A 62770-nucleotide genomic window follows, 5' to 3' on the forward strand; every position below is an offset into this window, starting at 1 on the left:
TGTCATTGTAGAGTTTCTTTTAGATGTGCCTTCATTTTTATATGTAGCTCAAATAAATAATTTATCAAATCTTTTATTTTAAGATTATTAACTTTTGAAAAGTCAAAAATATTAAGTTATAGATGATAATCATATTTAATAAAAAAATATTTATTGAGTAGAAAAATATATTATATTATTATAAGTAAATTCTATTAATGGTAAAAAATTATCAAATCATCTTATTGGTAGTTGATGGTACACTTCAAATATTACTCCAAAATTTAATTTACACATTTTATTTGTCTATCAATTTGAGAATAAAAAGCTAAAAATAGTTTTATATTTACTTTTAAAATTTTGAAAAGAATTCTTCAAAATCTTAATAAAAATTGAGTTTTTTTATCTAATATAATATCTTTAAATTATCCATGATAGTGATAGATGTTTAAAAAAAACTTAGTTATTTCTTCACCTATGATAGATTTTGTACATAGTATAAAATATACCATCTTAGTGAAATAATATACAATCACAAATATAGAATCATAGGAATTTGATATCAAAAAAATTATAATAAAATCCATAGAAATAAAAGACCACACTTATTCTAAAATAGATAATGGTTGAAGAAGTTCATAAGGTCAATGACAGGGAATTTTTAATCTTGAACAAATATCACATGATTATACAAAATCTTTGATTGCCTTCCATATTTGAGGCCACCAAAAATCTTTAGATATTAGTTTCAAAGTCTTATTGTAAGTATTATTTAAAGCCCTTTAAAATAGAATAGATTGTTTTGAATTCAAACTTGGAAATATCATGAGATTTTATCGAATTTTCTTTAATATCATTAATAAGAGAATCAAAGGACATAATTGACTAAACTTGTTTAAAAAAATTAAATCAATAGTTAGTATTGATTTCATTGTTCAAAGATAAAATTTCTTTAGCTTTAAGAAAATTATCTATTATTGATTAAAAGTAACATTTGTTTCTTTTGATACAAGATAAGATCATTTAAAAAGAACACTTGACAACCTTTATTATTTTTTTGGCCAATAAGTAATTTCAAATTCAAATCTGGACAAAGACTTACTCTAATAAGTTTGGCAATGATTCAAAATATGTATTGACATAAAATATTTAATATTCTTGTAATTTTTATATATAATGACTAGACTATATTAAAGTTAAAAAAATACAAAAAATTCACAATAAAGGATAGAAGATAGAATTTAATATCTATTGAATATCCTTTGTTTTATAGTAAAGAATTGCTTGACACTTCATCTTAATTTCAATAGATAATATTGATGTAAAATTTTAATCTTCTCTCTTGTATTTTCAAGATTCTTTGCGAGCTCTCATGTATGTTCATTAATATTGTATCTATACTAATAAATGAGATATTCTAATATATTTTGGCATTGCCTTGAGTCTAAGACTTTTTCCACCTCAAATTCTTGATTATTATCTACTTTTATGAGAGACAATAGCATTTATCTTCTTCTTGAGATATTCACTCTATTATATGATTCAAAAAAAGATATATGAAATACAAGATGGATCTTCATAAACTTCAATAGATGTAATCAATAAGTAATTAGGTTGACTTTTTTACATATAAAAAATAGTCAAAATCTACAATAATCAAACTTATTATAATATGCACTCAAATTAATCTTTTGTCATTGTAGAGTTTCTTTTAGATGTGCCTTCATTTTTATATGTAGCTCAAATAAATAATTTATCAAATCTTTTATTTTAAGATTATTAACTTTTGAAAAGTCAAAAATATTAAGTTATAGATGATAATCATATTTAATAAAAAAATATTTATTGAGTAGAAAAATATATTATATTATTATAAGTAAATTCTATTAATGGTAAAAAATTATCAAATCATCTTATTGGTAGTTGATGGTACACTTCAAATATTACTCCAAAATTTAATTTACACATTTTATTTGTCTATCAATTTGAGAATAAAAAGCTAAAAATAGTTTTATATTTACTTTTAAAATTTTGAAAAGAATTCTTCAAAATCTTAATAAAAATTGAGTTTTTTTATCTAATATAATATCTTTAAATTATCCATGATAGTGATAGATGTTTAAAAAAAACTTAGTTATTTCTTCACCTATGATAGATTTTGTACATAGTATAAAATATACCATCTTAGTGAAATAATATACAATCACAAATATAGAATCATAGGAATTTGATATCAAAAAAATTATAATAAAATCCATAGAAATAAAAGACCACACTTATTCTAAAATAGATAATGGTTGAAGAAGTTCATAAGGTCAATGACAGGGAATTTTTAATCTTGAACAAATATCACATGATTATACAAAATCTTTGATTGCCTTCCATATTTGAGGCCACCAAAAATCTTTAGATATTAGTTTCAAAGTCTTATTGTAAGTATTATTTAAAGCCCTTTAAAATAGAATAGATTGTTTTGAATTCAAACTTGGAAATATCATGAGATTTTATCGAATTTTCTTTAATATCATTAATAAGAGAATCAAAGGACATAATTGACTAAACTTGTTTAAAAAAATTAAATCAATAGTTAGTATTGATTTCATTGTTCAAAGATAAAATTTCTTTAGCTTTAAGAAAATTATCTATTATTGATTAAAAGTAACATTTGTTTCTTTTGATACAGGATAAGATCATTTAAAAAGAACACTTGACAACCTTTATTATTTTTTTGGCCAATAAGTAATTTCAAATTCAAATCTGGACAAAGACTTACTCTAATAAGTTTGGCAATGATTCAAAATATGTATTGACATAAAATATTTAATATTCTTGTAATTTTTATATATAATGACTAGACTATATTAAAGTTAAAAAAATACAAAAAATTCACAATAAAGGATAGAAGATAGAATTTAATATCTATTGAATATCCTTTGTTTTATAGTAAAGAATTGCTTGACACTTCATCTTAATTTCAATAGATAATATTGATGTAAAATTTTAATCTTCTCTCTTGTATTTTCAAGATTCTTTGCGAGCTCTCATGTATGTTCATTAATATTGTATCTATACTAATAAATGAGATATTCTAATATATTTTGGCATTGCCTTGAGTCTAAGACTTTTTCCACCTCAAATTCTTGATTATTATCTACTTTTATGAGAGACAATAGCATTTATCTTCTTCTTGAGATATTCACTCTATTATATGATTCAAAAAAAGATATATGAAATACAAGATGGATCTTCATAAACTTCAATAGATGTAATCAATAAGTAATTAGGTTGACTTTTTTACATATAAAAAATAGTCAAAATCTACAATAATCAAACTTATTATAATATGCACTCAAATTAATCTTTTGTCATTGTAGAGTTTCTTTTAGATGTGCCTTCATTTTTATATGTAGCTCAAATAAATAATTTATCAAATCTTTTATTTTAAGATTATTAACTTTTGAAAAGTCAAAAATATTAAGTTATAGATGATAATCATATTTAATAAAAAAATATTTATTGAGTAGAAAAATATATTATATTATTATAAGTAAATTCTATTAATGGTAAAAAATTATCAAATCATCTTATTGGTAGTTGATGGTACACTTCAAATATTACTCCAAAATTTAATTTACACATTTTATTTGTCTATCAATTTGAGAATAAAAAGCTAAAAATAGTTTTATATTTACTTTTAAAATTTTGAAAAGAATTCTTCAAAATCTTAATAAAAATTGAGTTTTTTTATCTAATATAATATCTTTAAATTATCCATGATAGTGATAGATGTTTAAAAAAAACTTAGTTATTTCTTCACCTATGATAGATTTTGTACATAGTATAAAATATACCATCTTAGTGAAATAATATACAATCACAAATATAGAATCATAGGAATTTGATATCAAAAAAATTATAATAAAATCCATAGAAATAAAAGACCACACTTATTCTAAAATAGATAATGGTTGAAGAAGTTCATAAGGTCAATGACAGGGAATTTTTAATCTTGAACAAATATCACATGATTATACAAAATCTTTGATTGCCTTCCATATTTGAGGCCACCAAAAATCTTTAGATATTAGTTTCAAAGTCTTATTGTAAGTATTATTTAAAGCCCTTTAAAATAGAATAGATTGTTTTGAATTCAAACTTGGAAATATCATGAGATTTTATCGAATTTTCTTTAATATCATTAATAAGAGAATCAAAGGACATAATTGACTAAACTTGTTTAAAAAAATTAAATCAATAGTTAGTATTGATTTCATTGTTCAAAGATAAAATTTCTTTAGCTTTAAGAAAATTATCTATTATTGATTAAAAGTAACATTTGTTTCTTTTGATACAGGATAAGATCATTTAAAAAGAACACTTGACAACCTTTATTATTTTTTTGGCCAATAAGTAATTTCAAATTCAAATCTGGACAAAGACTTACTCTAATAAGTTTGGCAATGATTCAAAATATGTATTGACATAAAATATTTAATATTCTTGTAATTTTTATATATAATGACTAGACTATATTAAAGTTAAAAAAATACAAAAAATTCACAATAAAGGATAGAAGATAGAATTTAATATCTATTGAATATCCTTTGTTTTATAGTAAAGAATTGCTTGACACTTCATCTTAATTTCAATAGATAATATTGATGTAAAATTTTAATCTTCTCTCTTGTATTTTCAAGATTCTTTGCGAGCTCTCATGTATGTTCATTAATATTGTATCTATACTAATAAATGAGATATTCTAATATATTTTGGCATTGCCTTGAGTCTAAGACTTTTTCCACCTCAAATTCTTGATTATTATCTACTTTTATGAGAGACAATAGCATTTATCTTCTTCTTGAGATATTCACTCTATTATATGATTCAAAAAAAGATATATGAAATACAAGATGGATCTTCATAAACTTCAATAGATGTAATCAATAAGTAATTAGGTTGACTTTTTTACATATAAAAAATAGTCAAAATCTACAATAATCAAACTTATTATAATATGCACTCAAATTAATCTTTTGTCATTGTAGAGTTTCTTTTAGATGTGCCTTCATTTTTATATGTAGCTCAAATAAATAATTTATCAAATCTTTTATTTTAAGATTATTAACTTTTGAAAAGTCAAAAATATTAAGTTATAGATGATAATCATATTTAATAAAAAAATATTTATTGAGTAGAAAAATATATTATATTATTATAAGTAAATTCTATTAATGGTAAAAAATTATCAAATCATCTTATTGGTAGTTGATGGTACACTTCAAATATTACTCCAAAATTTAATTTACACATTTTATTTGTCTATCAATTTGAGAATAAAAAGCTAAAAATAGTTTTATATTTACTTTTAAAATTTTGAAAAGAATTCTTCAAAATCTTAATAAAAATTGAGTTTTTTTATCTAATATAATATCTTTAAATTATCCATGATAGTGATAGATGTTTAAAAAAAACTTAGTTATTTCTTCACCTATGATAGATTTTGTACATAGTATAAAATATACCATCTTAGTGAAATAATATACAATCACAAATATAGAATCATAGGAATTTGATATCAAAAAAATTATAATAAAATCCATAGAAATAAAAGACCACACTTATTCTAAAATAGATAATGGTTGAAGAAGTTCATAAGGTCAATGACAGGGAATTTTTAATCTTGAACAAATATCACATGATTATACAAAATCTTTGATTGCCTTCCATATTTGAGGCCACCAAAAATCTTTAGATATTAGTTTCAAAGTCTTATTGTAAGTATTATTTAAAGCCCTTTAAAATAGAATAGATTGTTTTGAATTCAAACTTGGAAATATCATGAGATTTTATCGAATTTTCTTTAATATCATTAATAAGAGAATCAAAGGACATAATTGACTAAACTTGTTTAAAAAAATTAAATCAATAGTTAGTATTGATTTCATTGTTCAAAGATAAAATTTCTTTAGCTTTAAGAAAATTATCTATTATTGATTAAAAGTAACATTTGTTTCTTTTGATACAAGATAAGATCATTTAAAAAGAACACTTGACAACCTTTATTATTTTTTTGGCCAATAAGTAATTTCAAATTCAAATCTGGACAAAGACTTACTCTAATAAGTTTGGCAATGATTCAAAATATGTATTGACATAAAATATTTAATATTCTTGTAATTTTTATATATAATGACTAGACTATATTAAAGTTAAAAAAATACAAAAAATTCACAATAAAGGATAGAAGATAGAATTTAATATCTATTGAATATCCTTTGTTTTATAGTAAAGAATTGCTTGACACTTCATCTTAATTTCAATAGATAATATTGATGTAAAATTTTAATCTTCTCTCTTGTATTTTCAAGATTCTTTGCGAGCTCTCATGTATGTTCATTAATATTGTATCTATACTAATAAATGAGATATTCTAATATATTTTGGCATTGCCTTGAGTCTAAGACTTTTTCCACCTCAAATTCTTGATTATTATCTACTTTTATGAGAGACAATAGCATTTATCTTCTTCTTGAGATATTCACTCTATTATATGATTCAAAAAAAGATATATGAAATACAAGATGGATCTTCATAAACTTCAATAGATGTAATCAATAAGTAATTAGGTTGACTTTTTTACATATAAAAAATAGTCAAAATCTACAATAATCAAACTTATTATAATATGCACTCAAATTAATCTTTTGTCATTGTAGAGTTTCTTTTAGATGTGCCTTCATTTTTATATGTAGCTCAAATAAATAATTTATCAAATCTTTTATTTTAAGATTATTAACTTTTGAAAAGTCAAAAATATTAAGTTATAGATGATAATCATATTTAATAAAAAAATATTTATTGAGTAGAAAAATATATTATATTATTATAAGTAAATTCTATTAATGGTAAAAAATTATCAAATCATCTTATTGGTAGTTGATGGTACACTTCAAATATTACTCCAAAATTTAATTTACACATTTTATTTGTCTATCAATTTGAGAATAAAAAGCTAAAAATAGTTTTATATTTACTTTTAAAATTTTGAAAAGAATTCTTCAAAATCTTAATAAAAATTGAGTTTTTTTATCTAATATAATATCTTTAAATTATCCATGATAGTGATAGATGTTTAAAAAAAACTTAGTTATTTCTTCACCTATGATAGATTTTGTACATAGTATAAAATATACCATCTTAGTGAAATAATATACAATCACAAATATAGAATCATAGGAATTTGATATCAAAAAAATTATAATAAAATCCATAGAAATAAAAGACCACACTTATTCTAAAATAGATAATGGTTGAAGAAGTTCATAAGGTCAATGACAGGGAATTTTTAATCTTGAACAAATATCACATGATTATACAAAATCTTTGATTGCCTTCCATATTTGAGGCCACCAAAAATCTTTAGATATTAGTTTCAAAGTCTTATTGTAAGTATTATTTAAAGCCCTTTAAAATAGAATAGATTGTTTTGAATTCAAACTTGGAAATATCATGAGATTTTATCGAATTTTCTTTAATATCATTAATAAGAGAATCAAAGGACATAATTGACTAAACTTGTTTAAAAAAATTAAATCAATAGTTAGTATTGATTTCATTGTTCAAAGATAAAATTTCTTTAGCTTTAAGAAAATTATCTATTATTGATTAAAAGTAACATTTGTTTCTTTTGATACAGGATAAGATCATTTAAAAAGAACACTTGACAACCTTTATTATTTTTTTGGCCAATAAGTAATTTCAAATTCAAATCTGGACAAAGACTTACTCTAATAAGTTTGGCAATGATTCAAAATATGTATTGACATAAAATATTTAATATTCTTGTAATTTTTATATATAATGACTAGACTATATTAAAGTTAAAAAAATACAAAAAATTCACAATAAAGGATAGAAGATAGAATTTAATATCTATTGAATATCCTTTGTTTTATAGTAAAGAATTGCTTGACACTTCATCTTAATTTCAATAGATAATATTGATGTAAAATTTTAATCTTCTCTCTTGTATTTTCAAGATTCTTTGCGAGCTCTCATGTATGTTCATTAATATTGTATCTATACTAATAAATGAGATATTCTAATATATTTTGGCATTGCCTTGAGTCTAAGACTTTTTCCACCTCAAATTCTTGATTATTATCTACTTTTATGAGAGACAATAGCATTTATCTTCTTCTTGAGATATTCACTCTATTATATGATTCAAAAAAAGATATATGAAATACAAGATGGATCTTCATAAACTTCAATAGATGTAATCAATAAGTAATTAGGTTGACTTTTTTACATATAAAAAATAGTCAAAATCTACAATAATCAAACTTATTATAATATGCACTCAAATTAATCTTTTGTCATTGTAGAGTTTCTTTTAGATGTGCCTTCATTTTTATATGTAGCTCAAATAAATAATTTATCAAATCTTTTATTTTAAGATTATTAACTTTTGAAAAGTCAAAAATATTAAGTTATAGATGATAATCATATTTAATAAAAAAATATTTATTGAGTAGAAAAATATATTATATTATTATAAGTAAATTCTATTAATGGTAAAAAATTATCAAATCATCTTATTGGTAGTTGATGGTACACTTCAAATATTACTCCAAAATTTAATTTACACATTTTATTTGTCTATCAATTTGAGAATAAAAAGCTAAAAATAGTTTTATATTTACTTTTAAAATTTTGAAAAGAATTCTTCAAAATCTTAATAAAAATTGAGTTTTTTTATCTAATATAATATCTTTAAATTATCCATGATAGTGATAGATGTTTAAAAAAAACTTAGTTATTTCTTCACCTATGATAGATTTTGTACATAGTATAAAATATACCATCTTAGTGAAATAATATACAATCACAAATATAGAATCATAGGAATTTGATATCAAAAAAATTATAATAAAATCCATAGAAATAAAAGACCACACTTATTCTAAAATAGATAATGGTTGAAGAAGTTCATAAGGTCAATGACAGGGAATTTTTAATCTTGAACAAATATCACATGATTATACAAAATCTTTGATTGCCTTCCATATTTGAGGCCACCAAAAATCTTTAGATATTAGTTTCAAAGTCTTATTGTAAGTATTATTTAAAGCCCTTTAAAATAGAATAGATTGTTTTGAATTCAAACTTGGAAATATCATGAGATTTTATCGAATTTTCTTTAATATCATTAATAAGAGAATCAAAGGACATAATTGACTAAACTTGTTTAAAAAAATTAAATCAATAGTTAGTATTGATTTCATTGTTCAAAGATAAAATTTCTTTAGCTTTAAGAAAATTATCTATTATTGATTAAAAGTAACATTTGTTTCTTTTGATACAGGATAAGATCATTTAAAAAGAACACTTGACAACCTTTATTATTTTTTTGGCCAATAAGTAATTTCAAATTCAAATCTGGACAAAGACTTACTCTAATAAGTTTGGCAATGATTCAAAATATGTATTGACATAAAATATTTAATATTCTTGTAATTTTTATATATAATGACTAGACTATATTAAAGTTAAAAAAATACAAAAAATTCACAATAAAGGATAGAAGATAGAATTTAATATCTATTGAATATCCTTTGTTTTATAGTAAAGAATTGCTTGACACTTCATCTTAATTTCAATAGATAATATTGATGTAAAATTTTAATCTTCTCTCTTGTATTTTCAAGATTCTTTGCGAGCTCTCATGTATGTTCATTAATATTGTATCTATACTAATAAATGAGATATTCTAATATATTTTGGCATTGCCTTGAGTCTAAGACTTTTTCCACCTCAAATTCTTGATTATTATCTACTTTTATGAGAGACAATAGCATTTATCTTCTTCTTGAGATATTCACTCTATTATATGATTCAAAAAAAGATATATGAAATACAAGATGGATCTTCATAAACTTCAATAGATGTAATCAATAAGTAATTAGGTTGACTTTTTTACATATAAAAAATAGTCAAAATCTACAATAATCAAACTTATTATAATATGCACTCAAATTAATCTTTTGTCATTGTAGAGTTTCTTTTAGATGTGCCTTCATTTTTATATGTAGCTCAAATAAATAATTTATCAAATCTTTTATTTTAAGATTATTAACTTTTGAAAAGTCAAAAATATTAAGTTATAGATGATAATCATATTTAATAAAAAAATATTTATTGAGTAGAAAAATATATTATATTATTATAAGTAAATTCTATTAATGGTAAAAAATTATCAAATCATCTTATTGGTAGTTGATGGTACACTTCAAATATTACTCCAAAATTTAATTTACACATTTTATTTGTCTATCAATTTGAGAATAAAAAGCTAAAAATAGTTTTATATTTACTTTTAAAATTTTGAAAAGAATTCTTCAAAATCTTAATAAAAATTGAGTTTTTTTATCTAATATAATATCTTTAAATTATCCATGATAGTGATAGATGTTTAAAAAAAACTTAGTTATTTCTTCACCTATGATAGATTTTGTACATAGTATAAAATATACCATCTTAGTGAAATAATATACAATCACAAATATAGAATCATAGGAATTTGATATCAAAAAAATTATAATAAAATCCATAGAAATAAAAGACCACACTTATTCTAAAATAGATAATGGTTGAAGAAGTTCATAAGGTCAATGACAGGGAATTTTTAATCTTGAACAAATATCACATGATTATACAAAATCTTTGATTGCCTTCCATATTTGAGGCCACCAAAAATCTTTAGATATTAGTTTCAAAGTCTTATTGTAAGTATTATTTAAAGCCCTTTAAAATAGAATAGATTGTTTTGAATTCAAACTTGGAAATATCATGAGATTTTATCGAATTTTCTTTAATATCATTAATAAGAGAATCAAAGGACATAATTGACTAAACTTGTTTAAAAAAATTAAATCAATAGTTAGTATTGATTTCATTGTTCAAAGATAAAATTTCTTTAGCTTTAAGAAAATTATCTATTATTGATTAAAAGTAACATTTGTTTCTTTTGATACAAGATAAGATCATTTAAAAAGAACACTTGACAACCTTTATTATTTTTTTGGCCAATAAGTAATTTCAAATTCAAATCTGGACAAAGACTTACTCTAATAAGTTTGGCAATGATTCAAAATATGTATTGACATAAAATATTTAATATTCTTGTAATTTTTATATATAATGACTAGACTATATTAAAGTTAAAAAAATACAAAAAATTCACAATAAAGGATAGAAGATAGAATTTAATATCTATTGAATATCCTTTGTTTTATAGTAAAGAATTGCTTGACACTTCATCTTAATTTCAATAGATAATATTGATGTAAAATTTTAATCTTCTCTCTTGTATTTTCAAGATTCTTTGCGAGCTCTCATGTATGTTCATTAATATTGTATCTATACTAATAAATGAGATATTCTAATATATTTTGGCATTGCCTTGAGTCTAAGACTTTTTCCACCTCAAATTCTTGATTATTATCTACTTTTATGAGAGACAATAGCATTTATCTTCTTCTTGAGATATTCACTCTATTATATGATTCAAAAAAAGATATATGAAATACAAGATGGATCTTCATAAACTTCAATAGATGTAATCAATAAGTAATTAGGTTGACTTTTTTACATATAAAAAATAGTCAAAATCTACAATAATCAAACTTATTATAATATGCACTCAAATTAATCTTTTGTCATTGTAGAGTTTCTTTTAGATGTGCCTTCATTTTTATATGTAGCTCAAATAAATAATTTATCAAATCTTTTATTTTAAGATTATTAACTTTTGAAAAGTCAAAAATATTAAGTTATAGATGATAATCATATTTAATAAAAAAATATTTATTGAGTAGAAAAATATATTATATTATTATAAGTAAATTCTATTAATGGTAAAAAATTATCAAATCATCTTATTGGTAGTTGATGGTACACTTCAAATATTACTCCAAAATTTAATTTACACATTTTATTTGTCTATCAATTTGAGAATAAAAAGCTAAAAATAGTTTTATATTTACTTTTAAAATTTTGAAAAGAATTCTTCAAAATCTTAATAAAAATTGAGTTTTTTTATCTAATATAATATCTTTAAATTATCCATGATAGTGATAGATGTTTAAAAAAAACTTAGTTATTTCTTCACCTATGATAGATTTTGTACATAGTATAAAATATACCATCTTAGTGAAATAATATACAATCACAAATATAGAATCATAGGAATTTGATATCAAAAAAATTATAATAAAATCCATAGAAATAAAAGACCACACTTATTCTAAAATAGATAATGGTTGAAGAAGTTCATAAGGTCAATGACAGGGAATTTTTAATCTTGAACAAATATCACATGATTATACAAAATCTTTGATTGCCTTCCATATTTGAGGCCACCAAAAATCTTTAGATATTAGTTTCAAAGTCTTATTGTAAGTATTATTTAAAGCCCTTTAAAATAGAATAGATTGTTTTGAATTCAAACTTGGAAATGTCATGAGATTTTATCGAATTTTCTTTAATATCATTAATAAGAGAATCAAAGGACATAATTGACTAAACTTGTTTAAAAAAATTAAATCAATAGTTAGTATTGATTTCATTGTTCAAAGATAAAATTTCTTTAGCTTTAAGAAAATTATCTATTATTGATTAAAAGTAACATTTGTTTCTTTTGATACAAGATAAGATCATTTAAAAAGAACACTTGACAACCTTTATTATTTTTTTGGCCAATAAGTAATTTCAAATTCAAATCTGGACAAAGACTTACTCTAATAAGTTTGGCAATGATTCAAAATATGTATTGACATAAAATATTTAATATTCTTGTAATTTTTATATATAATGACTAGACTAAAAGTGCTTTCTAGATAATGGCGGTATTCTTAAAATGAATCTACAATTATAAAAAGTTCTTTGTTATCGATCTTATAATTCATTTTGGCTATTGAAAATTTTCTTGAATAAAAAAATATCAAATAGAGTTTATCATTTGTTTCTATTTGTGATAATATGATATCCAAAATAATATCTAATGCATATATTTTTATATAAAATAGCTTGAAGAAGTTGATGCAATACAAGATTAACATAGAAACAAAGAATGTCTTCAAAGCTTCAAATGTTCTTTTTTACTTCTTGATTCCAATTAAATTTGTCTTTACAAGTCAAACATATAACTAGAGTTGTAACTTAAAATTTTATTTAAAGAAGATCCAAAAGTAATTAAAAAAGCTCAAAAAAAATTAAATATTTTTTATCATTTTTAAAATCTTTCAATCTGTAATAGATTGAATATTTTTAAGATCTATCACAAGTCCATCATTTGAAATGATGTATCCTAAGAAGTCAACTTAAGTAGTATAAAATACATATTTTTTTTTACCTTAGCATAGAGTCCTTCATCTTTTAATTTTTGTAATACACAACAAACATGAAATTTATGTTCTTCTATATTCTTAGAATAGATTAAGATGATGTGTAGATAACAAATTATAAAATTATATTAAAAAATCTTGAAAGACTATCATTTATTAGATGTTAAAAAATTATTAGTACATTTATAAGTCTAAAAGGCATGACATTGTATTCAAAATATCCATACCTAGTTCAAAATATAGTCTTCTATTTATCTCTTTCTTTGATACATACCAAATTGCATATTTGTTATAGATCTATTTTTATATAGATCTTAGCTTGATTCAATTAATTAAAAAGTCGAAATATTAAAAGTATAAGGTACCTATTCTTGATGATAAACTTATTGATTCCTTGATAATCAAGATACATTTGTAATAATCTATCTTTTTTCTTTACAAATAAGATTGGAGCTCTTGCTAAAGATTTTAAATGGTGTATAAAATTTTTTGTCACATTTTCTTCAATATACTCCTTAAATTCAGCTAGCTCATTTTGTGATAAATTGTAGATTGATTCAAATAGGAGTTGATTTCCCTCTTGAAAGTCAATTGAGTAGTCACAAGGATGAAGTTTCAAAAGAAAATTTACATTCTACTTTTTTAAAAAAACCTTTAAAATCTTGATATTGGTTTGAAATGTCACTTGAAATCTTTTCACTATTAGAAACATGTATGGCATAAATAACACAAGATGATCATTTTTTTATAAGATGATTTATTTTTTTAGCTTAAAATAATATATATATATATATATATATATATACACATACACATCTATTATTGAATGAAACACTAATATTTATAATAATATTATTTAAAGTTTCTAATTACATTATAAATATATTTTCCACAAGTTCTTCTAAGATGTTATTTTTATTTTTATCATTTCTATAAAAGCATTCTTTTTGTTTAATATATTTTTTAATTTTTTTTTTTTTTGAAACCTCTGTCGAAATATCTACTATCCATTTGAATTGCAATTGATAATATTGATTTGTGGTTGTAATTGAAATTCTCAAACAATGTGTATACATATATGTATATATGTGCACATTCACTTGTACTGCAGAACAATCTAAACCATCATTCTTACATAGGAAAATTTACCATTCATCTGGAATCAAAATTATGCTAATCATACAATCATTCATTTAAAGCTACATAGAGTCAGATATTTATAAATGAAGATGAATGCTTTTGATTTTTATGTGTAACTGAAAGTGTTTTCACTATAACCAATAGACTTAGTTAATTTTTTTTTTTTTCAATATAAAACATTTTCTTGAAAATTTTGATTAATAGGAATTAATTATTAATTCTGTATTAGGATGTTAATACATGATGCATGTATATTTTTAACAGACTAGAAAAAAAAAAAAAAAAAAAAAAAAAAAAAAACAGGATCGAAATCTTATTCTCGTTAAAAAAAAACGTAAATCGATTTAATTATTTCTAAAAGTAACAATGATCAGAATCATGTCCAATCAGAATGTGAAAAACAAAAAAAAAACAAAACAAAACAAAACAAAACAAATTCATATATGTTTCAAGTGAATCTTCATACTAGATTGTAATATATTTTTTGATTACGCAAAAGTCAGTGTTACCAACTGTATTTATAACTTCAAGCATGAATTTCAGGCAAATAAGTTAATTGCCCTGCTCGGAAGAGTTAATTACCCTGCTAACAAAGTCTCAGTCCAAGAACGGGAATCTAAATTACAAATTTAAAGGCTACTGCACTAATTAATGTCAATAGAAGTAGGTTTCATGTTTGTCTATAAATGAAAGCCTTTTACAGCACCTACTTCTGAAGCAGAAAAACCTGGATATTACAGTTTGTGTAATCAAGTCCACAGCGTAGTCCCCTCAACATTGTATCAAACACGCAAACTGTAAATTAAAGTCTGGCAAATTATTAAAGAAATGTCTCATGGAAATTTATAGCCGTTCGCAGGGCGACAGTGGACGAACAGATATGCTGCAGAAATTCAATAGCAGACACCGCATTAAAATCTGGCACATAAGAAATGATTTAGCAACTTCTTTAGTCCATATGTGTGCAGGACACTCAGCAACAAGTTGAAGACAGAGTTCCATCTTAGTATTAGTAAATTGCATTTGGGTAGTTATACTATACAGTGCATCCTCCGAAGAAGGTCGCGTCAAGTGAGGCATTTACAGAAGGCCGTCAGAAAAGCTCAACGCCTACTCGTCTAGTTCAAATACAGCTTTGATGCATCAAGCTTCACTGCGAAGTCATTCGTCATTGCGTAGGGGAATATTCGTGTATAGATGATTCATCTTGATATGGTTGATTACTGGATCGGGAGTCAAATACTTCACCGACAAGCCCCTGGACAAATTTCGCCTGCATTAGACATCGTTGGGTGTTAGTACCCGAGTTGGACAACAAACAAGACATGGACAAAAATCTTCGAGTCTTTGAAAACTAGTGATTATTTTCCAGTCATGAGAATATCTACAGATGGGACAAGCATGAGGTTTTACACTATATAGTGCGGCAATTATGTTTATGCACAGACGTACATGAATGCTATAATTTATGCTCGATGAAGAACCGAAAATAAAGCCATGCTAGGGGTTCAGGAATACCTGATTGCAGTTGCACTTATACTGTTTTGAATGACCTCATCCACCACCAAAATCTGTCTCTACGAATTGACGCACAAAATAAAGAGATATAAGCAACTTCAACGAATGTCACTTCGAGAATTTTGTATTAATATAATAAAAAGCCCAGACACCTTAGTCTATAAAACCACAATTCACAAAAAAAATTATGAACCAGAGAGCCAGCTTTCTGGTGACACACATCGGTAAAACTCCTAAATTTCATCTCTTCTAAGCAAAGAAACACATGCCTTGTAAAAAAAAAAGTTGGTGAAGGTGATCGCTGACGTCACTTACTCGATTATTGTACAGTATCTCATGTTCAAACACAAGACGTCGTGCATCTTTGCTATCTTGATTTACACATACAATTCCATACTCTTGCAACAGAGTTCGCACCTGCAGGTAAATGAAATATATTACATCTTGTTCACATACCAGGAAGACTTTGAAAGCAAAGTTTAAAAAACACATCATTATAGGAGATGACTAACTCAAAGATCACTAACATTAGCAGTGCAGAATTTTACGAATGAACATGGCCGAGTCACTCCACCTTACATATGGCTTGTGAGAGGATTAAGAGGAACGACTTTAGACATATGAATAAGATCTGACCTGGTCCGGAATCCACACGCCAGGAGTTGTAAAGGACTCAAGAAAATCACATCCACAGAGTAGCATCACTTTTACTTTTTCTGCAAAACTATCCCCGTGTCATTTAGCAGCAGGATCAACAGAAGTTTCACATGCCGCAAACACGTCTACTACAGAGCACACGCTGTAACTGTAAACGAACTAGTTTACAAACAAGTTTACTTAAGAGGAACAAACAGAGAACTTACCATCAGCAGCACAATTATTAAAATTGACCACCGTATCAATCCGTGCCATCACAGTAAGCGTTCTTTGGAATGTATTCTGCTTAGCCTACTTCAACCAATCCAACCCTGCAAATTAGCTTCAGGCTCTAGTTAAGGCGAACATCAAAGATATATTCGTCAAACCAGCAGAAAGTACAGTGCAGAATGTACCTCCCAAGAGTCGACCATTATGAAAGGTGAATCAGCAACTGCCAATTCGCACATCCTGATACGATGCTCTGCAGGAGCAAGACCCTTTGACATTTTCACATGTGTAAACATCAGCATCAAGACACAACTGAGTTGCACCATAACAGAAGCTTCTAAATCGAGACTGACGCTCGATAAGTGAAAAAAATTGCATCAAGACCATCCGCAACTTATCTCTGACACACTATTGACAACACGAGAAATCTCAAATGATTTACTTTTTACAATGTTTCGCGAAGAAATTAGATTATCTGATAAGGACGGAGTGGTACCTTCTTCTGGTATAGATCATTGACGGGAGACATATAGCCCCCTAGCACATGGTAACCCTCTGCTATAAGTGCGTCCCTTCCCAACTCTGTAATGGTTTGTGAAAAGCATATCGTAAGTTTTTCTCCTCAATTGCGACATGACATATATGCACAAGCGGAAACATTCTGCATCTAATACTTTGTTTCTGAGTGCAGAACACAGTCAGAAAATCCAAAAAAATGAAACAGTGGATGGACTAACCAAACATGCGAAGGTGCATATATGTTGGTGGATTGAAGCTGCCAGGAGCCAGGATAACAACCCGCCGCCTTTTGCTACAGAAGAAATATACATTTACATGTATGAAGTCACACTGAATCAGTGCATATTGATGAGGAAGCAGATATACTGGAAGGTATAATTCGTGGCGTCAGAAAAGAAATTGCATAACTGCTAACCTAGCTGCAAAATCTAGATGGGGACTTCAATAGTCTAGTCAATTCAGCGTAATAAACCTCGTAGACGTGTTCTCAAACAAAAGTAAGACTTACTGATTTGCAGCATCGATGAGATTTGCAAGCTTCTCCACAGGAAGTGGAACATCCACCACCCCTGCATTCATCAACAAAAATACTAAGGTGCAACTTCAGGCATTGTACTTGCAAAGATCTCCAACTTCAACATATACAAAAATATTCAGACCCTTTACTTCTCATACATATGTCCGCATGTCACACTGATGCCTACTGAACCCTTCATAAGCTAAACTAAGTGACGAAGCCAGATATTACGACTATTATTTGAAACCTTGTCCATCACAAAATAAACCCATTTCAAAGAAAATCTAAGCAATTAAAAGTCGTAAGGCACCTGGAGCGGGAGGAGGACGGGGGAGACCAGGCGCTGGAAGCAGACTAGGGGCAGGTGCTTGTGCGGGAGATCGGCTACGAGGGCCATGGCGGTCGCCCATAAATTCAGCCATTGCGTCAAAAAGCTGCATCCTAAATGTGGCCGGAAGCTCCTTAGCCTTGGTCTTCTCCTTCTTCAAGCTCTCGTCCAAATCCCAGTAACTCGGGCGCCCCATTTTTTTGTTATTATTCCAGTCAGCAATCTGCTTAAACGCGGTCGAAAGGTTCGACCACTTGCGTTCGATTTCCTTGGGTTGCCTATCCACACCCGAAGCTAGCAGTAGCGTCCTCACTTCCTGCCATTTATCGTTCGCAGACTTGAAAACTTGCTTCACTTTCTTTCCATTCCCGGCTGCCGAAGTGAGCTTCATGTGAACCTCTCGGAAGGCTCTCACAAGAGCGTCCATTTCAGCATCCTGCCAGATTTCGGCCCGTCGCTTCCTCGCCATCCCTTCGCCTTCCTTGTCGGGTCTGTCCTCTTCATCCTCCCCAACTCCTGTTCCGCCGCCATTACTCCCCCCAATATCCCCTTCGTCTAAATTACCCTCGCGACCCTCCCGCCCATACGTAGCGCCGAAGTTGTGGTTGTGACCTTCTGTTTGATCCAAGTCCAAAATGGAGCTGGAGAGAGTGCCTTCAAGTACTGCAGGAGTGGGAGGAGCATCCTCTTCCATGTCTTCTACTTGCATTGCACCACGCTCATGCTAAATGGTACAGCAGCCTGGATGACTAATTGACCTAATAATACTCCCTGCAAGTGAACTCCAAACCCTTCCCTAAAAACGCTCACCCAACAATTGTCTCCCCTAGTACGACCTTAAGCAAGTAACCATCCAAGCAAAATCTCTTTTTGGAACTACAGAAAACCTAACAGTATTCCACACAGACACCAGTACACCTTGACGTAGGATTTCATAAACATGCTGAACATTGCGGAACCAAAGATCCCCACCTGACCACACACACACACACCGACTTAGGTTTCATCAAGGGTACTACCGTTTCCTGTCGAATCGCTGCATACCCCAAAGACAAATTAACAGAATTTTAAACGCTGTTACGTTGCAAGCGGTCGAGACTGCAACTGACGTGGTTCGGCCGGGTCTTGTGAAGGACCATGAGATGAGTGTACACAAGGGAGCCCCGATTTTGCTGAGAACTCGGAACAATTGGACATGGTAGAAGCCTGGACGTGAGAGTATCTTTCGCTACACTGACATAATTTAAATAGTGGATTAGCATTAAATCGGTGTAAAAGAACCATGTTTTTGAAATTTTAGAATTTTATTTCCCTTCGTAATCGAGGCTATAGTTGTCGGAGGATCAAATCTTCGACAATTTCCAGCATGATGATTCGTGATTCTCTATTCCATGACAACTTCGTAATCTTCCTTTCTCATTGCGGGTGTTCTAGAATATAGTCGGCTTTTAATTGCAGGCATTATATTATAAAAATGTATAGCATTATGTGTATTATAACAACGTGCGAACCTGCAAAAGACTCCAAAATTAAAAACGATTGAGTTCGTCCTAATTCTGAATACAAGAACAGGAGTGTAACATTCTGAGAATCCTTCATCTGTATACAAATCAAATGGTGCAGGGTTGAAGCTCTGCAATTTTCAGGGTCAAATCTGACTCATCAGGATTAAACACTACACGACGGAAATCTGAAAAGGGGAAACTGTTGGCTTCGAAACAAATTAATGACTCTGTCTTATTGTACAAAACCTGCAGATTAGTTAGTGTTGATGAACCTCCGTTCCGTAAGTGCTCCCAAGAGCAACCACACTACCACCTGCAAGAGGATTCAATTCCAAAGTTTATCGAATTATAGACAAGAAGATGCGAGATTCACCAACCACCAAACGATGCGAAGTCAAGGCGGCTATAATGAACATGTGGGTATAACTCATCATGCATGCGGAGAATACCATTGGTCCAACTCTGCCATGTTGCCAATGTTTGTTCCATGATCATAATAGAAGACACAAATGTGAGTGACAGCTGATCATCTCATTGGCTCTTATTCAAGATTCTACGCCTTAATTTTTGCAATGTTGAGCTAAGTTGGACTCCTAACTTACTGAGATTTTGAGCAGCTTAATTTACTTGTTTTCCATCTTGAACTCTCTCTTGGTATGTGTCAAATCTTTTTCTCGCACTTTGTCCTGCTTTGGCTTGCTCTCTTCGTTTCCTCTCCTGCACCAGTTGCTCAAGTGAGGAAACTGTCGTAGGCGCAACTATGCACCACTCGTGCCCAGACAGAAGAATACGAGATACTGACGTTAGTAATTTCAACAGAAAAGAGCCATCATATCTGAAAGGTGCATCAATAATTCAGACCCAAAATGAAAGCAAACATGATGCAAGTTGTGCGCTGTTTTTCGAGGAGATTGACATTATCAGCCTATGTGAAGACTAAGTTTCATTAAAGCTCCCATGTAGGAGTACAAGAATATTGGAATTAACCACTCAACATGATAAGGGAAAACCTCCACTTAGACCAAAAACATAAGAGTAAGAAGGCGAACCAGATTAGCCAGAAGATCTCTGTATCTTTCGTGTTATTCTTCACGCAAAAGGCCGTTCCAAGCCTGAGCTGCTTGCTCTTGTCATCCAGCAATTGAAGACTTACCCTGCTTTTCTGTACGATTCGACCTCAACCAAAGATACAGGTATACCTGCTTGACAATTGCAACAAGATTTCGCGTCAACTAAAGACCTCGTTCCAGCCGCACATGGCCTGAACAACATAAGAAACTCATGAGAACCAAATGAACAAAAATTGAAGAGATATTTCTCGTATCCTGAAATTGATATTCTAAAAGCCCTGAAGTCTTTAATTGACGCGAAATCTGATTCATTTACGCATTCATTCATGACACACTTAAGCACACCTAAAAAGCTCAAAAGCCCCCAGCCATCCAAATACATGCTAACTGCAATATATACGAGACTACACCTTCCCTGTGAGAGCATGAAACGTAGTGTCATCACCCTCCAAATAAGCGTTGCACCATCCGGCCCCTCTACTTCAACAATGTGCTCCCCATCTCTAATTCATCCGAACAATGATCTGTCGTCTACAGGTCTCGGCTTATTGACAGGGATGCTAGCGGAAATGGGTTTTAGAACGAAACTGAGGGGATTCAAAGCACAGACCCAGAACCCCTTTCTACAATATTCTCTTGCACGTCTGATTGCACATCTGCATTGCCACTAGCAGAGATACGAATGCTCTCCTCGGACTCGGACATTGCATTCGTGTTCCTGGCCACTATGACTTGCATTGCAGGGGTTCAGGTCCGCCTCGTGAACTCCAAATTGTAAGAGCGACAAGGCTCTTTCATGCCGGTGAAATTCCCAAAAGATGCTAGATTCTGTAGGTCGATCTCATTTTCTACAATGGCTGTCACTTGAGAGACCTCTACTTGACTTAATTTCAATTTACACCCCCAACACTCCTGTTCAGAGCATTTACGCCATTAAATTCTTCGCATGTATGTACAGATACACGACAAAATCTCCACCTCCATAAGCGCAAGAGACCCTCAAATGTCTGCCATCCTAATATCAGATCCTAAATGTCATTTGAACATTCATTAACTACAACGAGAACGGCATCTCCTGCAAGGCAAGGTTAATCAGCAACCACGTTCATAAATGCGGTGGAAGCATCAAGTCTATCTCGCTACTCAAAGACAGTTTCAATTGCAAGAGTGGAAACAAGAGCACGCGAAACTCACCAAATAGCGCACAGACTGAACGGGAGGAGGCGTGGGCCATGAAGAGTAAGACGTGCCACAGACAAAAAACGATGATCGGAATTAAGGAAGATAGATTAGTGAACTACCAAGCACAGACTGCGCGCAGGAGGATGCGTAACATTGTAGATACCTCATCCTGGCTGTAGAATCTCATTCTCTTGTATCTCAAGCCGTCTGCTTCTGTCTCCTCTTTTGCTCAGTAGTGGAAGAATCCAGCAGGATTTCAGGCCATGTCGATGGAGAACCGACCTCATCTCTCAACCGAATGGAGCTTCATCTGAAATCAGAACCAAGAACCAAGAAACCACAGCCCACAACAAGATTGTCTGAAAAGTGATGGATATGGGTTAATTTTTCTCGGAGACTTCTTTTACCTCCATCTTCTTTTTCTTTACATGCGGATGTATGCATTTTTCACAAGATTACATGATGTAACATGCACCACGATTACTGAGATAAGTCGGAACTGTAGTATGTTGTTGTTTGTTACAAATTTCTGGGGGCTCCGTAGAAATAGATACACAAAATTCGAATCCATCCCGTTTGTATTCGTTACATTTTGGCAGATATGTGTCGGTTAGGGGTTTTTTTTTTACAATGTGTGAAAGGTCGGTCACATATGAAAAGAACACTAAATTGCTACGTGAATGTGATAATCTGGCGGTAGAGTAATCCTGCTGTAACTGCCACTAGACCCATATTTTCTTTAGCGTGGTGTGGGTGGCACGCTTGGTTCTCCGCGTGGCCCTTTTTCCCAGGCATATCCAAATCACACCTCGCGCCCATGCCGGTAGTATGTGGTCCTCTGGAGGATGTACGTGACCTCCTTCACTTCACCTCTTTCTGATACGAAGCATTTGCTATTCAAGTCACGTGGATTCTGCATTGGAGTTGGGTTTCATTCTTCTGGGACACATTTGTTGAGAGGCATGTTCGATAACTCCTATATTCTGTCGTCCTTATCCAGTGTTAGCTGTGAAATTGCGGTGGAGAAGAGAGGAGCTTTGAATTGTGTTGTGACGGATTAGGGTTATTGCAGCTTATTGGCAGGGTTTGGTTCTGTGAACTTTGAGGGAATGGCTTTGAAGTGTAGAGTTCTCTGGGCATTCTATGCACCGAAAGCGTGAGTAAATTGTGGCCTTGAATTTTTGTACGTGTTGGAATCATGCCTTGAAAGCTAAATGAGGTTTTGTCGCTTTGAATGCTGCAATTGCAGTTCGCATCCACGCATTGCCTTCATGAACGAGACTTCTGGAGTACAGCATTGTGTCCCTTGAGCTTTGTGTGCAGCTATGGCCATGGCGATGGCACTCTCAGCACCGGGACTGCACTTTTCTGCTGCCTGTGTGTTGGTATTCTCCTCTGTTCCCTCATGTGATTTTTCAAGGATGAAAAGAAACTTGGGTTTATTATATTTCTGTGATCATTGGTGGCAGCTGTACCGCTCTATGAAATTTTTGTTGTCTCCTGCTGTATAATTTTACAGTAAACTGCAACCTGTATAGAGTGAGTAATAACCTTGCATATTTTACTTGCAGAGAATTAGCCTCTTCTTCATCTCAATCCTTTAGAAATTTCTTATTTTGACATTCCTAGAAAGTCCAGGTTATGAAGAGTACTGAAATGTTCGTTGCGTTTTCACTACAGAATCCAGCTAGTGGAAGGGTGCAGCTGAGGAAAACATTCTCGAGGATTGTTCTACTGCCGTCAAACAGTCGAGTCAGCTGCAGTGTTGGGGCTGAGGCCCAAGTGCAAACCATCTGGAGCTGGGCACAATCACATGGAATCCAGGGCGAAGCTGTCAAACCTGCGGAGGTATCTGAGGGGCTCGGTTTAATTGCTCAACGGCCGGTGAATGCTGGAGACGAAATCCTGAATGTTCCAGAGTCCGTCTGGATCAATCTCGCTGCAGTGCAGAATTCTAGCCTGGGGAAGGCCTGTGAGGGTTTAAAGCCTTGGGTAGCAGTTGCATTGTTTCTTATACATGAATCGTCGAATCCAAGCTCCAAATGGCGACCCTACCTGGACAGTCTTCCAAAGTCCTTAGACTCGCCGCTCTTCTGGTCCGACGAGGAGTTAGCAGAATTAGTAGGAACCCAACTGCTTGGATCTGTCACTGGCTATCTGGAGTTTCTCGAGAACGAATATAACAATCTGGTGGAGGAAGTCTTGGAACCGAATAACAAGATTTTTAATCCTGCGGTTTACACCTTCGATGGTTTCAAATGGGCTTTTGGCATCCTGAGGTCTCGAACATTTTCTCCTTTAACTGGTGAAGACATTGCCCTAGTTCCAATTGCCGACCTGGTGAACCATGGAAAAGGTCTTGGCGATGGATCCCCAAGCTGGGTGAGAAAGGGAACTAGCCAATTCTGGAATATAGGGAAAGGTAGCAGCGATTTGCTTACCGTGCGAGCTTCGGCAAATTTCAGTGCCGGAGAGCAGGTATTGATGCAGTATGGAGCAACCAAGAGCAATGCAGACCTAGCATTAGATTATGGTTTCGTTGAGCGAGACAGAGGATCGCAGTTTTCTCCAGGAATTGAGCGAGACTCCTTGGCACTGAGTCTAGAAATATCCCCGGATGACCGGTTTGTGGATGACAAGGCTGACATATTGGAGATCAACGGATTCCAATGCAGTATGCAATTTGATTTGTCGCGAGGGCAAGGTCCCTCGGATGAGATGATCACTTTCTTACGTCTCTCAGCTCTGTCTGGACCCGATTCTTTCCTTCTAGAAGCGCTGTTCCGCAACGAAGCATGGGGCCATGTGTCGTTGCCTGTGAGCCGTGACAACGAGGAAGCACTCTGCACGTCCATGCTGGAGGGCTTGAAAGCGGCACTGGATGGGTATAGCACCACCGTAGAGCAGGATATGGAGCTTTTAGCTCGAGGGGATCTGAGCACGAGAATGGAAATAGCTGTCGTAGTGAGATTAGGGGAGAAGAGAGTGATGCAGGAACTGCAAACATGGTTTGAGGCCCGTTTAGAGGAATTAGACACTCTAGAGTATTATGCTGAGCGTAGGCTCAGAAACCTTGGCCTTATGGACGAAGGTGGCTATATGACTCCTTGGGTGTTCAATGAGTAGATGTTGTATGAATACACTTCATTATTGTACTCCAGCTGGAAATGTACATCAACCTCACATAGCGTTGCAATGTGGGATGCTGAGAAAGCAGAATGTGTAAATTGATGAATGTTTTGATGCAGGACTCGATCAGACGGCATTTTTCTTTAGAATTCGTCAACTTCAGGACTGTGTTGGATTCTCAACATGGGTATGCTTTGTATCCTTCTTTCATGCAGCTAGCTGCCTTTTAGATGTTGAGAAGCTGCTGCTACCCAGCTTTGAGTAGCGATTTCAAACTGAAACGCACCAGGGAACACATAGTTTCCACAGATCAGCAACCACTGTGACCCATAGCCACCCTCAGTTAAGCTTGTGTATTTCCAACCCTTCAGGTTTGATTCAGATTTGTTATCTCAGGCTTAGTATTGATGGTCACCCTTGGAAATATTTATCTCACACAATGTGTGTTGTATCTTCATATCAATACAGATTAGTTTCTGGAGGTAACGCTGCAAAGCTGTGGTGAGAGAAGAGTTGTATGGGCTTCATCACTTCTCTGAGGATGTAAACTAAAATTCCAATACTAGGGATTGCAAATTGATCTTATATTTTTATTTTACTTTTATTTTTTCATTGCTTAAAAGAAACACCATACCACGTTTGTGCTACTACAAATGGTGGTCTTACACATCCGATTTATAATTTGTTATACTTGTCAAGTTAAGAAAAACATAGGATTTTTGTATTAAATGCATATTTGAAAATATGTAATATGATAATCAATCTGCCTAAAGTAAATCTCCAATAAAACATTCTAAAACACTTTGTTAGAATGTAATTTATTTATGTATTTATTTATTTTCTTTCATATCAAGTTTGTATTGTACATTTTAGCACCTTAGCATTTGTAATTCATTCAAACATTTTCGTATTTTCAATGAAAATAGTTATACCCTTCCAAAGTCTAAAAGCATTATTTGTATAAGACAACTTTAGAAACTTTTTGTTCATATTATATTTAAAACAAACTACTTAATGTTTGTTATTTGAATTAATTAGAATGAAATTGTTCTCTTTAATTCTAATTCTCTCTATGTTGACCATCACAATAGTGATATTAATAGTTTTTTTTTTGCCTCTTTTTACTATGAAATTTAGAATTTCATTATTGATAATAGAATGCTTGTTAATTTTAGAGAAAAAATATTTAAAATTGCTCAAGCACAAAATTACATCCATTATTTAACCTCGTCTTCTTTGTTTAGATTGTGTTATATTTTCTACTTATATTTTAAATTTTATAATATTTTAAATATTTTAAAAAGATAATGGTATTTACATACCTAAAATCCATATTGCATATAATGCTTTAAGTATTGTTTAGTATTAAGATAGCCAAAGCAGTAATAAGAAAAAAAATTAAAACATTTTGATTAGACAAAGTTTAAATAAAAGCTTTTCTAAATGTAAAAATCTGCAATTTTTTTTTATAACCACCAGATTCTTATTTTTTATTCTTTTATCATGTGCTTATTTAAACCATAAAATTTTAGATAGATAGATATACAATGATTTCTTTTAGTAATTTTTAACACTACTTCTTAATTTTTTCTAAAAACTATGTATTAAGAGAGACCTAACAAAAGATTTGGAAAACAATACTATTCATTTTGCATAGAAAAAGAGCATCTTGTTTCATTTTTTCACTTAGGGCCTTTGGACTAATTTTTTAAGTATATGGTCAACTAAGTGAGGTTACTTAATTTTAATCAATCAAAGGATTCAAAAGTTATGGCCTCTCACTATGTCACTCCATTAGATAGAGTCTAATTTGAAAATATTATCAATTTCTTTTTATAAACATCTAATTACTCTACAATAATTTCTTCAAGCAATAGATTACAATACCTCTAATTAATGGCAATTAAAAAAAATAAAGAAAGAAAGAAAATTGTCCTACCATGTGATACAAGTACAAATATGCATGAATTTTGTACGATACATTTGCTATTTAATGCACAGCCATATTATTCATTACATGAAAGAAAACGAAAAACATAAATCAGTTTTGCACTGGCATCCAGTGATGGTTCCAATTAGTTTTGCAAGGCTCTATGCAATACCATTTCAGTACCTCTTTTATGTCTAATTCTGACTCTACTATAACGAAACATGCAGCGCAATGCTTCACAACTCTATTCCAGTTCAACACTAAAATTCTTTCAGGTTTGTTAGTTCATGTCCATCTGCAAACTCAAGCTTAATTGTAACCAAACACATCAAGCAGTTCACACTCAGAATCACAACATCACAATGCATTATTTTTAACAAAGTAATTGCTCCAATTAGAACATATCATTGGAATCTGGAAGTCGGCAAGATGGGTTTGTTTTGTTTGAGAAAAAGGTAAACATTGCGTTACATACATCAAAGAACTGCACAGCCCACAATCAGAAAAAGATTGATGTCGGTGTATGAGAAATGAAACAGATTGGTCGTGTTTTGATGAAAGTTAATCAACAGTTGCTTCACAGTGTTGACGAGACCTTTCTCAACGAGATGATGTTGTGTGTGATTTTTTTATTTATCAATGCCTTCGGTGTTTGAAACAGGAGCTCAAGTGCTTTGAACGTTCGCCAACTGATACACCAACATCAACATGTAGAAGCTGTTAACACGGTTGAGAAATGGCATGATATTCACTACCCACGTCGAGGATGAGCAGAAACCGCACCGACATGTATGCGAGGAATCGATAACCTGTAAAAAATCAGCATGTCTCTACACTGCAGTTGTGTGCACAATTTGCACATCACGAGTGGGAAGGGATTTTTTCCGTTCTAAAAATCTGCTGAATTTTAACAAATCTAAGGTTGGCGTTACATCCTCCCTGTTGGCATTATTGACATTCAATACAGTGATTATGTCACATGAATCTAAAACTAAGAAAGCTTTTGGAAAAGAATCAAGTTCTTCAGCTGAACGATGAACAGAAAAAATATCACTAGTTAGACAAGTGCTCTCATGTGAGTTCTCTGGAGATTATTACGGCATGGAAGTGAAGCAGGAAATTGTGAGGAGAGCACACAATGTTGCAGGTTTCTGTCTCCCAGAAGCAGGTCTCCCCAATAATAAAACAAAAACAAAAAAATATATACTTTTGCTTGTTATTTTTTTAAATGACAAAGTGACAAAATAGATCCCGACTTCCTGCTTGTTCCAGGCTCAACTTTCAGCTGCAATGTACCTTTCGAAGAGGTCATTACAATAGTCACCCCATGCAAACTGTGTAGACCAGTGCTACTGTTCCAATATTAGATCAATGTTTGTGCACAAATTTTCCTGCTGCAGCTTTCAGATCCACAATGTAAAGCCCATGTGTACTAATCTACACGTGCAAGGCTTAGCCTCTGGAAACAAAACAAACACCAAGTTATTGATATCATCTCCCTTTATTGTTGATGATAAACCAGGTTTAGTGCTGGAAATGTGGTTTGGTTATGGAAGCACTGGAATCAAAAACCTTGAGGAAACTAGAAAGATCATTGTCTCACAACTATTGTTATTGCTCCCACTGCAGGGTATCTGTGCACACTTCAAAGAAGTACACAAAATATTTATATATATATATATATATATATAAAGATATATGCATAAGAGAGAAAGATAGAAAGTTATTCTGTTGAGTGAATACAAAAAGACTAGTGTGTGATGTTAAGCCATGACAGCATGCAATATACCACTTTTTGTCTGTCTTGTGCTGCCATTCTTATCCTGTGTTTTACCTTTTTTGCTGCCGATTATTGATGCAGTTCAAACTGGTAGTTGATCCAAAAAGTTGTGAAATAAACCTACAAATCAAGTGAATGGATTTAAACTCTCTACTGGGTTGTTTCAAGACTTGGGACACAAATTCAATAGAAAAATTAGCTGATTAGTGCAGGATGTTTTTAGGCCCCCTTGTGTGATTCAGCTATCTACACTCAAACCCTCTTCACTCTTTACAAATACATCCAAAGTGGGTTTGTGAAGAGCGCCCTATATTATGTGTTCCTCTAGAGCAACATGCACAACATTCCACCATTCTGTATTTTTATATGTTACAAGAAAAAGGTGGAATATGGGTTTGGCCTAAAGTAGAATCCCTTTTTCTCTTGCTTTGTGCACCCTTTTGATTTTGAGAAAATGTGGAGGGTATCTACCACAAGAAGAAAAAATTATTAGAAAGGGGGGGGGGGGGGTAAACATCAAGACCTTTTGATGTGCCCACGTGCCCCCCCCCCTCCACAATCTTTGCCCCACAATAATTCATAGTCTCTCTTCCTCCAAACAAATCATATATATATATATATATATATATATATCCAATTGTAACACTGTGTTGTGCTCATCCAATTTACATGATTTGGGGAGAAAAATAGACAAGGTATGCTTGTTGCCATTCCCTTCACATCACCCATCGAGAGGGGCTCTCTACTCATTATTGGTTCCTTATAAGGTTTAGAAATCATTCTCTCCCCTCTTGGCTACTACTACTACCACAAGGTTGTTGTTGTTTTTATTGGGCAAAAATGCAGTAGCTGCAGTGTAATATGAGTAAATATAAATAAATAAATAAACAGTTCCATTTGTGTCATGATCTTTCCATTGCTGCAAAGTTGGTAGAAGCTGGCCAATGTGGGGTACAAGCCTAATCTTGTCAATGGATCAAGACATTCAACAAATCCACATCATTGTTTATTGATTTTAAGTTTATTTTTGTGTTTTGTGTGTGTGTGTGTGTGTTTTTTTTTTTTTTTTTTTTTGACTAAATCTTGCTTTCTTTTTCACCTCCTCATCATGGTGTTATCATTCAACTTTTGAATACTTTCAGTATTGTTGACAGTCAATCTTAAACTCATGTTGTTTGCAGCAAATAACCATCCCCAAAATAAACCCAAAAATTGAATGTATATTCAAATAAATAATTATAATGACTAAAGTAAATTTTTATGTGAAAATTTTCCATAGAGGGTAGAAGAAGATTTCTTTTTAAAGAATGCATAGAGTTGATGAAGTTTCTTTTACAAGATGGTGTTGGGAATGAGAACCAGCAATGCTTACCTTCAGAAGTAACTAATGCAACACTTAAATCATAAAACTTGGCAAGCATGTTTATTTTTATAGACATATATATATATATATATATATATATACATACACACATACAAACATTTATGACTTTGTGTTATAGAATATTATTGCCTGCCTTGCATGCTATGAGTTGGTTTACACTTTTGTTGTTGGATTTGAGATAAGAAACAAGTGATTTGTTAAAATGAATGATATCATATTTTTCATCTGCAACATTAGTGATTAAATTTTAAAAAATAAGATTTGATTTAACTTTTGGTTCAAAAATACAAGTTTGTGTCATTCCATATGTTGAGAAACCTTTTTTTTATGCTGTAAATTGATTTTTCATGAATTTTAAATGTATCTCTGAAAAATGATTTATGTACAGTTATGATAATACATGCATCATACTCTACATTAATTTACAATAGAAGTAGAATAGAATATATTTGTGAAATATTTTTATTTTGAAAAACATATAAGATGTTTAGAAAAACATACATGAAAAATACACATAATATACATGATAACATCTCAGTTCATGACAGGCAGCCTCAAATAGCCTTAAAGAGCTACTTCTGGTGTTAGTTTTGCTCAAGAAGTCAAGTACTGACTTTGAAGGGATTAAAACAATATCATTGGAATCAATCAAATATCAAAAAGATATTTATAGTGTTTTTTTTCTCGTCAAGTCTTGTTTACTCTCCTTATGTATAGTGTTTGATATAATTTAAAGTTCCATTATGTGATGAAATTATACTTCAAAGCTTTTCATGATATGTTGGAAATTAGAAACAGGAAACTAGCCACACTTGCAACACATTACAGATGAGGATTTACTCAAACACTGCAAATAATTTAAATGTATTGGAACCTTTTGCAATCTTGGAGGTGATAGTAATTTGATTTGGTTTATATATATATATATATATATATTGATTACATGTCCTTAATCTCAATCACAATTATTACATTTGTGAACCATTATTAACTGAATTTAATAATAATGAAAATATATATATATAAGCAACTTTAATTTTAAAATAGAATCTTTAGATTGGTACTTGCAGTCATCAAATTATTGTAAAAATCAGTTGGTAACAATGAAAACAAGCATTTGAATATTTGGCAAATGCTCATATTTGTATTGTAAGAAAAATAATATCAACATTGTCTTTAAAGAAAAAATCACAAGTACATGGTTTTTAAATATTACTCAAATATCAATTTTATTATAATTTTAAAACAAATTGAAAATAGATGCAGCAAGAATGCACCATGATTTATCAGTTGTCTAAATGTTTTAGCAAAATTGATTAAGTTTTGGATAAAAACTTGTTTTAAGATTTACTTTTGAGGTAAATTGTGTAATGTAAGCATATTCTTTTCTATATATTGTGAGGAAAAGATACATTTTTAGTGATTTAATCTGGATATAAAATGAAACAAATTTACAAATAACAAAGATGAAAAGTAGAATGTAACAGGAGAAAAAATTATGTGAACTTCAAAAATCTATGGAATTTGTAATTTTTAAACTTCATTCTGTTTTCATCACTGAAGTAAATGAGTTTCCAAAATTACATGCACATGTGTATGTAATATTCTAAGAGTGTGAGTAGTCTTGTGTATAGAAGAATCTGAAATAATTTCATTAATTGTGCAAAATATGTGCAGCAACAAAGGTGTTACTACATTAGCCATTTAAACTAATTCGTTCACTTGTAATTGCTTGTTTTCAAAGGAGACATACTGATTTTCCTTATCACTATACTTTATTACAAAATTTTAATATCATAATTTATATATATATTCAAAATAACATTGTAGCGCACCAAGGATATTTGGATAAATCTCCTACTATTTCATAAGTTATATATAACAACACACCATATTTATAAACAGGTGTATGTTAATGTTTGAGTATATGCTCGTTGACAGAATTCTTCTTTGAATGTATTGAAAAATCAGGGAATTCAATAAAAACATGCATGTTTAAAACCTTATATATATATATATGACATAATATAGAATAGAAGAAAATAGGCTTCTGGCACACAATATCCATTTTTGTTTTATTTTATGCTTCTTCGATTTATGTCGGTACCCCCTCCCTGTTACGCATCGTCCTTCCCAGAGGTTGACACGTCATCAATCTGCCAAGTAGGATAAATTTGGCTGCATGCTGTTGTTGTTGTTCTCTGCCAAAACTGCTATTTTTTCCTTCTTCTTCTTTATTTAAAAATACTTATTCAAAGGCAAGATGCATGGGTGATTGAAGCCCAGGTTACATGGCATTTCAAGGTCTGTGCAATGTGGGTTGTTTATGTGTTGCTAATTGTAAGTAATTGTAAGATACATCAAATGATTTAGTTACACAAACAGTAAATAAATACATTTTAGTTTTCCTTTTTCAAGTGTAAGTTCTTGTTGTCTGTTGTTTGTTGTTGTATGTTTGTTTGTCTTTGTGATTCTACATGACTAGAATTTACAAAAATGGCTACATAACTTCAAACATGTCCTTTTAATGCATTGATGTGTGTTTGGAGACTTTTTATATCTCTCATTGTGTTATTTTATTTTATTTTATTTTTTGAGAATGTCTTCAAGAGGCAGGATTGTTTTGCTTGTTGCACCTTTTATTGTGGTGAATGAAGTACATCTACCCTCACCTTTAACTATACTGGACAGAATATGTGCATTTTATTCACACTTGAGAGTCCTATGCATAACCAGTTCAGAATTGATATTGCAATTGGTATTCATTCTCAATTATGAATACACCCATGTAAGATATACATATTTTTAAGCAGTGCAACTTATGGGTTATGTGTATACCCTGATTTATTCAGTCCCTACTTCTTCTTTTCAGGACTCAATAACTACCATGGTAGAAATGGTACATTCTTTTTCAGCACGTTTGCAATTTATTACAAAGAATGATTTTTTGATGATAACATTGACACAGCAGCAGCAGAAGAAGAAGAAGGAAAATAAGAAGATGAAATGTTGAGATCTGAATGGACATGTTATGTGGAACAGCTGATGATATTAACCCAGAAATCAAACAATGGAAATGAAGAAGCGAATATAAAAATAAGATGGGGAAAAAAATAATGTCATTTGAATAAAATGCACCATTGTTTAGGGATCTTGGAACATGTTTTTAATTCTCTTCATGCATGGATGACCATGTCAATGCTGCCTGGAGTGTTAATAGTGTGTTGGGTTGAGTTTCGACTTCACTGTGTAAAGCACTGTGAATGATTCAACGTCCTGTTTTGTTTATTTATTGATTTGTTTTTCCCTTCATCTCAGACTGCAAACTTTTTAGATAGTAATTTTTCGTTCTCCCTCAGTAATAAAATAAAAGAAAAGGCTCAATCCTTCCTTATATTGTGCAATTTTTGCTGGTTTCCAATCCCAAAATGAAGTGCCCCAGTTCATCTCTTCCATTGAATTTTGATGTTGAATTTACACATTGTCCTGAATGACACCGCGATAAAGGGACATGAGGAATGTACATGAAAGCAGATCAGGAAAAGAAAGAACAAAAGCTCAGACAATCAGATATTAAACAAGCTAATGTATTGTCTCCATAGTCACCATTATTAGTAAATAAAAACAACAATGCACACACAAAGGCTGAGTTATTAAAAAAGTGATTGGTCCACATTCTGCCAATGGTCTTCAAAAGCGCTGAGATTGCATATAAGAAAGGCACAATAGCATTGGAATCCACATGACCCTTGCTTCAGGAGGGGTTGCACTCTAGCACAGAAAACTCTTGGCACCAAGCTTGAAGAAAGCAATGGTGGCTGTGTGCTTGTGAGTGAAAGAAGGGAGGGAATCCAAAACCAAAAAAAATTCAAGTCAAACAAGGACAAAAAGGGCAAAATAAAAATAAATAAATAAACACAAAAAAGAGTGCAATTGCAACTGTAGCATTACACCAGGCCACATTGGGCATAAAAAGCTCCCAACCACAATGCTCCGGGTGGGGAGATGATGTTCACATCAACATGTGTTGAGTTAGTGGGGGATAAAGCATCAGTGCCACAATAACCCACCATTGCTCACCCTAATCCTAATAGTTCCATTAGGGTTCTCAATATGGGCCATGCTATTTACCTCTCCATATTTGGATTTGACCTAATTTTAACTTATTGTGGGGTGCTTGCTCATTTAGAGCCGCCACCAACCCCACTTCCCTCCCTCTTCAGACTGCTACCCTGAGTGCGGACGTTGATCTGCGCTCCTGTGGGATCCTTAGTTTTTACGGATGCACAGACAATGCAAAAGGGTTCGTCTGTGAGCAACTTTGTATGGGTCTTCCTCAGGCTCATAACTCTAAATTCCCTTGACCCTCTTGGTCAATATTCCTTTTTTCTTGCACAGTTCAAAACCTTGGGTTCTGCTATAAAAAAGAAAGCAGAAAAAAATGAAAAAAAAAATATATATATATATATATATATATATATCACATTTCCTTATGTTTCATTATATATGTATGTATAGTTGTGTTGGAAGTATGGAAATTTGCTCTAATCATGTAAGGAAAATCAAGTGAGAATCACAAAGTGCAATGACAACAAAGAATCCATAGGCAACATCCTTGAAAAATAATAAAAAAAAATTGAACGCTATGTCATGTTGAGTTTCTTATCATACATAGTCACAATTAGTATCATTATTGTTCCTGTTAATTTTTATTTATTTATTTATTTACCTTAAAGATCTTAATCAGTTACTCGTTACAAACAAGCACAATTTTAAATCAAAGGAATCCCAGTGATACAAACTTGAAACCAAACCATGTGCAGAGCTCAATGAAAGTAGGATAAAAAGAAATAACAACTCGTTTGGAGGTGATGGAAAGTATGGAGGGTTCATTGACCAATGTGGAGTGCATGTGCAGTAATTAGGGTTTCAAATTCTAATTCTAATTCTTATTATTCTAGTTGTTACCTACAGTTTCTTTTTGTGCCCATGACAGAGTCAAGGGCCCAGTCTAAGCTGACAAGGGATTTTTCCCCATTGGCTTCTGTCCCCAATGCTCTCCTTTGGGTTGAATAATTGTATCACTGCCTTCAGGGGAACCTCTTGTTCCATACCATGTTCCCATAGAATCCTTTTTGTTCCCATGAGCATGGATTGTTCATTTATCATGAAGGTACTCCTCATGTACTTGTGGTGCAATCCACAATTGCACCCAAATCCAAAAATAATAACAATAATAATAAAAGAACAAAACACTGTTTCTTAAAATAAGAACCCATTGCAAACTGGGCTGTCTAGCAAAGTAATGTTTGTTAATATGGTGGAGGTATAGCAAAAAACAAGTTTGAATTCTTTTGTTCATGTCAATATATGTACAAATTCTTTGCGTCTGAAATTTCAACATTTTGGATCATAAGTGCATGTAGATGTGCAATGGTAGAATTGATAAATAAGGAACTATTCACATACATTTTAAGCATTAAGAATCACCACTTTGTTAGAAAGGCAGATTTGTTTCTATGTTATTCAAAACAAGTGAATGTGCTTGGACAGTGTGGCAATCAGTCATCAGATTGCTTGAAATTTGAGTCAAGTCTAAAAGAGCTTTAGTGGGTGTGTGTATTGAGATGACAAACTTTTCCATGTGGGTGTCTTATAAAGCCCTTTGACAAAAGAGTGTGTATATTTCCATTCTGAGAAAAAAAAAACATAAATGAAGATAAATTAAACAAATCATTGATATTGGGAAAGTATTCTGTTAGGAATGCAAGGCAAGGCTTGTTCTAATTCTTCCACCTTTATTGGCCCAATGGAAGTGTGAACTAAATCAGTAGGAAATGCAGCTTATGCTTTTCCATTAGCACTGTGCAATGATCCAGTAGATATTAGCATTGACAAAACTCAAGACTCTAGACAAAGAAGTCACAGGGTCTTCACTTCAAACTACATACATACATACATATTCACATTTAAGAAACAACACAATTTCTCTAAAAAAATATAATAATAATAATAATAATAATACTAAAATCTTGAGCTTTCTCATTATTTGCTTATATGTTTGTGTTATTTTTTTTATTTTTTTTTCAGAATCCCAAAATCTCATATACCAACTAGCAATCAATTAAAATTAGTTAGAATTCACTTTTTAAAACCTAATTATGAAAATCAAAGGCAAGTATTTAGATTTTTATCTGAATAATTCCTAAGAAACTCCCAAACAACATTAGTTTGGTCATGGGAACAAATAAATTATTTGGTTTTTGAATGATGCTCATGGATATTGCATTTCTCTCTAAAAACGTGTGATTGAATTTAAAATTATTTTTTGTATTTAACTTACATTCAATAAGTCACACACTTTAATTTGTTTATTTATAAAAACTTTCTTAAAGTTAGAACCTTCAAAGCATGGATTGATCCAGTTTTTATAAGGAAAAATCACACTTTGGAATCTACTAAAATCAGTTGGTGACAAAAATATACAGAAAGGACCAAAAAGAAAAGAAATAAAAACTTGGATGAGTGTTTTGAGACAATCACTGACAGACCATAATGTGACACAAAATTACTATGTTGTCATGGAAAGATAAGTTTAGTTGTGTATGCACATTATTGTTGATGTTCAAATTCTAGTCTTGACGGCAAATTGACCCTTACACAACAAAAAAACTAAAACAGAACAAAGTTTGAAACAGTGCATTGCTCAATAAAAGCTTGGAAGGCATAATTCCCCTCTCATGTTCCTCCCTGCATGCACATACATACATACATACATACATGTGTGTATTACCAGATTGTGGGAAGGAAGGAAGGAAGGAAGGCAGTGAGCGAGAAGGGGAGAGAATCTTGAGGAGCAAGTGAGCCAGTGTGAATGAGGAGCCATTTTCTTCTAAGTTGTGTCCCCCCCTTTGCCACCCAATTGGTGAGGGCATTAAAAAAAACAACAACAACAACAACAACAAAAGGCCACTCAGACAGACACACACACACACCACACACTGATGGGACAACAACAGCGTTGCAAGCAGCAGCAGCATCAGCAGCAGCAAGGAGCGGCATCTAATAGCAGGGTGGGTGGGTAGGTAGGTAGGTAGTCAGGTAGGTAGGAGGGGGGGGGATGTTCCAAACCTTCAGTGCTATGGGAGAGAGAGGTTCGGAACCAGGTCGTGCAGCAGCGAGCAGGCAGGCAGGTAGAGCAGCGGGGGCAGCATTGAATGAAGAATTGAAGCAGGCCCTTCCCCTTCCCCTTGGTTGTTCCAGGGAGAAAAGGGGGGAATCAATGAATGAATCTATTACTCACTCACTCACTCACACCCTCTCTCTCGCTCTCGATTTGGGCTCCGACGCCACACGGCATGATGATGCCATGTTGATTGATTGATTCTGCCCGGCATTGCAGGATGAAGAAGAGAGGGAGAGAGAGGGAGGGGGAGCGGATCCCGCACTACTACTACCCATACCACCACTACTCAGCTATGTAGCTGAGCTAACTCACTCACTCAGCTACTCTGGCCCAGGGCTCTCTCGCTCGCTCGGAAAGAAACAATGAAACAAAGCCACCACGGCATCATCATCATCCCCGTCTCACTCCCTCAAAGACTGCGCTGCTGCGACTGTAACACGCGCAGCTCGTCGTCGTCGTCGTAATTCTGACGAGACCCGTCCTCGTGGGGAGGTATTTTTCACTGCACGGCGGGGGTCGTTAATTTTTGGGGGCGAGAAGGGAGGGCAGCGGTTACCGGGAGGGAGAGGATTGTGGGTGCAAGCCCCTGGCCACCGAGGCCCGCCCGAGCGTGTGATTTGCGAGGATTGTGCTGCATTTGGGGGAGGAATGGGGTGCGCGCCAATGCGGGGGCGAGCGTGAGGGCGAGCAGAGGGAGGACAGGAAATGGCCCACCACTGATGGGGCCAGTGTTGCTATTCTGCCACTGTTGATGATGTTGCTGCTGGTGTTGTGTGTTGGCTGCTATTGTTCTCGTTGGTGAGAGAGCTGGCTGCTTGTTTGGTCTGCGAGACCGCCTAATTTCGCGCTCCCCCGCTTTCGCTCCGCACTCTGCGACCCCCCCCCCCTTCCCCGCTTCTACTCTTTTCCCTCTGCCTCCACTCCCCAAGGTCTTACTCCCGTGTTCCATCTGCAAAACCACCTTTCGTGCACTTGCGAGCGTTGCCAGGGTTTCCAGGGTTCCGAGGAGGTTTACTGGTGGTTTTATCTTGATTGTCGTTGCGGATTGGGCGTGTTGCGCCTTCTCGTTCAAGGCGAGGGTGTGGTAAGGGTTGTTGTCGTAGTAGTAGTTGTTGTTGTTTCATTTCCCCTTATTTCTGGTCCTGGATTTGTGCGCAAGTGTCCAGTGATTGGCATTGGGATTCTGCCCGGTCCAGGAGTAGTGGCAGGGATCCTGCTCCTTACACGAGCCTAAAGGGTCGAGCTTGCAGTGTAGGTTGGCGGAGAGGAGGAAAAAGTGATTGGTATACTTCTTTGTGGAGTAATCACAAGTGCGGTGATCTGTGTGAAGAAGGGGCAGTGGAGTTCTCAAGTTGAGTCTGCACTGAATTTTACCGGAATAATTCCTGTGGAGAACAGGAATAGATCCTGGGAATCATACTAGCTTCGTCGCTATGTGAGCCACGGGAAGAATGTGGTCCATACTGGGGTGGTAACAACAGGCATGCGCAGCTGAGCAGAAGTAGCGAGGGTGAGAGCTGGTTGTATCGAGCGTAAATTTCCTTGACTTGCAATTTCTTTGCAATGGGGAAAAAAGCGGACGATGAAATGTCGGTCCCCGATACGCCCCGGTCGAATAAGAGTCGCAAAGGGCTTGCCAACCTGGATTTCACGCCCACCACTGGCGGCGGCGCCAGATCCATCGATAGCCGCGACGGGAACAACGCTGTGAGTCCGCGAAGCTTGAACAAGAGTCCTCGTAGCGTCAAATCCAACAAACTAGAAACGAGCAGCCCTGCTAACAAGGGCGGAAGTGGCAGCCCCAACAACGATGATGGCGAGGATCCGGAGTATGTCAACGCGGACATCACGGCCGACGAGTTGCGCCAGATCGAGCAGGTGTTGCGCACCTCCGAGCCGCGCCTTCAAGAGCTCTACAAGAAGGTTGGCCCCCGTCACGTTTAACTGCTCTTCTCATCATAAGTACCTTAAAGCTCCATCCCAGTTTCAAGCACGTGGAAAACAATCCATTATTATTCGCCCTTCTGATTATTCAAGTTCTCTCTTTGTCGTTTGGCTTCTGTCTTGCAGGTGTCGGAGTCGTCTTTCAAAGATCACGCCGCGGTTTTTGAGAATCTGCACTGGGACATTCTGAAAGAAACAGGTTACATGAGCTGGTTTGGGTTGGCCTTCACACTGGCTGGTTATCTCAGCCACCACTGCCAGATGGAAGCCAAATCCTCCGCGGGTGAGAAGTGGTCTAGCCTGAGATCCGAGACTGACTTTATTATCGATCAACTAGACGAGCTTAAGCTGTGTCTCGAAGTGGACAATGACATGTACAAGATTGCTGCCGGGACCCTCCTCTATTGTTGTGCTGCCGTACGTCTACTGAAGAGAAAAAATCGCGGGTTTGCTTCTAACCTCTTCTTCCTCCGCATTCGCATAACAACAATTTTGTAGACTCTTTCATTGATTTGTTTATTTAAGTATTTTTTTTCTTGGTTCGTTTTGATTACACGGGTTCCTAAACTAAACCATCATGTGCAATTCGGCAGGTGTTTGTGCTTTGTATCAAGGAATTCCGTGGTGCCGGTGAAGGAGCAGATCGAGAACTCAATAGCGGAACTTAAAAGCCTACAAAAGAACATTACCTTCGCCACTCTGGCAGCAGTGGGGAACCGCGTTTCGCAGCCGGTGACCGACGGTGGATCAAATACTAAACGGGCCGGACCCGAACCATGGACTGCTAGTGTAGGCTTGGAGCACCACGTCGCAACAGTGTGCGAATTCGTGAAGAACAAGGGTGTTTGTCTCATCGGTATCCACGGACAAGCCGGTTTGGGTAAAACTACACTTCTTAACGAAATCGTTGCGAAGATTGAGAAAGCGGAGAAGCGCTTGTTCGCCTACATTGAAGTTGGTGAAGACCTGAAAAAGCTCCAGAGCTCTCTACTCGAGCAACTCGGGGGTGGGAAGAAGGAAATCACTAGTGTCGCGCAAGGCCGCAGTGCTCTTCTCGCGCAGCTGCGAAAACTGAAAGAAAACAACAAGGTTGCTCGCATTGCCATTGACAACCTCTACGATGTCCGCCTTGTAGGAGAGTTTTTCCCCCACAGTCTTGGGAAATTCCTCCCCTCTAACAGTTGTGTGATCATCACCTGCCCCTCTGTCGCGATTCTCAGCAAGGTGGATCAGCTGTGTCGCCCTGCCTTGCCGAATTATCACTATCTTCCGTACAAGCTGCCGTGCTTGGCTCCACAGCAAGCCAAGGCGCTCTTCATATCACACGCTGCCAGCGAGCCGGTGAACACTCTCTACTCCATCAATGGCATTTTTTCAAAATATGGGGACCTTGCCAATCACTTCTTGCCGCTCTGCGAGGGACTGCCCATGGCGTTGAAGGTTGTGGGGTCATACTTCTCCAACCCGGCTAACCGGAGTGAGGAGAATTGGTTGGCTATCGGGAAGCGAATGAAGCAAGTTGCAGAGGAGATGGACACCTCCGAAGATCAGATGTTTGCCAAGCTTCTCGTAGGTTACACTACACTTGTTTGTAATATTCGAGGTGTTGCCTTTACCTGAGCAAGGTTCTCCTGTTGATTTTTACTGAAGAATTGATGGCTTGTGTACAGGTCATATATGAGAAATTAGGACCAGCTCAGAAGGAGGCGTTCCTGGACATCGCAGCATTTCTACGAGGGTGGGATTGGCGAACAGTAGAGCGGGTCGTGGGGAAGCCGCAGTTGGATACATTGGTAGACCAGGCTATGGTCAGTGCCAAACTCAAGGACGCGGAGAGCACTAGTGGCATTTCGTTATATACCCGATACTCAGATCGACCGTGGAAGTCTGAGATGGTGATGATGCACGAGCTGCTATATGCGATCGCGTGCAGGCGGGCAGCTGGTAACCGCGTCTGTTCGGAAGATCAGGCGCACTTGCCTGAGAGACTCAAGATGGATGGCCCTGGAATGGTTAGTGTTTGGTGGGAAAGATCTTGGTTAAGTCTCAACATTTTGTTGTTAAGTTCGATGGTGAAATCTTAACTGTTTTTGTCGCTACGTCTCTTGGTTGTATTTTCGCGCGGTGAGTTTATCAATGGTTTTGGTTGCAGGAATTGAGCGCTTTGCAGGGACTTTCGCTAATCAGCTGTAAGGAGCCATTGCAAGGAACTATGCTGGAAAAGATGCAAGGTGCACGAATCCTAATCCTTCACGACACTGGTGTAAAGGGTTACTGCACGAAGCCCCTCAACCAGCTTCAATTCTTTTACTGGGGCCGGAGCAGAGTAGCCCCGGATGTTCGAATTCCGTTTCAAATGGAGAGATTAAAGAAGTTGGAGATGTGTATTCTGCGAGCTGCAGAAATCGATCTCACCATCAAAGTATGCTACTCAAGCCTCCTGAATGTCGTTAAAAGAAATGGATCATCCTTGATTGGATCATGATTGCACATTCCTCTCTGCTTCTGGAACTTGCACTTGTTCTCCTCCTTGTCTCATTTGCTGTCAATACTAGGAATTCGTGCACTGCACATGATGCTTCCTCGATCCTGAAGTATTTATGTTTTCTCTTTTCCTGTCTTTTGCAGTTCCCTTCACAATTGAAAGATCTCACGCTCATCGGTTGCAACAACATGGAGGTCGTGCACGAACACATTCTGCAATTGACCGGCCTCCTGGAGCTCCACCTTATCGGTTGCAACAAGCTCCACGACCTCACCGCTGAATTTGCTGATATGAAAAATCTTCGCAAGTTCAGGTTAGAGAATTGTTTGAGCATTCGGAACTTGCACAGGTCTATCGGTCAGCTTGCAAGCATTCGTGAACTGGACTTCTCGGGATGCACGAACATCGCCACTCTTCCTTCCGAGATAGGCAACGTTCAGACTCTACTCAAGCTCAACCTCGTCCTTTGCAAGTGCCTAGTGAGGCTACCTCCCGAAATTGGAAATCTCAAGAACTTGACTCACCTCTATCTCGGTCAATCTGGTATCACATCTCTTCCAGCTGAAATTGGCAAACTTCGTTCTCTGGAAGATCTCTCCCTTACTGGCTGCGTCCGGCTCGAAAAACTGCCCCCTCAAATCGGCCAGCTCACCTCTTTGCAGAGACTAAACCTGGGTTCGTGCACTGGCATCAAGGAACTTCCCTCGGAGTTCGGTGGCATGATTTCCCTCCAGAAGCTTGTGTTGAACTCTTGTACTGCCTTGGCACGTCTTCCCGATGAGCTCTTTGACCTCGTTAACCTGCAGTCTCTGGAACTCGACTACATGAAGCTGCTGGCTCACTTGCCGGCTGAGATCGGCAACCTCCGAAGCTTACAGCGTTTGTCGCTGAACTGTTGTACTCGTCTCAACCGGTTGCCGCCTGAAATCGGTAGTCTACCAGCGCTGCAAGTGCTCAACCTCGTGGGTTGCACAGGGCTCAAGCCTGAGCTTCCTATGGAGATTCTGAAGATGCAAAAGGAGAATGCTGTATATGTACATAGGGAGGACGATGCCGTAGTCCTAGAGGGACCCAACAACCCAAGCTACAAGCTTTACAGTATGACATACTGATTTCCTCGAAAGTTTCAAATAGTTCTTGGCAGCTAAAGCACTCAGGAAATGAATTCATAAAGAATTTGTCGGAGGTCGCTCTGTCAACAGTGTTCGATTATTAACACTCAAACGCTCTAAACGCCCAGTTTGATGCTACTACTTCCATATCCAGGAGTTTGCTACCGCGTATTTGATCGATTTTCTGGCGATTTAAGTCGAAGCGAAGAAGCGATCAGCCGTGAGAGCTTTTTTAGGGTGTTTTTCCCTCAGGTTAGGAATTTTTATACTGTAGATGGGAGAATTGGATAGCATTACATTCTCTTGAAGTGATTATAAGCTAGGCATCCTCTGGGTTGTAGCTCCCGCATCATTTAGGGCATGTGAGGGTTGGTGATATGTAGATGAGGTGGAAATTTCATGTGCCTGAGTCTTGTGAGGGAGAGGCGGGTGTAGGATTTGGTAATAGCAGTTACTGCTGTGACAATCCCATCATTACAAGGGGGCAGAAACCAATTCAAGTCTTAGTTAGTGGCTTGATCCATTTGTATGTTTTCACTGTGACCGGTGGCACAACTATTCTTAGCTGAAAAGCAAAACTGCAACTGAATTCTGTATTCATGTTCGATGCACGTAAATAATCTGCGTCTACGGTCCCGTCAAAATTTTCCACTTGAATTTTTCTGGTGAGTGTTGTATCTGTTCTAGAATGGAGTTTGTTCGTAGTACGCTTGAAAGATAGCTTCAGGAAAGGCCCATTATGGAACACGGCAAACTGAGGAGGCTATCAAACGCAGGAGGCTCATCTCCGAACATGATCAATTTGCGAACATGCCGTCAGCACCTGGAGAATACTTCCAATTCAGAAAATTTTCCAGCTGCGCGCACGCTGCAATTCACGTGAAGACGAATCTATTGAACACTCCTATCTTTTGTGACCGAGAAGAGGCCTCGATACCAAGTGTGCATTAAGCCATGGAGAGACGAACCTGTAGATGGATCTTGGCCCTCATTACTTGGTAACAACGACCAATTGGATCCAGAGTAACGAAAAAATCCATGAGGGTAGAACGAGTACCACAATTTCATGATTAGACAGGAGGCTAAAGAGTTTCAACAATCAAGTTCGAATTCATCCTCGAGACAAACAGGGTGTGAGAGAATTGTAACAAACTTTGTGATCTCTTATCCATAGCACCAATTTGGCACAATACCCCCTTTCTCACACTGAAGGATGAAAAGCCGCATTCTATTTGTTTTGCACGTGTTCCTTTCCTGGCAGCCCCAGGTGATGAAAATGGTGCGAAGGAAACTAAATTTGAAACAACATTTTCATTCATGGGCATCGCAATGTCTGTGGAATGCTTGCATTTGGGTATGAGCTCCCGAGTATTTCCGGAGTGCCCAAGTTGGATGGTGTCTGGTATGCATCACTTTTCTTTTTTGGTCATGTTGACAGGAGAGTACTGTGGAGCTTTAGCCAGACACGCACGAGGAAACATAAACTAAACTTAGAATATTTAGCAACAGCTTCTGCGACTGGTGAGTGCACCTGATGCCTAGGTTTCAGTGCGATGTCCATTTGTATTGTCCCACTTTAGCACTGAACAGAACCATCCCGAATGCGTAGAGAAGAGGAGGAGACAGATTAGAATTACGGCATGCTTTGGATCATGCATCAATGGAATAATTTTGGCACATTCTGCTGACGGCGGTTTGCTATTTCGCCGCCAACGGATTACCCACGCACGACATAAAAAAGTACACAGTTCGAGAAAGATCCCATCTGGAAATGTTCCATACTTTACCCCAGACGAGGTTAGTTTTGTTCATGGGGGAAGAGCTGTAGAAAAAATGCATCATCACCGAGCTAGATTCCCTATTACAGTCCCTGCGGTCATTTATCATCATTCTCTCACCAATGCCACGGCAATCATGGTCACATCATGCAGGCTGCTGCCAGCTTGAGTTCGGCGATTTCAAACTTCAGCTGGAGCTACGCTAAGTCCTTCTCCTCTGGCCCTACACTAAGGGGTTCCCAGCTCCGTTCACCACAAGACATTGGGCCTCTCTCTCATGCAGACATTTCTCGTTACTTCCAAGGATAACGTTAAGATATTTTTAGTTTTCGAATTTTGAGAGTGGTTCGGGATTTGGTTGGACGCTGAATAGGTTTCGCTACCTTCTAAAATTCTTGAGCAGTTACTAGAAAATGTGGTAATGGATTGGCCTTGCGAGGCAAATGCGTAGTCGATGTTACGAAATTAACACCACTCTAGCTGCAACTGTAGTATTCGTGGATATCTTATGAAATTGAATGTTTGAGAATTTCAGGAGGGCAGTCATCAAAATTTTGTTTAAATTCTATAGTCGTGCTGGTTGTTAGGCTTGCAGCACTATGCACTGAAGAAGTATTCCTTATGTAGTAGAATCTGATTGTAAACCTAATCACCTTCATGCAGGGATTATTATGATTATTATGATTAGGTTTAAGAGAGCCTTGGCTTCCATATCTGATCTCGTTGTTTTGGTCACAAATGAAACTGGTTAGAGTACATGGGATACATGCTCCTGACTCGATCAGATTACAGTTTACGAAGTTGGTTGCAGACAAAATCTCAAAGACAGAAGATGCGGCTTCACAGCAGCTGGCTCAACCAAGAACCAAATTTTTGGCATCAAGAAAGCTTCAGCTGAGTCGATAGACATAGAAAATGAGGTTGGTTTTACATCTGGTGTCCTGAAAGCTTCGCTCATATTGTTCTCATAGCACTACGAAGGCGTTTTGTGTTTGATTTTATCAAGAGCACGTGGTGAATATGTGTGAATTGTTTATGAATTTTGTGTAGACTTAATACCTGCGTGAGTATGTGGAACAAGTGGAAGATTCTACTGCAGCTCACTATACTTGAGACCTGGGTTCCTCCGATAATAAGTTTTTATGTGGCACTGTTGCTTCGAGTACACTCCCACTCCAGTAGAACTTTTTTATCTGCAGAGAGGAAAAACAAATTAATCAATCAGTAAATAAATAAATAAATGATGAAGTCAGTGTTGTATTCACTGCAGATATAGTCCTCTTAACATTCTGGGTTGAAATGTACAATTTTCAGTGGATACCTCAGGACGTGGCTAGTTGTTGACATGCACGTTGATGCGTGGTCCTCTTTGTACATGATGCACTCAGGTATGTTAGTGTCTCGATTAGAATATTGTGTATTGCAATTTTAACTTTTTTTCTAATAAATATTAGTCTACCTTCAAGTTGCTTGATGCTGGTTTTGGCATTACACATCCCAAATTAAAATCCCTCTGATAGGATGAATTGGAGTGAGCAAAAAACTGGGCGGATAAGTTAGCAATTTATTATTTATTTTATCTTATTTATCTTTTGTATGTCTATTTTGTGGTTCTTAAAAGGGATTTGATACTACAATTTGCAAGTGTTCAATGATCAATGGAGGACATGATTTTTATTTATTTATTTATTTGTTTGTTAACAGTAGTATTGGGTTTGCTGCAAATTGTTATCATTGTACATGACCATTAGGATGATTACACTTTAAACATTGCGTTGATTGATTACAATGTTTATAGGATTGAAACTATCAAAATACATACCAAACACAAAGGAGGTGAAATTGGTTATATTTATATCTTTGATAATAATATTATTATTACACTTTAATGCATATTAAGACTTTGATTATGCTTCATAGTGTGAGTAGGACATGATTTCTTTATTGAAACATAGAAAGCATACTCCACACAAGTAAGTTAGGACCAACAAGGTTGCACTATAATAAATAGAGTGTGGTATGAGATAATTCTTCCCATGCCAACCCTTTCCTTATATACTAGTACCAAGGTACCAAGTGCTACAATCCTTATGGGATATCTCTTAGGACCAGCCCTCCCCTTGTACTCTAATGTACTATAGACCAGCACCCTACCTTATGGGATGTCCTTAACAACACTTGTACTCTATTGACCATTAGCAACTACTTAAAGAGTTCTTTTCTCAATACTCCCACTTTGCTATTGGTCAATTAGCTATCAATCCTAATGCCTTACTCAACTTGTTGTGTCCTTCTCTAACTAAGTCTTTTGTCAATAAATCAGCCATCATGTCTTTAGTTTCACAATACATCATATCAATAACCTCCATCTCTATCTTCTCTCTTATGAAATGATGCTGAATATCAATGTACTTAGTTCTTGCATGATGCTTTGGATTCTTTCCAAAAGCAAGACATCCTTGATTGTCACACCTCAATGGAGTAGCTTCAAATTGCACAAGTCCAATATCTTCCAATAACAACGTCAACCAAATTGCCTCCATTGCTTCATGACTTGCTGCCAAATACTCCGCCCCTATTGTGGACCTTGCAATGTTTGGTTGTCTATTGCTATTCAAAGATATGGCTCCCACTCAAACAAAGAATACATAGCCCATTGTTGACCTTCAATCGTTTGCATCTCTCTTAGTTCTAAGCACCCACTTACATCCAATTGTTGTGGAAAGATGTGGTTCTTTCACCATTCACCTTGTGGTCTTCTCTCACGTGTTGGATATCTTCTTTCATGCAAAGAAGATGAGCCTTCTTACACCTCTTGCTGCCTTGTATGACTCATGGAGTGCTTTCTCTTACTCATTTGTTGGTATTCTTCATCTTCATTCTCTTCATTGTCCTTGTTGTATCTTGCTGGAATTGAAGTCTTCATAGTATTGGGCTCTTCTATCATGGCATCTTCCTCTTCTTCTTCACTTTGAGAATGCTCTTCTTCATCTTCTTGTTTGTTTGCTAGAATTGAAGATGTGTCCACAAACACACCACTACTCCCACTTCGACACATCTCCCACTGTTCACTACCACTCATAAATGGTGTCCTCATGGATCCACAAACATCCGAATGCACAAGCTCCAGCAATTGGTTTGCTCTTGTTGCAACTCCTCTAGGAAATGGTGTCCTATGTTGTTTGCCTTGAATGCATCCCTTACAAGCAAGATTCATCGTAGAATGGCCAAGGTCTATGCCATTTATCTTGGATTGAAGCCCCTTCATGCTTTTGGCATTCAAATGCCCAAGTCTTTGATGCCAAATGCCCATCTTCTCTTCATTTGATGGAAATTCAGCAAAGGCAGCAACCTCCACTCCATTGATCCTCTTGCAATTGATAATATAGAGATTGCCATTCCTAGTCCCTTTTGCTACTTCTTTGCCTTCCATGGTTCTCACAAAACATCCATTCATGTTAAATTGCACTTTGTACCCATGAGTTATAAGTTTACTCACCGAAAGGAGGTTCTTCTTCATCTTTGGCACATGCAACACATCCTTGAGAGTGATTCTCTTGCTTATGCCCTTCACCACCACCTCCACTACAATGGTGCCTATTCCAATGGCTTGTACCATACAATTATCACCTAACCAAACCTTGGTTGCTTGAATTGGTTGATAAGTGTTAAATGAACACTTGTATGGAGTCATGTGTTTGGTACATCCGGAATCCACAATCCATTTGCTCATATCAAACATAGAAGGAGTTTGTTTTGCCATGAATGCAAAGTCTTCACCTCCATGATCATGAAAAGCATTGTTGGCATTCTCTCTTTCTCCTCTCTTTGCCTTGAAACAATTTCTAGCAAAATGGCCTGGTTTTCCACAAATGTAACAAGTTTTAGGAGGATAACATTGAAAAGGGGCACTTGCCTTACTTGGTCTTGTAAATAGTGCTGATTGCTCCCCAATAGACTCCTTTTACTTTCTTTTGGTCACTTCATGGGCTAGTCTTGCCGTGACATAGTCCAAAGTGAGGTCTTTCCTTGAAATGGACTCCAATGCCACAATGAGGGAGGAATAGGAGTCCGGAAGGCTTGAGAGCAATGTCATGAGAACATCTTCTTCAAGTAAAGGCTTGTCAACAACAGCAAGTTGGTTTGCAAGTGCTTTTACCTTATTTACATGAGCCATGAGATCTTCACCTTCTTCCATCTTCATGGTGAAGAACTTTTGCCTTGACCATAGCACATTGGAAAGATTCCTACTCTCATAGACATTGCAAAGAGTCTTCCATGCATCTACTGCTCCTTTGCAAGAAATGACATGAGCAAAGTTGGTTTCATCTAAGTTGGTGGCAATTATGCCAAAAGCCTTTTTTTCTCGTCTTTTGAAGTCCTTTTGCTCCTTCATGCTTGCCTCTAATCCAGGTGCCTCTTCCTCCTCACATACTATCTCCCAAAGATCCAATGACGCCAAAAGTAGCTCCATTTTGGCCTTCCAGTGGTTAAAGTTGTCATCTCTAAACTTTTCTACCATTCTTAAGCTATCACTCTCAAAAGATGCCATCTCAAGCTACAAGTAGGTCCAAAAATCTCTTGATTTGGAGTTGTAATGCAAAAGATATGACTACTCAAAGATTGCTGAACTACAAACTCAGAATTCGCTGTTTTGCAACTTTTTGCATACTTTGAGTCCAAATCACGTCTAAATGGTGGGAAATGCTATGTCATGTAATTCTATGGCTTTCAAACATCTCCCTCACATCACCTCACTCAAAATGACTCAATTTCTCATAAAACTCTCAAATACTAGTGTTACTTCAGCAAAGACACTATCAAGGTCTTGCACTAACCTCATACACTCACAAATCCAGGAGTAATGACTTCAACAAAACACTAGTAATACTATACCATAAGATCTCAACCACCAAACAAGCAACAAAGAAAATAAAATGGAAGAACAACTTACTTGGTAAGAGAATGTGGGCCCATAACCTATTGAAACATAGAAAGCATACTCCACACAAGTAAGTTAGGACCAGCAAGGTTGCACTATAACAAATAGAGTGTGGTATGAGATAATTCTTCCCATGCCAATCCTTTCCTTATATACTAGTACCAAGGTACCAAGTGCTACAATCCTTATGGGATATCTCCTAGGACCAGCCCTCCCCTTGTACTCTAATGTACTATAGACCAGCACCCTACCTTATGGGATGTCCTTAACAACACTTGTACTCTATTGACCATTAGCAACTACTTAAAGAGTTCTTTTCTCAACATTCTTGATGATTCTCACCACAACAATTAAAAGTTTGTGCTAGCAAAAGCAATATCTTTTTGTGTTTTTTCAAGTTGTATCTCTTTTTTTATGTTTCACAATGATATTAAATAACAAAATGAATACTTTAACACTCTATTCTATTGATACAAAAATTATTATTTTTATTGTTATTTTTATAGGAAGTACATTGATCCACAATTTCATCAAAAAAAATATATTAGAAGTTTTCCACTAGATTTGTGTTTTATTTTTTTTGCAATAGGAAGTTATCTAAATATTAAAAAGTATAAGTTTTGTCTTTATTCTATAGTTTAAGTATTTTTTAACATTTTATATTGTGGTTTGAATTTGATAGTTTGTAAAAAAAATACTATTTTTAAGTTTATAATTTTACTTATGTTAAAAGAAACTTTATACTTAAGAAACAAAATGAGAAGTTTTGACTTAATTTTTTTATTATTATTTGAAATTAAGAAGTCTTTTTTAAAATAGCTTAATACTAAGAAATATTATACAAATCTATTCTTTACAATAAGATTTCAATGTGCATATTTTTCCTAGCATTGAAAAAATAAAATTCCTTCAAAACCAACTTGAAGAATTATACAAGCTAGTAAAAAGTCCTTTTTGCTTGGTCAAGATTACGTGAAGGGCTGTTTTGAGTTAGTAAATACACCATAGTCTATTTTCACAGAGGTCTGCAAAAGAGAGGAAATTGCAGGAGTCTGAACATCATGTTGGACCCATTTTCAATATTTCCTGTAGGGTAATGAAGCTGTACTAAACCCTAGTACTATTTGAACTAATGGCTAATAGACATGATCAAAACCATGGATACACTTTCCCTATCTCACAGAACTAAATTGAAGGTTCCCATAACATGGGCTTCACAGGAACATGTTATTCAGTAGTCAATCATCAGTAGAAATCTATATCTAGAGAACAGTATGTGTGCCTATAGAGAGTAGCTAACACTTGCTGTGAAGACAGACACTCTCTCATGCAATCAAAGAACAAGCATGTTGCAACACATTCACCCATAATCTAGAATAATCAACAACCCCAGTTTTGACATCACAAACTAGTGAATTTATTGAAGCAAACAGCAAACAATCAGTCGCATGTCATGGAAGATGTCATGGTCGTTACAGCAGAAAGTGGGCTAGATGAACATGAGGAATGAACTAGGGGTCGAGGCACCACCCTAGCCCCAAACGACAGCCGCTGGTACATCGCTCATGCCCCATATTCGTTGTAAATCAGCTGTCTTGCTGCAAAGTAGAAAGTTTCACGCGCATTGGTAGGCAGATATTTGCGGCGTCCACCGGAGATTTGTCACCCGCTTCGAAGTGAGGTGAAGTGGGTATCCGAGCTAACTCGTAGACGTGGGACTCTTATTCAGCTCTGTCGTATGGCCAGGTTCTTGTTGTGTACTTCACGCGGGGTGTGAACCCCGTGTGGGCTATCCCGTTATGTTTCTGTGGTTTGTTGTCCAGCTGAAAGGAATCATGCTCATGATTAAGAGTCGTTGCCGTGACCGAAACTGTTCCTGGTGCATTTTTTCAGGCTATTCATGCGCTATTCTAGTTTGTATATCTTATAGTAGCCTAGGCCCCCTTATCACAGTTTGTGAGAAACCCTCGTTTTTATTAAAGTGTTAGAGACCCATGTATCGTGTGATGAGAACAAACTTAACCAATGGATCCTTCTTACATGGCGAAAGTCGTGTATGATAGTGAAAATTCAATCTGAAGATACTGGATTGTTAGTAGACTGGTTTTCAGTCTGTATACAGAGCATACAGAGCTTGCTGTAGGGGTTTGCTGGTTTCCCCCGTCTAGATGTCTCTCCCTTGCCCACAAGTGAAATGGAGTGCCCTACCTTGTACGAGTCGCCTAGAACTCGTGGCAGCGGTGCAAGTTTCTGAAGAGTATATCTAACAGACACACTGTACTGTTTCCATGTCTACTGACCCAGGACTGTGGTTGTCAAAATCTGGTTTAGTTTAGATTAAGTAAATGCATACGACCGGAAATTGCTAACCGTGCATGTTAGTCACTGTGGGTATGGAGTATGCGTGCGTCATACATGTTTTCTTGCAGTCGACAGTTGCAGTGACATGGTTAGGTCGGGAACTGGCAATTGTTTGATATGTCATTGCTATTCGAATAACCTCCTTTAACCAAAGGCGGAATTAACACCTTTCACACCTTTCACGATACAACCAATTTTCGTGTAGAACATAATTCCCAATGGACCTGCAATAGCTATATCCAGTATACTGAAATCACTGACATGTTACACTTCCGAACCTTGTAGTTTTCGAGCTGAAGTTACTTTTTAACTTTACCCTTAATCCATTTCAAACTTGCCGACGTGCCTGCTTTTAATTTCTTTGCCCCTGCAGTAGCTGCCACTTTCGTCTTCACCATCCTAACAGTTGCAGCAGCCTTCGTTTTCCGTAAGCCAGCACTTGCCGCTGCCTTAGCTTTGTCCATCTTCTCATTCTTGTTACACTCTTTAGATCCTCCGACGTTGTTGGCCTTGTCGCCGTCATAGTGAGGGTCCCACTGATCAGCCCAGCCGAGACCATTACCACCTTTCGACATCTCTGTCACAAAGCTACAGTCGTGCCCGTAAACGTAAGACCGCGGGACTTAAAACCTGGAAAACGATGCAAATCCAGATCTGATATTATCAGCCATTCATAGCAATGAATACGAAAGAACAATAGAGCCTTTCGGAATGTTGGCTTCTGATTACGCATGCGTTAATGTCTAAACAAAGAATTATTAGTAAACAAGATCCCAACTGTCCACAATTTACATTGAAGCCATCAACGCATTCAACATCAACAGTACTTCTCTATGCCCTTTTGCTGAGAATAGATTAAATTTAATTCCGGGACAGTCGGGCTAATGTAAGCAACCGAATCATACTTGCCCGAGAGGAGAGGAGAAATGAACCAAGTATTGTACAGATCATTCTCCTTCCAAATCTAACAACTCTCTCTACAGAAGACGAATATCATACACAGCGCGCCAATTAATCCTTTGAATGGAAATACGTTTCAGGTAAGATTCTTAGCCTGATCGGCACAATAAAATTCGTAATTCCTGCTGTGTAGCAATGAACCTCTACGAAACCTGGAAAAGAAACATGCGCATGAAAACGATCGTGACAACGATCAAAGAAACGCAAATCGGAAGGGGTCAAGTACCTGGAACCAAAATCACAGAAGACTAGGAACAAACGCCGTTGGAAACCGGGCCGTGGTGATCACCCTGGGAGCCAGCTTTCCTTCAAAACTCTACGATGCTATCTCTCTGTCTGTCTGTCTGTCTGTCTGTGGGGATGGTGATTTAGCAAGGCACAGCTCTCCCTCTGCCTCTGCCTCCCTTCCCTTGCCTCCGTCGACACTGCAACGAAAGGGCGGATGGATCCACATAGCGCCGAAGCTTCCTCTCTCTGCCGCTGCTGCGAGCGTCGACGAAGACGAGGCCCGACGAGGAGGACGAGGATGAGGAGGTGGAGGGGAGCCTATGAACGCGCTCTCAGGATGAGTTTCTGGCCATGGTCTAAGGAGTAGTATAGGTACACGGTTTTGGGTAGAACGAATGTCACGGTTGTGAGTGTCACGGTTATGACCGCAATTCACGGTCATTCCGACTCGCCTAAACTCTTGACCGCCTTTGTTGAGAAGAATATTAATAGGCATTTTATTTTTGGAAATTCTTTTTTGTAATATATTTTCGATTATTGGAATGTATGCAGCCAATTTTAAAAGAAAATTTTAATTAATTAACTATTCTTAAAAACAACAACAACAACAACAACAACAATAACAGCAAAATATTTACTGATTAACTTCAGAAACATGAAATATTAACTATTGACAAAGAAAGATTCTGAGGATGATGAGCAATGGGTTCTGCTGCTCTGCCCGACCTTACGCTTGGTGCTCGCCGGAATTTCGGGGACGGCAGCGGCGGAGATGGGGGCGTCCAGGGCGTGCGGGGCTCAGGCACTCCAGAAAAGCACAAGCTTTGGGCCCCATTTAAAACCAAAAAAACAGAGGAATTGGATAGTTTATCAGCCCAAAGGGTAAATTTGCAATCAGCACAAGAACTAGGGGTACTTGTGATATTATCGAAACTTGAGGGGTGTTCTTGATATTTCGAGAAAGTTCAGGGGCATGTGTGATATTTGCCCTAACTTATATGATATATATATACATACTATGGTTGCCGATTTCACCTTATTCATTATTCATTACAACAAACATGATATATCATAAAATCAAACTGAAGGAGGAAGACGTGTGTATATATATATATACATATATATATTGCAAAATTAAATCCAACAAATTTATACCTGAATCAAAGAATCTAAAAAACAAAACCATTAGTAAGAATTTGAGTATTTTTTTAAATTTAATATTGACAATGTAATAATGAAAGAAGGGAGTATTGCCCAGGTTGAGAATGTGGATGGTAAATATCCTAGTTTCTTTTCAAATTCTTTTCATATTGGTATTAAGAAGTGAATTGAAGACAGGGGGCTGTTCTGACTGGGTAAGGTAGTTAATAGAAACCAATTCCCACCCCTAGAAAGAAAAAGCATAAAACCAATGAAGAAATATAAATAAACAAATAAACAAAAAGATGAGAAAATGAAGGCAAAAAGAAGCTGAATGCGCCTGTCAAGTTCAAAGGCAGTTAGGTGGTTGTGGAAGCTGTGTCAGTTCTTCACGATCTATGACGCAACCCTGTTCCTACCAGGATAAGAATAATCACACTTTTTTAACAACCGGGAGTAGAATTTGAAGCCCTGCAAAAACTAAAGTGACACTTCTAGTTCAGACAGTGCAACACGATAAACAAGTGCATTTCGATCAGTGTAGTGATCAAGTAAAATTGTGACATTGAGGTTTTTGGATCGTATGCAAACAAAACCTTGCAGTAATACTGATGATTGTGGTCTAGAATGATTTGCAATGAGAGAGGGGGTTGGCATATCAAATCATACTTGCCCGTACTGGGTACAAGGTGACCATATTGTGAGGAGCTCAGCATAAGGTGTGTGCTGCAGTAGTCCCAGAATTGGCTACGTCACAGTTTCCACCAGCATTTGTGGCAGTCACCGCACTCAAAGAAAGTACCCCGAGCATTAATCTTGCCGTCAATCCTAACCCCTGGAAGTGCATCCTTTTGCTTCGAATCTTACTGTACCTGCAGCAGGGTCTCGAACCATTCGTCCAACCTGTGTTGCTTGCCATCCCCAGTGGGCTGTCGTTCCAGTTATCTTGCAGGCCGCGGTATTACCCCATTCACTTTTTTTAAAGCGGCAAAATATTGAAGATGTGTCCAATTCATCAACGTCCAGATGCTCAAGATGACTTACAAAACCAAGGGCTGAAATGAATGTAAGCGCCGAGAATAACAGATTCTTCTACTAAACATGAGTCCGAGTTGTTCCTGTGCGCAAGGTCACACTTGTCTGCACCTCAGGCTTAAATGATCACTACATTTCCAGAGTCTACTCTGAAGCCTCCTGTAGACGATGTTTCTCCTTTGAAGAGGATTATGTTCCTCTGCTTAATTCAGTTGCAAGCTAGAACGCCGCTAGATAATTTTGGTATGGTAGATCGGTACAGTCGTGCGTAGCCAACTTCACGAGAAAGTTGTCTGTGTCCTTCAAATGTTTATTACTTCATGGTTCCTGCAGCAATAACTGTTTCCAGGTATACCTGGAAAGTGTCACAATGGAGTTGACGAGGAGCAGATTGTGTTTACTTGTCTCGTTGTTAGCATGGGCATCTTGCTTTCAAGGTGCCACTTCAGAACTTGATGCCGCTATTTCACAATGTCAAGAACTAGCGCCATCTCCACCACTCGCCAAGTTCGTGGACGAATTGCCTAGACTCAAAGATATACGCGTGTGGGTTGACCAACAAATCATTGTTGGTGCATTCAAAATCCAACAGGTGAGCTGCATCCATATCTTCTACTCCAGTAATTTTTATTACAAATTAATTAACACGACATTGCGTAAAACTACTTATGTGGATTCAATAAATTGTGATTAGCTGCAACACTAGCCCTTAGCATCATCCTCATTACCTTGCTGTATCTGAAATTGTGACAACTGTGAAAATGTGCTGGCCAGAAATTACACAGAGATCTTCCTCCAACAACTTTGTATGCATATGGGACAACCTACGAATCAGCTTCATATCCTGGTCCAACGATTGAAGTCATAGAGAATGTTGTGTCGCACATTCGATGGGAGAACCACATTACTGATAGCCAGCATATGCTAGCTCTTGACAAGAGTATAATGTGGGCGAACCCTCGTTCGGGCGGTGTTCCCACGGTCACTCATGTTCATGGAGCAGAGGCGCACAGCACCTCCGACGGGCACCCAGACGCATGGTTCACAGCGGCTGGCGATCACGGCAATGCTTACACGACACAGAACGGCACCTATCCGAACGCACAGCCACCAACCATGCTATGGTACCACGATCACACTTTCGGGATCTCAAGGGTGAATGTCCTGGCTGGTTTGGCGGGGCTGTACATTATAAGATCCAACGAAGACTCACCAGATTGGATGCCGAAGGAGAAATTCGAAATTCAGCTTGTTTTGCAGGACAAACAATTCTTCTATAATGGCTCTATCAATTTTCCAAACGTAGGCAACTCTCCTACGAACCATGCGCAGTGGTGTCCAGAGTACTTCGGCGACACAATTCTTGTCAACGGCAAAGCCTGGCCATATCTACAAGTGAAACCTCAAATGTACCGGTTCCGTGTATTGAATGCCGCCAACGCCCGTGTCTTCGAGCTATCAATGGAGAACGCAAACCTCTCCTTCGTGCAAATTGGCACCGATCAAGGGCTGCTGGAGAAACCTCAAAGTTTGAAGATTCTCACTGTTGCACCAGCGGAGAGAGTGGACTTAATTGTTGACTTCTCCACAGTCCCAGGTTCCGAGGTCTTTCTGAACAATTCCGGCCAAGCACCTTACCCTGAAGGCGATGCAGCATTCAGCCCCGAGAGTACCCGCAGTGTGATGAAATTCATCGTTTCCAATGACGTAAATCAAAACGCCTCTATCACAACCCAGACGTTGAGCATGATTCCTGCCGTCCTAAAAGAGCCAGAAGCCCTAATCAACACAACAAACGCTCAATGGAGAAGTTACTTTATGTTCGAGATGGACGACCCCAACGGCAATCCCCTGAGCTCTCTCCTCTCCAACCTCACATGGAATGATCCCGCCACCGAGACACCGACCAAGGGCGCCACCGAGGTATGGGAATTCATCAACCTTACCCCCGACGCACATCCCATGCACATTCACCTCATCAAATTCCACCTCCTCAACCAGCAAGAGTTTAATCTAAAACTCTGGGAAGAAGGCGGGTGCGACTTGTTCAACGATGCATCCCGCTGCCTCGTCGGAGAGCCGACACCAGGGCTCCTAAACCAAGTCGGCCCGAAAGACACCATCCTTGCGATGCCAAATAAGGTCACTCGATTGGTAATGCAATGGACTGCTCAGAATGGAGGCGACTTCCCCTTCGATCCCACTACAGGCCCTGGTTATCTATGGCACTGCCATATCCTCGACCACGAAGACAACGATATGATGCGGCCCATCAAGATCACCAGGCAAGCTCATCTCTTCGCCTCGCTCTCGAATCTTCCCGCCAGTCCTGCACCGGGTCGAAGCCGAGCTTCACCAATCCAGCAACTCCCTTCTCCACCAGCCATCCTCGCAATTGCCATTGCCCATGCGACGGTGGCGATCTTCACCGCCATGACGTAAATCTCGCTTGCACTCTGGGACGACGACGACGACGCCGAAAACAAGTTTAGGGCCTTGATTTGATTGGCTTTGCGTAGATGGATGAACTTTCCGGAGCAGTAAATGACGGATGATGTGGTTCATTCATCCATAATTCACGATTTCTTATCAGCCCGTTCTTCTAGGAACTTCCGAATACGAGTTCAAATGGACTCAGCTTATTGCATGAAGTGACTTTACCAGCCAAAGCTTATCAACAGCTTAGGTGAAGAAGCCTCAATTACTGGAGTTTAGGGTTTAAGGGTTGGTGACGAGTTATGCTCTGTAAGCTATGCGGAGTTATATAATAGTTGTAGACTTCTTAAGTTTAGGGGCCATTAATCCCTCTTGACTGAGTGTGTTATGGAGCAAAGCTAATATACACACCCTTTGTTCTTTTCATGAGTTCTGATGCTGTCAATCTTATATTTTACTTTATTTTATTTTTTATGCACTTGACGTTTTTAATAATAGTATATATATATATATATATATTTATTTATTTTAATGTGTGTATTTACATATATAAAAACACATTGATGATTGATCTTATATGCTTTAATAGAACTATATTTGACAACAAAAACTCTTTAAGTTTTAAAAGTGTTAAAATATGTATTATGCATCATAATATACCATGCACCATAATTGTGCATGCAATTAATTATATATTAAATCTCAATAAACAACAATAATCTAAGTATACAAGTTGTTGTACATGTATATGAAGATACCTACATATATACACAAAATATTGGCATGTGAGATGAATTGATGCAATTAGATACAATATTCATTTATTAAAATGATATTTTTTTAATCTTTTAATTTAAACTCAATAATTAGGCATTACGTAATTATGAAATTTATAAAATCATATGGATGTAATATTATCTACTTAATACTTATATCTTGTAATTTTTCATCAAGTAATAGCTTAAATATATAATAATTTAAATTATCATATTAGATGTTACAAATATTATGTAGAATTTATATATTTCTAAAATTTAAAAGCCTCTATATTAACCAAAGTCATTAAATATCTATTAATATATTTAGATAATATATGTTCTTATATTAGGAGAATAAATTCAATGTCATTTTGGTCTTATACAAAGCTCATATTAAGATTATAATTAAATTTTAAATTCATCCCTTATTACTTTGTTGCATATATAATTTAAGTATATACTTAAGCTAAAGGTGAATATATATATATATATATATATATATATATAAACTTAAAAAAAAAAAGCCCAAATATGTATAAAAAATAAAAAAAAATAAAAAATAAGAAGATGAATTTAAAAAATGTAATAATTATTTCTAATAATAATAAAGGATAGTATTTTTATTTTTTTAAATAAAAAAATTTAAATACAAATTCTTTGTAGTAAATTTTTAATATAATTTAAATATTATTTTAAAAAATATTATGATTAATTCTATAAAAATAATAAATATACACATCCAAAAAAAATCAAAATACTTATTATATGTAATAATTATACATATTATAAAATATATGCTAAGTTATTTCAAATTTTGATAGATAATCTTTCAAAATAAAAAATTTTATAGATATCTTTTAATTTAATAATTATTCATATAAATAATTTTAATCTAATTTATAAGTTGATTAATTTGCATGTAACATTACAAACATCATTAAGAAAATTTTAGAAATATTCTTAAAATATTCTATTAGGTTCTAAAAGATTCTAAAAGATTTTTAAAATATTTCAATATAATATTTTAAAAGTTTCTTTAAATTTTTTAGAAGGATCTTAAAATATTTCAATATATTTTAGAAAGTTTTAAGAAGATTAAGAAAGTTATTTGAGAAGCTTCATAGAATTCCTTCATCTTCAAGCAACATAGAAACTTCTCAAGAAGCTTCTTAATACCTAGTATATATTGGAGTTAAAGCTAAAAGAATCTTGAGTGATCATAATATATTTTTTGGAGCTTTAGCTCACCTCTCTTGGTATTGATCTTATACCCATTTGATTTAATTAAGTTCTTAGTAGCTTTCTCGTTGAAATTCTTTTATTCAACTTCTTATTTGAACTTATGTATAGTATATTTGTGATAGTTTGTTAAAATTGCCATCTTATCAATATTAAAGCTTGATCCTTTTTGATAGACAGTGGATTATCCATCTTCTTGAAGGCATCTAAGTGCTTTAGAAGTTGTAGAGTACCCTCATCTAAATTGGTATTATTTAGATTTTATTTCTTTATTTATTTATTTATTTATATTTTTAGGATGACTAGATGTAAAGATGTTACTATCATTGAGTCTTTTGAGTCTAAATTAGATTTTATTATGAACATGCTGAACTGCTGAAATTGAGAGATTTTTTATAAGATTTCATAGTGATGTAAGATTTAGAACAATTCAGCTTGTGATGCAACCACTTTCTTAAGCTTCTATATCCAAGGAGGTAGTGGCACCTGTACCTCAATAAAGAAACTCACCTATTCAATAACGTAAAGAGTCTTGGATTAGTCTTCCAAAAAAAATTGATAGCTAATCCTCAAATTTTTGAGAGTTTGTTAACCAAATTTGATTAATAACTATTCTACAAATTGAGTGCTATTCAACAAAGAAGTCACAAGTTGGTTTAGTTAGAACCTTGCTAATGGAATAAACTTTAATTTATTTGCTCTTTTATTTGAAAAGAGATCTCTAAACTTGAACAACTTTGTATTTTGTTTTAGAAGTATTTGTAGAGGTAGTTGGAAAATATGACAAGGCTCCATAGGCAACAATAAAGATTTATTCATTACATTAAGAATCACATTGTATATTAATTTATATATATTTGATTTTAGGCAATTGGCTTATGACATCAATTAAGATGAATTAGCTCTTATTAGCCAATTCTATTGAGACTAAGAAATGATGTGAAAGGCCTATTATTATCATTATTTGATCCTCAAATAATCAATGAAGCTATTAGCCAAGCTAAGAAGTGCAATAATTGATTATTTCAACGTTGTCAAAATCAATGCTTGTGGACTTTAACATAGCAATGCACTAAAAATTCATATTTTGTTGCTTCAACAAATATATTACTTCTACACTTTGAAGTTGAAGATATGTAAATTGATGCAGTATGATTCAAACTTCTTATAGCAAAGAAAAAGAAGTATCAATTTGAATAAGGCCTATGCTTATATTATGATAAAAGAGGCCACAAATCTAGGAATTGTTTGAAGAAACAACATACAACTAAGATTAAAAGTATAATTGTTTAAGAAAACAAAGAAGCCCAACCATACTAGGGATCGTGTAGTTGGATACATCAACACCTTAAATTCATCAAGGATCCTCTATCTTTGCCTAACTTGCTTAATTTTTTATTATACATTTATTTTTAGCCCTCAAAAACTTCAAATAAATTCTTTATTAGTTTTAAGAACATTTGTGTGTTTTTTAAATAAAGAGTTTTTCAAACTTCATAAAAATTATTATAGTACAAAAATCAAAACCTATATATATGAAAATAATAGATGATCAATCTTTACCTTCAAGCAATATTATTCATGAAATCATACTACTAGAAATATCATTTGAGAGTAATAATGTTATGAACATACATATTTATTTTAATATTTACCTATATAATTAAGTAGAAATAGATAAAAGTAGATTTATTTCATAATATTTTATAGATAAGCTTCTTAGAAGCTTTATAGATGTTGCTTTGATTTTACATATATTTATAATTAATTGGTAAGCTAAAAAATTAGTCAATAAATTAATCACATATTAATAGTTTGTGGAATAAGCTAATTATGTGGCTTACATATAAAAAAACTTACCTTAGAAGTTAAAATATGTATCTTATAAAGTCAACACATTTTATAAGTCCTATAGGACATAGCTACATAACTCCTAATAAAGAGTATATATGAAGGTAAGAATAAAGCCTTCTTTATTCTTTTCAATATCTTTCTAGTCTTTAGTCTTATTCTAAGACTTTTTAGTCTTTTTGTCTTTGGTAATAGCCATTCTAGTTTAATATTATATCATTTTTGAGTGACTTTCTAGTTCTTTTGAGTGACACAAGAGTGTATTGAGGATTTTTTTCTTTAAGATTTATGTCCTTCATAGTTTGATAAGAATCTTAACTCATAATGCTTGTATTGTTTTAGAAATGAGTAGAATATCTTATTTTATTGTTGTGTTTTGAAGGTTGCAGATTATCCACCTTTAAACAAATTGTTTAATTTTCTAATACTAATTTTTTTCTTTACAAAGAAAAAATTATCTTACTTTATAGAAATTTTCATTTGATATTAAAGATTTTCAATTATCTTTTTCTAATTTGATTTGTGAATTTTTTAAGTTGTTTGAAATAGAAAGAAAAATTATAGATGCTACACTTGGTAGAAGTGAGAATAAATTTACAATTACTGCAGATCTTCATAAACTTATCAATACTCTTAGGATAGAAATTTCACGCATCACAAGTGCCAATCGTAGAAACATTAATCTTATGCCTTTGAAAGAAGTTCAAAGTTTGCATCAAAAAGTTGTGTAGTTAAAAGAAGTAAGTAGATTAATCTCACAACCAAATCCAAAAAGTTTTATTTTTAAAAGTACAACAAGGAAAATGATTAGTATGATTGAGAAGTTTGAAAATGTTTCTACATATGCATGTAGAAGTAATAGATGATTGTTCATTGTCTTTTGGAGATGTTATACATGAAACTATTTTTGTAGAAATAGCAATTAGTGGTAATAATAGTTTAATAATATTTAATATAATTAGATCTCTTTTTAATTTAATTATTTCAAGATTATTATAATTAAAAAGATATAATCCTCAAATAGAGTAGATTTCTCATAATCTTGATTTTTTTCATAGTTT

General features: G+C 34.9%; 4 protein-coding genes and 3 long non-coding RNA genes across 12 annotated transcripts; 4 read left to right on the forward strand and 3 right to left on the reverse strand.

Annotated features, from left to right (window-relative positions):
• Positions 1-15509: 15509 nt before the first annotated feature.
• On the reverse strand, positions 15510-19482 carry LOC112279923 (uncharacterized). Of its 2 annotated transcripts, none has more exons than XM_024514691.3 (10): positions 18257-19482; positions 17938-17998; positions 17648-17721; positions 17407-17492; positions 17096-17179; positions 16907-16991; positions 16680-16759; positions 16359-16460; positions 16044-16102; positions 15510-15798 (listed from the first exon to the last, which is right to left on the reverse strand). In XM_024514691.3, exons 1-10 carry the CDS (start codon positions 18981-18983, stop codon positions 15687-15689), a joined length of 1470 nt encoding a protein of 489 aa, XP_024370459.1. In that variant the 5' UTR covers positions 18984-19482; the 3' UTR covers positions 15510-15686. The 2 variants fall into 2 exon arrangements, with proteins under 2 accessions (XP_024370459.1, XP_090104937.1); XM_090248811.1 differs by having other exon boundaries at positions 16044-16096; positions 18257-19415.
• Positions 19483-19849: 367 nt separating this feature from the next.
• LOC149989511 (uncharacterized) lies at positions 19850-22367 on the reverse strand. Of its 3 annotated transcripts, XR_016502107.1 has the most exons (5): positions 22195-22367; positions 22044-22058; positions 21260-21761; positions 20829-20978; positions 20231-20496 (listed from the first exon to the last, which is right to left on the reverse strand). It is a non-coding gene; the product is annotated as an uncharacterized LOC149989511 (long non-coding RNA). The 3 variants fall into 3 exon arrangements; XR_016502109.1 differs by lacking the exons at positions 21260-21761; positions 22044-22058 and adding an exon at positions 19850-20092 and having other exon boundaries at positions 20382-20496; positions 22195-22343; XR_016502108.1 differs by lacking the exons at positions 21260-21761; positions 22044-22058 and having other exon boundaries at positions 22195-22331.
• Positions 22368-22551: 184 nt separating this feature from the next.
• Positions 22552-25244, forward strand: LOC112279922 (fructose-bisphosphate aldolase-lysine N-methyltransferase, chloroplastic). Of its 2 annotated transcripts, none has more exons than XM_024514684.3 (3): positions 22552-22991; positions 23281-23416; positions 23712-25244. In XM_024514684.3, the coding sequence occupies exons 2-3, from the start codon at positions 23357-23359 to the stop codon at positions 25155-25157; spliced, it is 1506 nt and encodes a 501-aa protein (XP_024370452.1). In that variant the 5' UTR covers positions 22552-22991; positions 23281-23356; the 3' UTR covers positions 25158-25244. The 2 variants fall into 2 exon arrangements, with proteins under 2 accessions (XP_024370452.1, XP_024370453.1); XM_024514685.3 differs by having other exon boundaries at positions 22737-22878.
• A 7209-nt stretch (positions 25245-32453) lies between these two features.
• LOC141045166 (uncharacterized) lies at positions 32454-35524 on the forward strand. The gene is made up of 2 exons (XR_012217129.2): positions 32454-32558; positions 33127-35524. It is a non-coding gene; the product is annotated as an uncharacterized LOC141045166 (long non-coding RNA).
• A 2551-nt stretch (positions 35525-38075) lies between these two features.
• LOC112280096 (uncharacterized) lies at positions 38076-43570 on the forward strand. The gene is made up of 7 exons (XM_024515145.3): positions 38076-38524; positions 38691-39363; positions 39511-39830; positions 39978-40953; positions 41055-41396; positions 41537-41806; positions 42013-43570. The coding sequence occupies exons 2-7, from the start codon at positions 39004-39006 to the stop codon at positions 42979-42981; spliced, it is 3237 nt and encodes a 1078-aa protein (XP_024370913.1). The 5' UTR covers positions 38076-38524; positions 38691-39003; the 3' UTR covers positions 42982-43570.
• An 8581-nt stretch (positions 43571-52151) lies between these two features.
• LOC112279435 (uncharacterized) lies at positions 52152-53402 on the reverse strand. Of its 2 annotated transcripts, none has more exons than XR_012217059.2 (2): positions 53249-53402; positions 52152-52650 (listed from the first exon to the last, which is right to left on the reverse strand). It is a non-coding gene; the product is annotated as an uncharacterized LOC112279435 (long non-coding RNA). The 2 variants fall into 2 exon arrangements; XR_002969021.3 differs by having other exon boundaries at positions 52152-52692.
• Positions 53403-55365: 1963 nt separating this feature from the next.
• LOC112279636 (multicopper oxidase LPR1) lies at positions 55366-58287 on the forward strand. The gene is made up of 2 exons (XM_024514269.3): positions 55366-56017; positions 56200-58287. The coding sequence occupies exons 1-2, from the start codon at positions 55796-55798 to the stop codon at positions 57865-57867; spliced, it is 1890 nt and encodes a 629-aa protein (XP_024370037.1). The 5' UTR covers positions 55366-55795; the 3' UTR covers positions 57868-58287.
• The last annotated feature ends 4483 nt before the right edge of the window (positions 58288-62770 follow it).

This window comes from Physcomitrium patens, chromosome 3 (genome assembly GCF_059467195.1).
Source record: "Physcomitrium patens ecotype Gransden chromosome 3, ASM5946719v1, whole genome shotgun sequence".
Taxonomy (NCBI): domain Eukaryota; kingdom Viridiplantae; phylum Streptophyta; class Bryopsida; order Funariales; family Funariaceae; genus Physcomitrium; species Physcomitrium patens.

Excerpts from the sequence above, each read along its gene's own strand:
- LOC112279636 (XM_024514269.3), top strand. The coding sequence starts at position 55,796 with ATGGAGTTGACGAGGAGCAGATTGTGTTTACTTGTCTCGTTGTTAGCA. Across the intron at positions 56,018-56,199 it reads GTGCATTCAAAATCCAACAG|AAATTACACAGAGATCTTCC; the intron begins GTGAGCTGCATC and ends TGTGCTGGCCAG.
- LOC112279923 (XM_024514691.3), bottom strand. The coding sequence starts at position 18,983 with ATGCAAGTAGAAGACATGGAAGAGGATGCTCCTCCCACTCCTGCAGTA. Across the intron at positions 17,493-17,647 it reads TATGCACCTTCGCATGTTTG|AGTTGGGAAGGGACGCACTT; the intron begins GTTAGTCCATCC and ends AAACCATTACAG. Across the intron at positions 16,760-16,906 it reads TAATAATTGTGCTGCTGATG|AAAAAGTAAAAGTGATGCTA; the intron begins GTAAGTTCTCTG and ends ATAGTTTTGCAG.
- LOC112279922 (XM_024514684.3), top strand. The coding sequence starts at position 23,357 with ATGGCCATGGCGATGGCACTCTCAGCACCGGGACTGCACTTTTCTGCT. Across the intron at positions 23,417-23,711 it reads TTTCTGCTGCCTGTGTGTTG|AATCCAGCTAGTGGAAGGGT; the intron begins GTATTCTCCTCT and ends TTTTCACTACAG.
- LOC112280096 (XM_024515145.3), top strand. The coding sequence starts at position 39,004 with ATGGGGAAAAAAGCGGACGATGAAATGTCGGTCCCCGATACGCCCCGG. Across the intron at positions 39,364-39,510 it reads TTCAAGAGCTCTACAAGAAG|GTGTCGGAGTCGTCTTTCAA; the intron begins GTTGGCCCCCGT and ends TCTGTCTTGCAG. Across the intron at positions 39,831-39,977 it reads CTGAAGAGAAAAAATCGCGG|GTGTTTGTGCTTTGTATCAA; the intron begins GTTTGCTTCTAA and ends GCAATTCGGCAG.